At 39.6% G+C, this 72089-nt stretch overlaps 2 protein-coding genes across 35 annotated transcripts in view; both read right to left on the bottom strand.

The window, feature by feature from the left end:
- NRCAM (neuronal cell adhesion molecule) overlaps positions 1-7801 on the bottom strand; it is a 137676-nt gene extending 129875 nt beyond the window's left edge. For 30 of the 31 annotated variants that reach the window (XM_015854431.2, XM_015854438.2, XM_032443121.1 and 27 more), the window contains exon 1: positions 7695-7801. The gene's annotated coding sequence lies outside the window, so the exon portion shown is untranslated. Of the gene's footprint in view, positions 1-5293; positions 5454-7694 lie in introns of those variants that run through there. The other variant, XM_032443095.1, reaches the window with a different exon arrangement.
- Positions 7802-23801: 16000 nt separating this feature from the next.
- Positions 23802-56889, bottom strand: PNPLA8 (patatin like phospholipase domain containing 8). 4 transcript variants are annotated; one of them, XM_015854250.1, is made up of 10 exons: positions 56762-56889; positions 54520-55730; positions 53902-54051; positions 52538-52689; positions 51206-51300; positions 46235-46406; positions 43657-43714; positions 39964-40158; positions 26127-26322; positions 23802-24677 (listed from the first exon to the last, which is right to left on the bottom strand). In XM_015854250.1, the coding sequence occupies exons 2-10, from the start codon at positions 55636-55638 to the stop codon at positions 24403-24405; spliced, it is 2412 nt and encodes an 803-aa protein (XP_015709736.1). In that variant the 5' UTR covers positions 55639-55730; positions 56762-56889; the 3' UTR covers positions 23802-24402. The 4 variants fall into 4 exon arrangements, with proteins under 4 accessions (XP_015709736.1, XP_015709748.1, XP_015709728.1 ...); XM_015854262.2 differs by lacking the exon at positions 56762-56889 and adding an exon at positions 56316-56566; XM_015854242.2 differs by lacking the exon at positions 56762-56889 and adding an exon at positions 56405-56566.
- Positions 56890-72089: the final 15200 nt, after the last annotated feature.

Here is a 72089-nt window from a genome sequence, read left to right as displayed (position 1 = left end):
TCTTAAGATTTGCGTCTAAAGAATAACAAATTCTGTGAGTTTGAAACCACAGGATAAAGAATACTGTTGCTTTTCTTAAAAAGGCAGCCTAGATTTTAGAAGAAAGTAATTCTGAGAAAGGAGGCTATCACTGTAACTTGAGAAGGTACAAGACACAGTAAAGGCAAACGTGCTTTAATCAGGATCCTGCATTTGTAGCAGAAAAGCTATATAAAATGACCAAACATCATCTTTCACTACAAACTACAGTACTACAAAACTCCTGAAAAAGGCTACTTCCATTGAAGTACTTAACCTTAGGCCCATAATGTTAAATACTTTCCATGATACCCTAAGAAGCAAAATTATATGCTCTAAAGAACCTAAGTGTTATTAATAAAAAACAGTAGAAGAACATGCAAATGTTGGGGAATCTGCAATGACATGAAGACTGAATTAAGTTATTCTTTATCTGCAAGAGAAAAACTATTGAGCAAGGGGTATGCTTGCTACTGTCAAATGATGATGGACATGAAAATGCACTTTAATTGAAGTTATTGGGTTCAGTGATCCAGTGAATTGCTTTTCTGCGTTCCTTTGTATGAACGCACAGCCATTGACCAGTTATTAGCAGACATGTTTACTTTCATCTTATACTAACAGAACATAATAGTGTTTACATAATAGTTAGGACATTCTATGCACTTATAGTATTTTATCCATTCACTTTCTATTTCATTGTATTTTCATACACATAGACTATCTCCTTTCTAAGCATTTGTTTTGTGCTCCATAAACAATATGTCCGCCCTCTGCTGGTCAAGATCACCTTCACTGTTTCCCAGATTTTTCCCCCCCTATAAGTTACAAATGCATTTTATAGAATTGCCGCATGCAAGTGCTAACACTGTTAGCTTCCAGCCAACTTGAGCTTCTTGCTGGATATTTAAAGGAGGATGTGCACATAAGGTTTCAGATTTACACTACTACAGAAATTTCTATGATGTTGTCTATCATGCAAGATCAATACAGACAATAACATCCAATTGGCAAGGATAATTTATTGCTTTTTGCTCAGTTATTTACACTGCTCTTCTAGCAGATATGTTATTTCACATAACAGAAGAACAATCATTCATATTCCTTATTTTCATGGTATCATACAACCAGGAAGGAGTTAGAGAAAATTGTTTCCCAGCTCTAAACCTTCAGAGAAGCCGTAGGTGGTAATCCCTTTCCCTTGTTATTTGATGTTTTTAAAGGCATTAGCCACACAGACAATCTTCAAAATGATTCAAAACACATTTGGCATGTGAACACAAACCCCCGAAATTAGTTTCATTGGTTTTATTATGCACGTAACCAAAACCTACATAAGAGCAGAGAAAAGCATGTCAAACAAAGTACAACCAGTTTTGATAAGAAGAGGGAGTTTCTTCACAAACACAAAGACACCCTCGTAGCATTACTTGGGCTGGGTCATCATATGAATAGTAATTGTCTTCATCAGCCCTACAAACATAAACAAACCGATGCCCAGGCAAAAGTAACATGGCCTTTGTGCTAGAAAGAGATCGGATAACCACAAATTCTGTGTGACAGACCCAACCAAGGACAAATTTTTCCCTTCCACCTTCACTGCCAAGGTATTCCTTGCCTTTTGGAGTCTCTGAACTTTAGCGTAGATCAATCATAAATACTGTGATTAACAGAAGTAGGAATCAGAACCAGAAGGTGACAAGGCCCTGGTCCTCATGACTTACAGACTTGACCACAGCAACACTACAATGATTCCCACTGCACCCTCGAGAAAGCCACAAATCACTCAGAACATGACAACCCCAGTACTGTGCTGTACATTATGGTACAGGGAAATGAAAAAGGCTCACCATGCATAGAAAACACAGCTCTTCAGAACAGCTGGACCTGTAACACCAAGCTTACTGCTCCAAGACACAAGAAAAACAGTAGGCCTCTATTTCTACCATTTTCTTTCACTTGTTTTAAACTCACTCAAATCCTACAAAATTTGAAAGAAAGGAAAAGGAATGCAGTTGTCTTTTCTGAGCTTCAGTAAAAACAATATATATATAGTTTATATAAAAACTATATGTATACACACAGAGTCATAATAGATTAAAAAACAGTAAAATAGCTAGCACAGCCTATTACTATATCACCCAAGGCAAGAACCAGATTTTGACAGTATGTAACAATCACCAAGTTACCAATTCAGCTGTGCTAAGGAAGAAGAAAAAATACCTTTCAGTTTTCAATAAAGAAGCAAGAACACAATAGATTTAAACATCCTGTTGTATTTAGTTTGTCTACAGACCCCAACAACAGCCCCAACAACAGCCCAGGGAGTGGGCTGAGGGCAGGAACCTACAGTCTCCAGCTTATCCAAAGCAGCAACCTACCATCTAGACCTTGTTATCCCACCCAAAGAATAGCTCACAACACGTTTGTCTTGCTCATATTCCACAGAGATTTGAATAAGAAAGGCACTGGTTATGTCCTGTATTTTGATTAACCCAGAGATGTGAACAGTAGCAGGACAGGCAGCTCCACTTTTTATTCCCACTAGACGCAGCCTCTAAGAGTAGGGAAGAGGATTGCCTACCCTATAACTGAAGGTAACATGTAATGTGGGAGGCTACTGATAAAATGAAAGTGAACCATCTGGCATTTTAAAATACTCTTGAAAATTCCTTTTTATAAGTGCACAAGTTGTATGTATGTTCCCTGATTATTCTACCGTTGCCTTTCCTCAATGGCTTCCAGTGATATTTTCTTTCCCAAATCCCTCAGTTCTACCACTTCTTTCTGACGAAAAACTCTGTAACGCGTTTTGTTCTTTACCCTTTTACTTGAACAGTGGTCTTCCTTGTGGATTCTGTTCCTAATTCATCACTTCAATCAGACTCTCGGTTAGCATTTCAACCATTTCTATTACTTTGCCAATGCTACAGTACAACATTCAGCTGGAAGACTTCCCTGGGCCAGTGCCCATGCACAGGTCAGTTAAATCCATGGCATTGTTCTCCAGCTGCAGAAGTGTTCCCTAACCCCACTTCTTGCACAACAGTTGTTTTTTGCACTAATTGACCATGGACAGTGCCTTCACATACACATATACAGACCTCCACAGGTTTGTGACGCTCAAAAGGCAACTCCTCCACATAAGCTCTCAGACTCAAGTTGGACAAATGCAACACTGAACACTGATAAAAGGAAGGTGGAAGTGAAAGTTAAAGTTCAGAAAGACACGCACACAAAAAAATACCTGTATTAATGTATAAGCACTGCCAGGCCCAAATCTTGATAAGTCTGTAAGGGAACATGGTACGTTAACACTTTGGATAACTGATCAGTGAAGCTTTTTATTTAGTCAAAGACAGATCCCAAACTTCCTGGTTATGCAAAACTTTTGTTTTCCTCAAACAAGATGTTAAACAGTAACAATTACATGCTTCAAACCAGAGGAAATTAAAAGGTCACGTACACCTAATGCTGCAGACCGAGTATGAGAACACCTGCATTCCCACTAGACCTCATCCAAATTCAGCAGCCTTACACAAGGATTTACAGACACCACATCAGTGCTAATTTTGTCCGCTCTAATTGACCAACTAGACAGCCAGATCCTTTTTAATGTGTCTGTTTTTTAAAGTTATCACGTCCTTATAAGTTGAACTGGCCTTTTCTCCTCACTTGGCTATTTTTGTGCGTCTGAGATGCTCTGCATGAAATGCTGCTTTTTCTACAAAGTTTGGTGGCTTAAAGTAGAATGGGGGTACTGTGAGCTCATACAGAAACATTTTATAATTCAAGCTGATATGCTTCCATACTAAAAAGTTAACAAGGGGAAAGCTGTAATCACATTATGAATCGAGCCATTTCAAAACCAAAACAGTGTAGGGAAACAGTGCATTCATGAAGTGAATAGTAAGATACATTTATCCTCCTTCATACACCAAAACAAAACAAAACTGAAAGCCTCTTGTAACAGTTAATAGAAGATCCAGATGAACGTTTCTGTACTTATTCAACACTTAGGAGAAGGGAGAAGCTACAGTGCAATCCAGAGAGGTATTTGCAATGCAATTAGGCTAGACAAGCAAGCCTGAATGTGTGCCAGCTGCAGGGGCTTGCCCTTAACTCGCACAATCAAGTGTCTAGTGTTGCAAACTGTCTAGCATCACTATCTCCGGTATTAATCGTCTCATCAGATACGTACTTGTTTACTGAGAGTCTTAATCAGGGCTCGGGCGCACATCTAGCTGCACCTTGCAGCGTCAATATGACAGTCCGTCACCAGCTGTCAGTTACAGCTCCCACAGATAGAAAAACTCCAACTCAAACAAGCACGTTCGGCTCTCAAACTAAGCTATCGTTCACATTTCAATATGAGACTTGAATTCCTTTTCAGTGTTCTTCAACTCTGACCCAGCTCTACCCCCTTCTTCACTGAAAAGGGCAAAGACAACAGCCCAGCAAGTGGGACAGGCAAAACAGACCTCCTTTGTTCACTTTTTTCCTTCCAGTTTTCTATGGAGGTAAATAACTGAAAGCCCAGCCAGCCCTCAGTAGCTCCGAAGAAAGCAGTACAGCCAGCTTGCAACTATATTTTCCTGCTACACAAGCAACAGGGCAAAACTCAAGGCAAATCAGGCAAATCATGCTACGATTATTACTGACAATTAACTCTTTCCAAATTTTCTTAGTATTAAGAAACAAACAAACAAACCCCCATAATATTCATAAATGCATTAAATTACAGTACCTTTAATACTAAAGCTAACAGGCAATAAACACACTCATTAATTTAAAATGCAAATTATCACTGCAGATAAAGTATAACAGAATTTTTTGAATACTATCAGCCCACTCAGGAAGGCGAAATCAGACTCACTGCACATTGCCCAGCAGACAGCCTCCTACATTATTCCCTCAGCTTACATTACTGGGATGTACTGTCTCTGTACAGCTTCCCATTTTACAAACTCTTTTCATAAAGAATGACAAGATTAAACTGCACTACTTGGTTTTCACCGGGTATGTTCATTGCACTCTTCAGATATATCGGAAGGTAAATAATTAAAGCCCAAGATGATTTGGGACAACCAAATAAAACAAAAGAGAACAGCAGCTCCACAGCTGCAAACAGCAGATTTGGGTTTCAGGCTGACTGAGGAATCTAAGCTCTACCAATAAATCCCCAGTCCTTAATACACTCAGTACATTTTACATCCAGATACTACGGAGATGCACTACTTCACCATAGCAAAAAGAATGGGGAGATTTGCATTACCTTTTCCTGGCTTGAAATCAGAATCTTCAACCCAATAAGGACTGTCAGTTAGAGAGATGCCTCATTAATTCCAGGAACCTACAATTTGGTTATTAACGCTTCTGCCATTGCCCTTCTGAGTGCCAGAGAGAAAGACCAAAGCACAGGGCGCTATTAGGAGATATGACTAAGTACCACTGGATCTGTTATCTCATTTCATGCCTGACAATAAAGACCATTTAAGGAAGTCGGATTTCCATGCTAAAATCATTTCTCTGCAAACCAGCTCTGCAGGAAATGTGATAAACATTACCCTTTCTGCGAGAAGATAAGGAACAATAACTAAAGACCAGATTCTGGTGATCTCCCTCACCTTAAGCATGATTACTTTCAAGTATTTTTACTGTAACCAGTGAGACCAATTACAGAACAAAATACTAATGTGAGGATGATTAATTGTGGCTTTACTCTGAGTTATGAAGAGGGTTTTAGCCTCATCATTAGCACCAGCTGGTACACACAGCCACATCATCTGATGCTGACACACAGCTGTACAGCTTTCCTTTAGCTAAATCTCCTTTGCACAATCCAGAATACAAATTCATTCAGCGGATCCCGGGTTTTCTCACCACTAAGCCATTTCCTGTCAGGGTTTGGTTGGTTTGCTTTTAAATTCAGTATTCTCAAAACACACTTTGCCAACCCTATCGATACAGCCCAACAACTGTTTTTAAACACCCAAGAGAATATCAAAGTGTTTCTAAATTCAGATAAATAATTTCCACAGTCTTTGGTTCTTTAGCAACTCTGATCTCTTGCTTTGCAATTCATACTCAAAAGTAAGAACAAACATCAACTAAAGAAACCTACCACAGCCTGCTCTAGGGAACCTGCTTTAGCAGGGGGTTGGACTGGTTTTTCTCCTGAGGTCTCTTCCAACGCCTGTGAAATGCATGAAGTGTGTGCACACGCAAATTATCAGATTAGGCAAAAATCAGAATGTCAGCTTTCTGACTTGCGGGTGCTTCGGGGTATCACACTACGCTTTCTCTGACAGCTGATACCCTTTGCCAAAAGAACACCTGCAGATGCATCTCTTGGCATCTACGCCGCTTTCCAACTCAACATGAAGCCCAGATGCCTTCTGGTGTTGCACACTGACCTACCGCATGCACGGCCCCATACAATCACAATCCATAAGCTACCACGCTAAATAATGGAAGAAGCTGAAACAATTAACATTGCACCTGTTAGATTTGATAAAGTTCTTTTCATGTTTCACCCACCTTTTCTAAGCACACAACAGCACAGGAACACTGCTGGCAGTTGGCTTCTAGGCTCAGCAGAAGAGCCTAGAAGAGCCTTCCTTGTTTAAAGGAAGAACGAAGAAGAGGATATTTACAAACAGAAGACCAGGTCACGATCTGCACATTTCACCACAGAGCAGCACATCACATCCTCCATGATTTTATCACCCTACACAGCCAACTAAGGAACAACGCTGCTGTCACACTGCATTTGTCCGTGTGGAACAGCCCTATTGACTGGGCTGGAATACCGCGAGCTTAAATATTTAAACAGCTTGCCCTCATTAATCAGATAGCGCCTAAACCCCGACTCCAGAGACGGAGCGTAAACGCATTTCAGACTTCAGAACTAACAGCACCGTGCCGGAAAGTTGAGCAGAACGTTCACTTAATGATGACTTTAGAACCGAGGAGCAGGTGCATCGCTGCTCGCGCTCCCGTTGCCATTTTCGATGCCGGTTCGAGGACACCACACACCCCGACCCCCCTTGTGCTCTCCTCACCCCCCAACCCGACAGCAGCAGCGGGAGGCGGCGCAAAGAGCCGTGCGGGGGCGGCTCCGGCCGGGCAGCGCTGCGGGGCTCACCTGGGGCTGCCGCCGGCGGTTCAGCACAGACAGCTCCCGGCACAGACAGCTCCAGCTCCCGGCACAGGCAGCTCCAGCTCCCGGCACAGGCAGCTCCAGCTCCCGGCACAGGCAGCTCCAGCTCCCGGCACAGGCAGCTCCAGCTCCCGGCACAGACAGCTCCAGCTCCCGGCACAGGCAGCTCCCGGCCGCTGCCGAGCGCGAAATGGCGACCTCCGGGCACCCGGCAGGGGCCGCGCCGGGCGGAATCGCCGCCACACGCCGAGCCGAGCCGGTGTGGGCCGTGCCGCTCCACAGCCGCACAGCCGGGCCCACCGCGCCGCTCTTCGCCGGCAGCTGCCACCTCCGGCGCCCGCCCCCCGCACCTGCAGCCCGAGCTGCCTCCGCCTCCCCGTCAGGTGCTTCGAGCCCGGCACCTGCCGCCGGGTTCCGCACCGCGCCCGGAGGGCAGCTCCCGCTCAGCTCCCGCTCAGCTCCCGCTCAGCTCCCCGCCGCCGGGGCTGGGTGAGGGGGACGACGCGGTACTCACAGAAACTGCGGCCCCTCCACCCGACAGTCAGTCAGTCAGTCAATCGATGGAGACCCGCGGCCGCGCGCCTCCTCCTGCCGCACGCCCGGCAACCCAGCGAGAAGAGCGGCGGCGGGCGCGCTCCCGCGCCTATCACCTCCCCGCCGCCCCCGCCCGGCCCTACCGGGACGCGCGCTCCCGCGGGGGGAGGGAAGGAGCGCGCCTGCGCTAGAGCGCGCGGCGGGCGGAGGAGGGAGTGGGGACGGCGCGGAGCCGGGTCCCTCGCACCTGAGGCGGAGGGGCGGCCGCCTCCATCTTGGGCAGCGCCCCGCTCCTGTTTGTAGCGGGGAGAGCGGGCCGTCCTGGCTGCCGGCCCTCGGGAGGATCCCCGGAGTGGACCGGATCGATCTCCCCGGTGTCTGCGTGGGCGGCGGCCGCCCGCCCTGCTGTCCTCGTCCGGGCGGGGAACCCGGACCGCCGCGGGGCACCCCCCTCCCCGCCGTTTTAAATAGAGGCATTATTTTAGCCCGGCAGTGCCCCTCTAAATAGACGGGCTCAGCAAGTTCCCAAACGGGAGACAAGGGTATTATTTTACGCTCGAGAATAGTCCCATTGAGCTCGGCAGCGCTGCTCCCATGCGTGCGGTTAAACACGGGTGTTTGCAGGACCGCAGCCAGCAGCTCCCGCAGCCCCGGGTACGACGATACAGTAAACGAGGCCGGCTGGGGGAGGACGGAGGCCCGCATTGCTCCGTGGCTCTGCCGCACGGACAGGGCCAAGGCACGACCGCGTCCGGGCAGCGCTGAGCTCCCAGCGCACGGCTACGGGATGGTGGGCGCTGAGGAGCCGGTGCTGAGGGAGTGAATGTGGGTCAGAGCTGTTGGAGGAGAGTCTCAACTGAGGGTTGTTTACTGGGTCGTTGAGGTTGGAAAAGATCGCTAAGACCGTCTAGTCCAACCATCAACGCACCAGCACTGTGCCCACTAACCCTCAGTGCCACATCTCCACCTTTTGTTTCTCAACCTTTCAGTTTCAGGGACAGTGACTCCATCACCTCCCTTTATTCCAGTTTATTCCCTATATTCCAGCCTGATTCAGTACTTATTCACACAGACAGCTCTGTTGAAAGCACATCCCCGTCAATGCATCCCAGCATGCTCACAGTGCACACCTGCACTTCCCTTTCACATCCTGCAGCTCATTTAATAGCAGTCAGAAAGCATTATAATATCATTTTGAGGCTCCTATAGGCTATGCTCAATATTGCTCAAAATTAATCCAAGACTGTGTTTGACACATGATAAACACGATCATCTGCCACTGCTGAGGGTGCTATCAGCCATCTTAGGAACACCCTTTTGTGGACTGTGAGGTAGTAACTTTCATAGTGGTTAACTCTTCTTTATGTGTTTCAGGAAACAGCTCTCAAGGTGAACTCCACGGTGATAACTTAATAGAACAGAGCACAATGCCCAAGGTAAACAAAAAGCTCTCATCCCGCATCTCTGCAGAGAACCAATTATGACGCTGTCAAGTTAAATCTGAACAGCTGACCTACTGAAAAACAGCACTCCGGATGAATAACAGATGCTATAAATGATATAGCACATGCGTATAAATATCCAAGGGATAAATAATAAGTCAGACACTACTGCTTCAGACTCTGGAGATATGCAGGCTCCCATCAATCTGATGCGAGGGCATTATTGTTTGAGAGCTGAATATGTAAAGAAGATTAAAAGGATGTGAAGAAAATCCTTTTTATAAAGAGAGGGAAGTAAGTGCTTGAATTTACTCTGTAGCCCTGTATGTTCTTTATTTCCATTTGTTTGTATTTATTTTTAGCATAGAATTCCCTTTGCCGATTTATTTAATGCAGAAACACTGTGGCTTAAGTAAAAATCATGCAGTGAGTAAACAGAGAGCCTAAAACGTTGGGATATTGGCTAACTATGCTTCCAAGATGCTGTTTCATAGGGAGAATATGTAGCCAGTTCTGGCTTCAAGAAAACGTGGGCATAAAATGCTGAGAGAAGCGTGATTTCTCAGCTGTCTTTTTGCATCCTTGCCAGATTTCTGGAGAACACGGTGAGCCAAAGCTTCAGGAGGTGGAATGAGAAACTTAGCACACTTAAAAGGGAAAGACTTGAAAGTTTTTTCTTTGGTTTATTTTTAAGTGTAGAAATGGAGATTTGGTTCATATTTGGATGTTAGAAACCACATATGATGGATTTTGTAAACACAAATCAATTGGGCTATGGCAAACTCACTGCTGTGTGTTAGGCTGCAGAAACCAAATAAGTGAAGAGTTTTCAAGCGTTACATGAAGGGTGTGACAGACAGTTAGTACCTCAGTGTATGTTTAAGCTGAAATGTTGCAATTGCTATGGTTACATGATACCCCATAGAATTTAAATTCAATCTTTTATTATTAACAAGATAAACAAATGCATACATTCATCAGCATAAAGCATAACTTTCCAAATGGTGGCACACATATCATTATTATTATTTAGTGTTACATAAACAAATTTAGTATTTATGAAGCAGATAGCAGAGCTAGGAGCTAGTCCTGCTGGTGATGGTATCTACTGTGGAGCAGTGCCAACAACACTGGCAGTAGGATGGTGGCATCAAGCGAAAATAGATAGGTGAGTTTGGTGGTAGAAGCATGCGAGCAGAAGTTGTGTGGCTGAAGGACTGTTACGTTTTAGAGTAATTCACTGCTGCCTTGCATCATCTCTGGAATCATAATTCCATAATTACGGTGGGGTTTTTTTAGCATTTCTCGTCACTTTGCCTGTTGCAATTAGATCCATGAATGGGTGTTTCCAAAGTGTTTTAGTTTTCATGAATCATTAACAGCAACCTTAATTCATTTACTTTTCTGTCACCAACTTCCATATTTGAATAAAATCTGTTGAGTATTTAATAGTCTTTGTTTGGGGAAACAATGATCAGGTGCATCCTGTGAAGAGGAAAGGGACCTGAGGTGTTGGTCGATGCTTGGCTGAGCATGAGCCGACAGTGTGCCCAGGTGGCCAAGAAGGCCAATGGCATCCTGGTCTGTATAAGAAATAGTGTGGCTAGCAAGAGCAGAAAGGTAATCATCATCCCCCTGTACTCAGCTCTGGTGAAGCTGCATCTTGAGTATTGTGTTCAGTTTTGGGCTCCTCACTACAAGAAAGACATTGAGGCTCTGGAATGTGTCCAGAGGAGGGCAACAAAACTGGTGAGGGGTCTGGAGCACAAGTCTTATGAGGAGCAGCTCGGGGAGCTGGGATTGTTTAGCCTGGAGAAGAGAAGGCTCCAGGGAGACCTCATTGCACTGTACAACTTCCTGAAGGGAACTTGGGGAGGGCCTTGGCCTCTTCTCCCAAGCAACAAACAGAACCCGAGGAAATGGCCCCAAGTTGTACCAGAAGAGGTTTAGATTGGACATAAGAAGGAACTTTTTCTCTGAGAGAGTGGTCAGGAACTGGAATGGCTGCCAAGGGAGGTGGTGGAGTTGCTGTCCCTGTCAGTGTTCAAGGGGCGAAGGGTGGGGAGCTACGAGATATGGGTTGGGGGTTTTCTGTAGGTATGATAAAGGGAAGACGGTTGGACTAGGTGATCTTGTAGGTCCTTTCCGACCTTGTGATTCTATGATTCTACAATTCTATGATTCTAGATGCATGATACATCCAGTTAATGGATACACAAAATAGATACATGTGGTTGCAGTATTGTGACACAGGAAAAGCTATCCAAAACTTGTCTGTCATAGCTATCAGTAATTATCTGGGCATTTGCATACTGTTTTCAGGAAGAATTTACCAACTAAACATTCAGAAGTTTGATAGTCAAAGAGACTCACCTTAGCTGAAAAGAATTATTTAACATTTTGTTTGTAGACCAGAATTTTTTAAGAGGCATGGACAAACATTTTGGTTTGTTCATCTCACCTAAGTTTAGATGTCTACTATGTCAGTGTCTGCACCTGAGCTAGTCACTCCACTGAGTATAAAGGGAACCAGAAATAGACACTTCTAGCGTATGATTCATCTAACCTATTTTAGATGTCTACAGTAGGATGAGCTGAGTTGCATCCTAGAAATGCCTGTTTCTCTCCATTGACTGTAACAGGACCAGCGGGTGCCTTGCTCAGCTGCAAATGCCTGTATTTTAACACTCTGCTTTTACTCAGCTCAATATCACTTGTGATTTTTATGTGAGTTACGCCACTGTTTCACTTGATCTGGGGTTTTACAGTAGTGAGTGGAGTACAGTGTAGCAGAAAGTGTTTTACGCAAAGTAAACTGGTGAGAAATACCTCAAAGTCAGTATCAAAAGCTCCAGTGATAATGTCTAATATTAAAAGTTGCACTGCTTGGTATGCAATAACAAAAACAAAATGGGAGGTTTAGGTTAGATATTAGGAGGAAGTTTTTCACACAGAGGGTGGTGACTCACTGGAACAGGTTGCCCAAGGAGGTTGTGGATGCCCCATTCCTGGAGGCATTCAAGGCCAGGCTGGATGTGGCTCTGGGCAGCCTGGTCTGGCGGTTGGTGACCCTGCACATAGCAGGGGGTTTGAAACTGGATGATCATTGAGATTCTTTTCAACCCAGGCCATTCTGTGACTATGATTCTATGAAAATCAGCCTTCAAAGAGAACCATGCAAAGGATGTATTTCAATATAAAATATGTTGAGAACTAGGTCGGCAAGAGAATCATACAGAAATGCTGTCAAGAACTGAAAAATAATGCTCAATTTTAGGCCTCAGAACTATTTTCTCAAAGGGCAATTCATGACTAAGCATTGAACATGTTGTACTGCCGTCACAGGGCTCAAACTTCCTTCAGGACTTAGATGGTTGAATATAAGGAGTGGGTCCTGTTCTTCAAGGAGCTACAAGTGCCATCACCTGCCCTGTCTTCTATTGACTTGGTCGGGAGAATGTAAAGGAATGAAGCAGAATGAATCTTTATGAATTTTAATTTCTCAGGGCAGAAACCTTAGAACAGCATCTGGGAGAATCTGAGGATGAGGTGGTTTCAGTCCACTCTACTGGTGCTCTTCCACCTTGTATAGGCTAGTCAAATCCTGAGAGAAAGTAAGCTTACGGCATATAAAATACATCTCACAAAAACACACAGAAACTCTGTAATTATATATTTGCCTATTTATGAAGAAATGGGTTTTAACCGTATACCTACACCAAATACTTCATGGCATTTTTCTCCCTTTGCCTCCTTTCTGCCCAGCAGCTTGATAATTTGACTAATGATCAGAGCATTCTCTCCTGTGTACTCCATGCAATGTGAAATGTCTTTGGAAGGAGAGATGACAGCAGTCTTTTCATTTGGAATACTTGGCTTTTTTAGCTGCTGGGTAGGAAAGGCTGAAAAGAAGGTGTTTAAAATATTTCTCAAACACTCTGGACAATTGTGATTACAGCAAGACGTTACCATCCTGGTTCTGTGTGAATACTAGTCAATCAGATTGAAGTGCTCTAAAAATGCTTCAGAGAACAATTTTGAGAGGTAGAAGAGGGAGATGAACTTTTTAAACACACAAAGATGCCAAAGTATACAGAGAATGGTACTTTTGGCCATTCTCAGAAGGTGATCTCAAGGGTCATAAAAGATCTTTGTAACTTTTCAGGAACTTGAGAGATAAAGGATTAAGTGAAATAAATATTTAATGCGATCTGTAGCATACTATGGAAACTACAGTCATTTTTGACAGCTGTATTCAACACGATGAAATGACTCAAGCTGATGGGAATTGGGTATTGATTTCATGAGGACCTGTGTTTTTTCTGGCATATAAACAAAGGAAGGAAGTCCTTCACACAACAGACTGAACTTTCTGCAGATAGCAAACATGGTTTGCATACATGATTTGTGTTCCTATTTTTCCATTTAAAAGGATTGGCCGAGTCCTTAAAAATCTCTTAGTAGCCAAATTCGTGGTTCACAATTCTTGAAACACCGCTTCCACAGAGATCAAAAGTCTGCAGACACCAGACATCTTCTTCCAAGGGACTTCTAATGTGCTGAATGCTAAGTGGGTCCATGTTGAAAATTAGGAGGTTGAGGTTAAGCCCAACCTTATGATTTAACCTGTCCCGTCTTTTTGCTAAATGTCTGACAAGTTAAGGGAGACTTCCACTATAGAAATCACCCAGGAATCGTTCCAAGATTCTGGAAAATGTCTAAAAACAATTTAGAGCTATTGCTATTATTGCTCTAATGGACTCTTAATTCCAATCCACCAAATGTTCACGCGCTTTCCTGTGAATATGTACAATGTACAAAAGCACCCTTAATGATAAACAGACACATACACAAACTTTACAGATGACAATGAGAAAGAGTAAAGTTGTTGAAAGAGTAATATTTGCTTCCTTTCCTGACACGTGAATATGAATTTTGATCACGTGCAGGCTTGGAATGAAGGAAGGTTTTGCCTGAGTGACTGGAAAGAAAAAGACAGAAAGTTTGCTATAGAATTACATCAGTTAAGGCTTTTTGAAGTTATTCTTTAGTCTTGAACTAGTAAAAAGCCCACCCGGCTTTTCTAGTCTGCTTGCTTGAGAGACACCTTGTTCTCTAAGTCTTTTGGATCTTCTGAGGATGAGATTGCTTTTAAATTGTAAACACACTGTTGCCCTAAAGGCTCATGCTTGGATTCCTTGAAGCTTTGAAAGTGAGAAATTCTCTGGATAAATTTGCTGGCTCTACTAAACTCCCAGAGGAGAGACATCAATGATTTGCTGTTCATGGTCCTTATAGCTTTCTGAAAACAGATGCCAGTGAACAATCAGCATTGTTTCTGAATAACCAAACATATTTGTAAGACTCTCTTACATTGGTCATCGTATCAGGATAACTTTATTTTGAAAGGCCCAGAAAACTACAATTACTTTGTGTGAAATGTTTCTCACTTTATGTTTGTGTTTGTTAGTCCATAATACTAGGAAAGAAAGAAAAAATCTGACCCTGAAAATGTCAGGAAGAACATCTGGGATAGGAGGAAAAGCAACAGCCTGTCACCTCGGTAATAATCTAGGCTGTAATTCTCAGCTTTAACTGGGAATAAAGTTAGTTAATAATCCAAAGGCTTTGTCATAGTCCCAGCACCAAATAGTGTTTGTAAGACGCAGCGATCACTGGAATTGCAAATCATGAGCTCTTTGGAGAGCATAGAGTCATAGAACCATAGAATGGCCTGGGTTGAAAAGGACTGTAATGATCATCCAGAGAGGAGCTGATTTCTTGGAATGTTCCAGTGCAGATTTCTAGCATGGACTTCTAGGTATGAGTTGGGAATTTAGAAGAGTTCAAGAAATCCATCTCAGACAAATAAGATACTTCAAGGTACTCAGAAAGAAACATACTCCATTCTTTTCCAGGAAGATCGTGTCATTTTCTTTTCACAAACTGGAGGAACGTGGCACAATTTATGAGAACTGTCTTCTCTGTCTCTTTATTTACGCTTTACTAGAAGAGCAAGTGTCATATACAGCAATTATTGTTAAGTTTGGGTGTCTCCCGGCTGTGTGGTGCATCTCACTAAAAGAAATGAAAGAATTTATCTCCTTCCCAAATTTAAAGGACAGCCATTCACCTCCTGCTGGCTGTGATGCCAACTGCTCCAGGAGTATACTTTTATACACTATAGGAGTTCCCCAGAACACCTTGAAAACATGCCAAACTTATTAATATAATTAGTTGCTAAATGCTTTTAAATCACATGGTTGAAGTGACAGAGCACAAACTGTGCAATATTTGGTTTATTAGCCAAAGTTTTTCTTGTTTGACACCAACTCCCTAATACCAGCCGGATTTTTTACTCCCTTAATAATAAAGGCATAGTGGAAGCAAGCCTAAAAAAGTAAAGGATGCACTTTTATTTCTCCTTGGTGCTGTAAACCCCACCTGCTGGCAAGTGATATGGCGCAGGCTTTCACTGGTCTGGCAGAGGCAGCTCTGACACCCAGAACTGGAGGTGGGTCAGCCAGCTTTAGGACAGGCAAAGGAAACCTCTGGATCCATGGGACTGACTCCTTGACTTCTTAATCAAACAAAGTGCCATAAATGGAGCCAGAAGAATGACTGTACTCCTCATACGAAATTTTAATTGTATGGAGTTCATAGTGTTTTTTCTGTATATGTGCACACAGCTGTTCAGTGTTTCCACTGCAGTGGATGAAATAAACAGATTTTAGTTTCCTCACATGCTTTGATATGTTAAGTAACAATTTTATGTAGCACTTCAAGAATAATTTCCATGCCTGATATACAAATATCTGCAATCAATACACAAGTTGTGGTTCACTGTTTCAGTGCATGCTTTCAAGGCAAATAGATTCTTCTGTCATCTCAAATTCTCTCCAAAAACATACTATGTCTATTATACGTGACATTAAGCTTCACAGTTTTTTTTTCCTAATTTTCCCTTATTTTCCAAAGTTCAATCCAATCCAAACACCAAGCCCATCCCTTGGCACTATCAATGATCTTCTCTTGTTTTAGCAGCGTAATGGCAATTTTCTCACTTCTGTTGTTCTGAGAAACTTCTGAGCTCAGCTCAAAGTTTTAGCAATGCTGTATCAGTGACATTTTTGAGCAGGAGATATGAGGCGAATGCTTTTTGCTTTTGTTGTTGCTGTAACACTTTTATCGTGTTTTGTTCTGTGGCACAAAGTCAAGAAGGAACACAAGGAGAGCTATCTTAGGAAAGTACGCTTCTGTCTGGAAAGAAATGGAGAAATAGATGAGCACAAGGGAAAAGGAAAATGGAAGATCTGGAGGCAATACCCATTGGAACCTGTGCAGAAATGCTATTCTAAGTTATGCCCCTAGGGAAGTAAACCTACGCCTCAATTCACAATAAATGTTCCGGATCTTCAATAAGGCAAGATGACTTTTATCGTGACGTCATGTTTTAGCAATGATAGAGATATATACATAGAGATTAGATGCCCAGATCTGACATGCGTACCTGAATAAAATCCCAAAGATGTCAGATACTCACAGGGGACCTGTGATCTGATGCTGTGACCTTCACAATATGTGACTGCAGACAATGGGGTAACACTAATGCATTGACTGGCAGGTATTTCAAGCCAGATGAAGGCTGTGGTGTTCTATCTCTAAAATGCTACTTGAGCATATCTGCATCAGATTACAAAGCAAACAGTATTCAGTTAATTTCTAATCTGATGTTTAGTGCTCCGGAGGAAAGATTTATGATATGCAATATGTTTGGTTTTACAAATACAGTCTGACAGGGTGACTTACCTCCCAAAGAAAGTCTTTATTTTCTTTGTTTGTAGGTGACTGGGAAGAAAAGCTGTCCAGGAACTGTCATGATATAGAAAGTACATGCTTCTGAGCTGTTCTTTTTTTTCAGAAAGCTCTAAGTCTCCTAATTAGAAGTTCTGTTTGTTGCTACATCTGAGCTCTGAGCCTGCTCTGCAGTTTTATATTCCTTCACTGCAAAGCGGAGCACAAATCATCTTCCCTTAGCATACCCCTGGCAGCACCTAAAAGGAGCCAAGCGTATGTCTAGAGAATGCTTGGGGGTTCTGGAGAGTGACCCTGCTGACGTTCTGGGACTGTGTTCCTCAAGGCACAGGACTTTTATGCTCCTATTTCGGGACCAGTTTGGGACTCGTGATGTTTTTCCACCTCCATGAGGAGAGTGTCCTCTCATGCAAAAGAGAACTTGACCATGATTGGAATAGCAGCCCACCTATCCCCATGCCATCCTGCGAAGGCAACGATAAGTCCTACAAGGGACTTTCAGGGTTAGCAGAGCAGCACCCATGTGTCTCCCTTTTTTGTGTTTGCTCAGGAAACAGTCTCCTCTCCTTAGTACATGTGGAAACCTGCTTTAACCCAGCCCAGTCCCTCAGCCCAACGCTGAATCCAGCTTGGGAGTTTTCCTGTCTTGCTGTAGAGCAAATTTGTCTGTAAGAGAGGGTGGGGATGGGAGTCTTCTGCTCTTGAGACGCCCATTACATGAACAGCTCTATCTGTCAGCTGGCCATCTGATGCAAGAGGTGAGCGTTCATCAGGAGGGCACCTGCTAGAATAAGGTTACCAGAACAAGGTATGGGCCGTCAGCTGGAGGTTCATTTGTTCTGTGGTCTCAGCACTTCTGAAGTGTTTTTGCAATGGAGAACTCACCGTGAGGATGTTCTGCAGAGATGCTCAGTACCTCCAATATTTCCCTTTGTCTTTAGTGCTTGGCAGTCTAAGCTTCATTGGAAATCAGAGGTTTCAGAGTAGTTTGTGATGAGAAACTGTCCTTTCTGGTACTTTTACTGGCTGCAGGCTATTGTGACCATGGGGTATTTTGACTATGGGGCATTGTTTTGTGAGGTCTAGATGCACAAGCTGCTTCGTTCTAAGCCGCTATTATGAGTGAGGAAAACAGAGGCACTGTATTGTAATGTGGATTGTAATGAATACACTGGATTGTAATGAACTCTGTCTTCTTCCTTATTATCTCCAGGAGGAAAGAGATCTTTTTCTGTACAGCATCACTGACTACTAATATGAAGTACACTCCAATGTCAAGGAAGAGAGTGGGTGCTGAATAACCGACTGCTGTCTGAGTATGGAGTGACTACATGAAGCAGTGCTGCTTTCTGGGTCTACCACTCACACCAGTTGCTGACAAAAGACAGTAGCAGCCCCTCTGTTTTAATCCAGCATGCTGGGTATTTACACTTCTGGAAACTCTTCTGTTTTTTAATAACATTTGTTTGAAGTTGAATTGTGATGAGGCTGCCGCATTGGTTTGAAAAGAGCTGACATTTACCTGAGGAGCTGCAGCAAACTGAGTACTGCATAATAGATGAGGAAGAGCTTTCCTCAGACAGGCTGAAGTATACAGGCCAGATATAAAGTGCATTAGAACAGCAGCACACTGGAAACATTTCATCTTGCTTTTTGTCTTATTCTAACATACATGTATAGATATCTATGTGTGTGTGTGTGTGTGTGTACATATGTGCCCACACAATAAACAGCTGTTCACACTATGTTTTTCCTGCTAATCTCATCTAAGCTTTCCTTGCTGATCTGTAGCTCTTCCCAAGGATTTGTGACATATCTAGTGCAAATTCATGATAACTCAGTTGAAGGAAGTGTTATTTATTGTCTTTCTTGCTGTATTTATAACCAGATCTTTTCAAAGCTTTGTTCTCTTTGTTTGGTGAGGGCTTTAACACACAAGAAATGAAGCAGCCAGAATGGACACAGTGCCCAAGCTGTGAAGCTGTGACATTTTATATCTTCACAAACTTTGCAAAGCAGTCCTTTAAGGTCAGGTTTAGTTGTGCCCATGGTTTCATTCTGTGACTTTACATTTAAGCAGTACATGTTATGTTTGCCTTTCCTTATAGGGATACAGCAGTACTCAGTACCTGGCTTTTCAGCTCTCTGCATTTCTGGTGTGACAGTCTGACAAGAAAGCAGTAAATTAAATGAAATCATAAAGGAACAGCAAAATTGCATTACTACTAGAGATTAAACATGCATTTCTAGTACTGGATTGCTTCAGTACTTGTTTCATTTTTATACCGTTGTGTTGAAAATCACTAATGATATCTCACATGCGATGCCTGACAACTTTATTAAATAACATTATAGAACTGTCTTCATAACAACCAGGCAAGGCAGAGAAATTGAATAGTACCAGGAGATACCCAACTGCAGGCATGGTAATGAGGAGGCCAAGTCATGAAAAAGAGCAGCAGTGGGACAACAGCCCCCTGAGATTACACTACAAGGATGTGGCCACTGGTGGGATTGGGGTAAGGAATGATCCTGCTTATCCTGCTTCTGCAGCACTTGAGGAGGAGGAACTTGGCATGCTTCTTTTCCTTTGTATATGGATGGAAAGCTGGACGTGAGTCAGCAATGTGCCCTCACAGCCCAGAAAGCCAACTGTATCCTGGGCTGCATTGAAAGAAACATGGCCAGCAGGGCAAGGGATATGATCCTACTCATCTGCTCTGCACTGGTGAAGCCTCACCTGGAGTACTGTGTCCCCATGTGGAGTCCTCAGTACAGGGGAGATATGGACATGTGGGAGCACATCCAGAGAAGGGCCACAAAAATGATCCAAGGGATAGAACACCACTCCTAGGAGTACAGACTGAGAGAGCTGGGGCTGTTCAGCCTGGAGAAGTGAAGGCTGTGAGGTAACCTGCTAGCAGCCTCTGAAAAGGGGGAGATACAGGAAGGAAGGGGACAGACTCTTCATCGGGGTCTGTTACGACAGGAAAAGGGGAGGTGGTTTCAAGCTTAAAGAAGGGTGATTTAAGTTGTATATAAGGAAAAATTATTATATAGTGAGGGTGGTAAGGCAGTGGAACAGGTTGCCCAGTGATGTGGCTGATGTCCCATCACTGGAGATTTTCAAGGCAAGGCTGGATCAGGCCCTGGGCAACCTGATCTACCTTAAGTGTCCCTGTTGAGTGCAGGGAAGTTGGACTAGATGGCCTTCAGAGGTCCTTGTAACTCTAAGGACTCTATGATTCTATGGCTGTAGTGTAAAACAACTGCTGGAAGGCACTAAAGGAAGCGCTGATGTCTCCCATCATCTTTATTGCCATCATCCTTTAAGCGTATCTATAGGATCCAGAGGATGGGTGCTCAATGGAACCAAAGGATGGTGATTCCTTCTTTCTTCTGAAGATTACAGAACAGCTGTACAGAATACCTTTCCCTCTCACGCATGTGTTCATAAACCTGTTGTATATAAGGGGGTTAATAAGGTGCTAATAAGGGGCCCACATGTCTGTTGCATATTAAGGGTTAATGAGCTCTTACTGCACAGGTTAGCAAGATTCTCCTGGCCTTGAAGCCTGCAGCCCTTATAGTGTCACACTGTAGAAACCTATTCAGGAATTGTTTTAAAACTTACAGGAAGAGAGTTTCTTTCTCCCTGTTAACTCTCTGCATAGCTCTGCTGTATTTTGTAACATTGCTGCTTTGGATTTTGGAACCTTTTCATTTTCTGCCTGTTTCATATTGGTCAGTTTAAATGCCCTTGGTTTTATGGAAGTGTTGCCCCTTATTTTATTACCTTTTCCTCCTTGAAGGAACAAAGCATGTACCCTCCTTCCAGACCTTGTTTTCTAAGCTGGAATGTGAACCAAACCATGTTCTCTTAACATTCCCCTTGGCAGCCCTTCTTTGCATCTGTTTTAGTCTGAATGTCACTAACAGCAGCGTCCCAGCTGTAATTACATTCAACTCTTGATGCCTGTGCCCTCTGCAAAGAATCGGTATTTTCATATTAGTACTGAATTGCCACTGCCAGGAAATATCCTAAAATCAATGCCTTACATTACATCATGTAAAAGTTTGATTTTCTTTCCTATGGTAATGAATCATCTTTCAACTACTATCTCCTGCTGCAAAGGCAATTAGAAACTAAGACACGTCCAAGGGGCATTTTCTCTTTCTGACATTGCATTAAGAGACATTATGTTACATCTTCACCCTTTCATTTTGTTGTCTAGACTCCTTCTTCCTGCTCCTCACAATCAGACCAAAAGTACTATGTCAATTTTACAAAGGTTTGGCATTATCACATTCTAAACTAAAGCATGAACCTGCTCATTTTCAGTATGCAAGCTTGGCATATTCAAATGTTATCAGACATCTGGGCAGAAGAATTCTGTTTTCTTCTCTCACACCAAGTAACCTGGAACAGTTATCCAGTTTATTCTTGCGGTTTAATTTCCAAAATTCACACTGATATCTCCTATTCCGCTTTTATTCCTATTCCTATCTGTCAGTCCATGGCGTCCCCTGAGGTGCACTGATACATGCACCTGGTTTTGGAGCTGTGAATTTGCTGACTTGGTTTCTGTTAGTTAACTGGATAAATGCACATCATTCCTCAGGGTACTCCTTCATAGCAGGATTCCTTTAACTCGATTTTCTGCATTACAGTAATCTTCCTTCTTCTGTTGATCTTACACCAGTGTTCTTCAAAGGCACTGCTTTCTTTCTAACCTATTTCCTCCTTAGATTCATGATGCACTGAATTCTCCTTGTTTACCGTATCGAGGACCCTTCCTGGATTCACCTGGTTGTCACATTCTTCATTCCATCCACGTGCTTAGTTAAAATATGCTGGTATATGATCCATGTCTAGACCATCTGCTGCCTACCAATTAGCCCCTTTAATTTTAAATTCCTTCTCCATATGTAGCCAGTTCTGATTCCTCTACAGCTTTCCCTATTCCATTTTCTTCTGTTAGAATATCAGTTGGGATTCCACATCTAAAGCCTCAATAAACTTCCTGTAAATAGTTGTATTCTGTGATGTAGGAACAGGATAAGTGGGAATCCTTGAAAACTGCTCATATCTGTAAGTAACTAAAAACTAATTACAGCCAGAGCGATACATCTCTCATGGCTGCGTGTTTTAAAATGGTTTAGAAGGGAGCGCAAACTCCTAATTAGCGCCTGATAGACAGTGCAGCACTGCCATGCCGAGGATCAAAGATTGTAGTTTGAAAGGATTCAATACACACATCCTGTGAGTCTATACACAAAGTGGCCTAAAACAGTCTGAATTAATTACTCCGTAGCTCAACTCTATTATTTTATGTGTACTTAAAAAAGAAAGGAAGAAAGAAAGGAAACCTAAGCAAATATAGTTACATCAAGAACAAACGGAGGAACAGGAACAGTAGCTTCCAAGTGTAATCACACAAGAAATCTTTCACGGAACACTTCTAACATGCAGGCAAGGCTGATGCCTTCGCAAATACATTCTAATTTCTGAAATATGGGATCTCAGAAGTCAGACAAACTGCTCTCATCAGCCTAGAACGTTTAATGCATTCTTATGAAAGGCTTAAAGGCCAAGGTTCTACATAAAATCTTAGCACTGCAGAAAGCAGAAAAGACATCCCACCTGCGAAGTGATTTCACACCAATGGAGTCGATCAGCTCTTGCACTTACCCAAGTGTCCAACACCAGTGGCGCACAGGTTTCATTCTTGTAAAAAATAAACTGAGATTTCTTTCTCTCAGTTTCTCCTTTTCCCTCCCTTGCATGCTGAATAGTAAAGGCTTCTTTAATCCTTGTGCACCTCGAATTTATTTGCATGGGGAAGAGTTAAATAAGAAACTGAAGGCTTCAGCTTGCTGTGTGCTAATGGCACCTATCAGCTTCACTGACCAAACAAGTCCAAGAAGTGAGGGAACACCAGAAAACAGTGGGTATTTGAGTAGAGAAAAAAAAAAAACCAAAAAAAAAAACCACTCAGGTAGAACCTTTTTCTCATATTGAAAAATAGAAACCAGCCCAAATCAAATATTTTCCCCCACAGTCACAAAATGCAGCGCGGCAGCTCCTGAGGATCAACATCGTCCTCATCCACATCCTCTTCTGAAAAGTAACCTACTGATATTTGACTGGAGAAGACAAGAGCAGAAGGTGACTGTCAAGGTAAGTGATATATTTAGAACATGCAGTGGCACTCTATAACCCCTGAAAGGCAAATGGACAAACGCTGCTTTTTGGTAAAATTGGACGGGTTACACAGTAAGCAGTTCCATGCAGCAGTCTACTAAGGTGCAAAAAGTCACCCAGAGAAACGTGCTTGACTTGTATTGAAGCCCAACACGAGACAGCAGCTAAGTCACATTTCATTAGTGTTTCTAATAGTGCTGCTGAAAATGTTTCACTTATGTACAGTATTGGCATCGCTTACCACAACCCCTTGCATAACATAAGCAAGAGGTTGCAATGGAATGAGTAGTAAGATCATAGTAAAGCTGTGAAGAAAACCTCACAACTCTAACATGATTTCACGAGAGTGCACGAATGAAAGCTGAAAGATAAAAGGCAATGCATAATTATTATTTCAGGTACCAACTGCTACATTTTTCTTGACGGTGGAGGTTTGGCATCAAAAACTGAAGCTTCTATAATAAGCTTCTCACTTGCATAACTAGTGAACTGTTTTTAAGCTTTATTTCCTTTACCTTCTGATGAGAACAGCAGCTCAAATGTAGTTGGAAGGCTTGGGATTATTTCCAAAGAACGAACAAACCAAAGAACGAAGTCAGTAAAAAAAAACAACAAAGGCAGTAAGTCCTAAGAATATTGGTTAATCTTCATAATTTAATATGCCATTTATAGTCATCCAAACATCTCACCGAACAGTTATGTACAAAAACCACTGGAAAGAAGAAGAATTTAAATGTTATCTTTCAAATGTAAAAGTGCAATTAACACAGGCAAAGGGTTTGTTTTTGTTTTTGGCTTCACTTCTATTAAACTCAGTGGCTACGTAAGAGCCTAACAAGTACGTTGCCTACCCTAAAGTGAATGAGGATTTTATTTTTCATTAATTGGTTCATTTGCAATGAGCCTGGCGGCTGACAAGAGTCTCACTCCAGCCATAAATATGGTACACACACTGAAAAATGCACTGTTCTCATAATTTTCAGTTTTACCAACTTCAACAAATTGAATAAGAACAACAGTAAGATCCCTAAAGTTCAGAAAATAATTAACAACATAAAACTTGATATCAAGGAAGTGGGCACAAAACAGCCATCCTGCATCGCACCAGAGTTCTACAGACAGCTTCCAAAGATGTTGCTCACCCACAATGAACACCGTTCCTCTACAGCACTGAATGAGTTTTCTGAAATAAGGTTCACATTTACAGACTTCCATGCATTACAGATTCACAATTTGGAAAGAAAAGGAAAACCTTCATACATATCAGCCTTTAATTTTATCCAATCGTGAAATTTCTGTAAAGTTGATTTTTCTTCTGTTAATATTTTTGCTGCTTTTCTCAGTTTTTCTTCATTTCGTTCCAAATAGCGAATCCCATCTGTCTGCAGCTGGCTGAGCTTCTCCTTCCGACTTTCGTCCAGAGCAATGTCTTCATTCATCAGAGGGTTAAATCTGAAATAAGTGTCTGGTGGTAACAGTGCATCCAGCATGGTGTGAACTTCTGCATTGAAAACAAATGCAGGAAAACGTTACATTTACACGAGAGACAAATAGCCCTACAGTCTGAACAGGTGCTCTGGACACAGAAAGTGTAAATATGTGCTGCTTTGCTAAGTACATTTTTTTTCCACTATTGTCTTACACGAATTAATGAAACTATTTTGCAAACAACCCCACAGCCCTATTTCTGCTGAAAACCTTCAACTTTTATTCTAAGGCAACTGCACTCATGATAATCAAGGAGACTTTGTGAAATATCCAGATACACATATGTTCATTCCTTGATGAAAAAGAAGACATTCTGAACAGCAGTAATGTGACTTACTTATCCCCACTCAGGATCCTCATGATTTGTTACACTCAATATTAACGGGAGAAGATTATGAAACAGAGAGCTATATATTCAACTCTAATCTCAAAGTCTGCAGTAAAAGAAATAGGTAGCTTTGAAGCTTTCTTTAAACTGCAACTATTAAATATGAATACACATTTTGGTTTTGGAATTTTCATTTAATTTAAAATGTTTGCATTCTGAAAGTTAAGCAGTACATAAATAAACTGGCTATGTAATAGATGTATTTGTCCCTCTCTTTGCTTCCTCTTTTCTTCTTCCACAACTTCATTTCTCCCTCCTTTAAGATCCCCCTATCTCCTTTAAACTTCCATTTCCGTGACTACTTCCAGCTTTCACTCTCTTACTTCCTTCTGTGCATTCTAACACTCTCCCTCTCAATATCAATATCCCTTTGTACAAATCCTGATGGATTACTAATGGAATTCTCATTTTTCAGGTACCTGCAGTATACCCATGTCATCAGCCACCTACTAACAGCTGAGACCTCATAAGCTAAAAGAGCTCAGCAATGGCACAATGATGATGATGCAGACTCATGGAGATAACACTGAGAAATGCACTGGTATTACCATCTCCAGAAAATCTGTAATACTAGTATTAAAACACTAGCTATATGTAACGAGTTCAGAAGATATATGCTTTAAATGCATGCTTTCTTGCTATAATTCAAATTGCAGAATCATATAATTGTTCGAGTTGGAAGAGACCCTTAAGGGTCATTTAGTCCAACCCCCCTGCAATGAACAGGGAGATCAGCTAGATCAGGTTGTTCAGAGTCCAGTCCAGCCTGACCTCGAATGTCCCCCCAAGGACAGTGCATTCACCACCTCTCTGGACAATCTGTTCCAAACACTTGCTGGGTGAAAACAGCTTTCTGAAAGCAAAAACTCTCCTTTAGTCTGCATTCGATTTTGACATATAGTCAAACAAACACAGTTCTTGCTACACATTATAAGACCTAGGCAGAAGTTTCAGTGGGTTAGACAGAGAAAAAAGGAAAAACAAAATGTTGCAAATTGCTCTCTGAATTGAAATTATAAGAATCATCAAAAAGCTGAAAAGAGCCAGAGAGCAAAGACAAATTAAGACACTAACCTTCTGTGTCAGTCGCACTGCTGATAACATTTGTGAGTTTGGCTTTCAAACTGGTGTATGTGACATTCGTCTTCCCTGCATTTTCGTACCGGCCAGTACCCAGCGATACCAGGCACTGCAGTGGAACATCTGGCCAAAGACACTTGCACTCATGAACTGCCAGTGCAGAAGGGTTATTTAGAAGCAAGCCTCCATCCTGTAAATTAAAAATAAATATAAGGGTTAATACTATATATGATGTAAACAAAACAAATTTGCAATTACAAACTGAACGGGTATAGCATTTTTATATTAAAATATCTCAATAAAACAGGCGATAATTTCCATCTCTTCTGCAAGCATTCTGATTGGGCTTTGCAGCAGCTGCATAGCTAAGCTTCCTGGGCTTATGGACACTGTCAGATCACCTCTTGAATCTCTGGTCAGTTCTGCTGGTGTGAGTGCTTAGTTTAGATTAGGAAGGACATTTTGAGATCACGTAGTCCAAACCCCCTCCTTGCAGAGGATCAGCTGGAGCGTGCTGCCAAGGGCGATAACCAGTTGGATTCTGAGTATCTCAACACACGGAGGCTCCAAAACCTTTCTGGGCAATCTCTCTCAGTGCTTGACCACCCTCATAATAATCTTCAGTTCAGGTGGAATTTAATGTGTTTTAATTTGTGTTATTACCCCTCGTCTTTTCTAAGGATATTCCCTCTTCTACATTCTCTCCAAACCTTTATTTCACGTTGGTAAGATACCCCTCCCCCATGAGTCTTCTCTTCTCTAGGCTGAACAGACCCCACTCTGTTTCCCCTCATATGAGATGCTCCAATCCCTTCACCATCTTTGTGACCCTGCACTGAACTTGCTCACTTAACTGGTATATCTCTGCTACTTTAGTAAGTACTTCTGTCTTCTAGGCTTCTAAGACAGCCAGAAGAGCATACTAAAGGATACTTGTGGAGTGCAAGAAGTAGAATGTATGAACGTAAGTGAGACCTTTTGTTTTCAAGATTTCTGTAGTTAAGAACAGTAATTAATCATAGCAAAGGCCAAGAATTTTACAGCCATTCAAAAAACCATATAAAATATAGTCGAAATAGTATATGGCTGAGTATTTGCATAAGCAAAAAGCAAAGGCTCTGTGAACTACCTAAATCCTGTACCTGTCAATCCCATTACAAGAATAACAAAGAAACCACTGACATTGATACAGAGCTTAGAATGAAAAACATTACGGAATTGATGCACACTGTACAGAAACTGTTATTAACTACAGCTGTGCTAGAAAAGTAGAAACAGGATTGCTGAGATAGAGTTGGGTTTTTTTGTTTATCAAGCTTCTATTTCAACCTACAAAAAGATCTTTGAACTGCTTCTGGACTACTGTCTACTTTGCTCAAAACACTGCTAAAATGAATAGTCTTTTCAGTGCCTATTATCCTTGCTTACGGATAAATTTAATTCTACATAGAAAACAAAATACAAGGATGTCTTTGTCCTTGATTTAATTCCCCATGAATCTTAATCGGAAATCTTAATACTTATCTTTATGGTACTTACTTATTTCTTTATAACCTAGATTAAAAAATGCTTACCAAATAATTTCCACTGATCTTGCCAATATACTTTAATCAAGCATGATTTTTTTCCACCATGGGAAAGCTTAGTGTTATCAAAATACAGGGCGTAGTTAATAACAGAATACCACTGTATCTTTAATCAAACTGACAGAAAAAAACACCAAGGAAAGATAACACAAAATCATAGAATCCTTAGAGTTGGGAGGGACCTTTAAAGGCCATCTAGTCCTACTGCCCTCCAGTGAACAAGGTGTTTCAAATCAGCTTACTCTGACAAAGACGTTCATCTTATTGCTATTCTGCTTTCAGAGATCAACTACTGAATCAGTAAATAACATTCTTAATTCAACTGGACATTAGAAGACTCAGCGAAGGATGTATTGCAATAATTTAAATAATGCAGCTCCAGAAGCATTAGAACACATTAAGTCAAAGAATGAAACTGTCACATTCTAAATATTGCACATTAGTTTCAATGATCTCACTGTAAATTTTCTATATAAGTTTTAAGAACTGTTAAAAAAGTAAAAATCCAGTTCTAAGACCAGAAATTATCAGAGATTGACTTCCCTGATTCCAAATAATTGCCTTCTTGCTCTGTCTTCATAAAATTGCACAAGAAGTTCTTCCTGAGACATACAGGTCTGCTCCCTCGTAACACCTCATATTTTATGAGAGCTGCTCTGAAAGCAGTGCCTCCTACTTTATTATGCTGGTCCATAATGCCAGAGGCAGATGTTGGTGGTGCAGCAGTAGAGGTTGAACCTTCCCACCAATATCCTATTCCATGTTGTTGCTGTGTGACAGATGGCAGCAGAGGGGCAGTCTGACAGAATGGGGTCTGACAGTGAAGTGCAGATAAAGCAAAGGTGCGTCAATGAATTCCTACATGTAGAAAAAATTGCATTCATTGATGGAGAACAAACAGTGGATGGGAACACAGCGAGGCAGTGTGTGATACATTCCAACAGTGAAGGCAGTAACAATGGGGCATCTTCCCCTGTGCAGGTTTATTACAAGCATGGCACACAGGCTTTTGTTCATTGGTGGCAAAAATGCACAGCTAATGATGGTGACTGTGTTGAAAAAGCACTGTGTAGCTGAGAATTTGTTCTATCAAATAGTGCTATTGTGCTCTTAGTATCTGCTGAAGCTTCCATGGAAATAAACAGGAGGTATTACTTTTGGAGCAACCTATGTATAATTGAAGAGCATAGATTTAACGGACTAACACTGGATAGCACAATTTTACTCTCTTAATGCCTATGTACAAAAACAAATAATATAAATTAAACAGCTTCTTTATGCCATGTATAGCATCACAAGAATCTTGTTGATATAAAGTGATGGTTTTAATTACAATACGAGCTTCAGAAGCCTGACCCCAAACCTTTTAAGTTCCTAGTAGAACGTGTTGCCCTTCTATCTATATTGCTATGGTATAGCACTGTTTGTGAGAGATACAACAGAGAGAGACAATATGAATAGTACATTAGATATACCACTATGTTATCAACATACATTTGCATGAATGAATACTAATAGCATACTGGGCTAAGAGCATAACAACCAGTAAGTTAAGTGAAGTGATAATTCCCTTTAACTCAATACTCATGAGGTCACACTAGGAATGCTGTGTCCAGTTTTGGACACTCAGTTACAAGACACTGAAGAAATGGGACGTGGACAGTAAAGAACCACTAAGCTGGTTTGGGGACTAAAGAACACGACATAAAAGATGATGCACAGAATTGGATTTATTTAGCCTGATAAAAGAGTAAGTCAAAGAGGAGTCAAATCACAACCTTCTGTCTAAGGGAGGGGGGAAAATATCTAGATAGACTCTTTAAAAAAGCACAGAACAAAGCGCAGACAAAGAAAGCTGTAGAATCTCTGTTCTTGGATATTTCCAAAATCCAGCTTGGCGAGGCCCTGGGAATGTGACCCAACTTTGAAGTTTACTCTGCTTTGAACAGGAGACTGGACTAGACAACCTCCCGAGGCCTCATTCTCTTTCATTTTCCTAACGTTCTACTCTTTAAAGAAACAGCGTATGAATCGTTGTAGGTACGTGTTATTTTAGCTGTAAAACAAACTTTTAAAAGCCTTTCTTACAAAATACAGAACTACTCCAGTACAGTCTGGAGTCTTAAAAAAAATAAAAGCCAATGTGCATTTTTCACACACAGCACATACCTTAGAAATGAGCTGAAGGGCTGACTTACAGCAACTCTTTAAATGACAAAATTGCTGATTAACATCCATAAAAATATGCAATTGTCTGACTATGTGCCAGGCAACCAGCCAGAGCAGACCAGTGACTCATTTGCTTTGTTCTCCTGTTCTTAGATTGTCCTTGACTACATTTAACCACCTCCTCTCATTCAGTTGGTTCGCAATACAACTGCAAACTTCTTCACTTCCCAAGCATACAAAGTTACCTCTTCCTGTGCTGCTACAGTCAGTGCACTGTCAAATCTTATGCGCTCCTTCAACCTCTGAACTTTGCAAAATCTCACTTAAATCACCTTAATTTGCAGACAGTACAGTGAGCACAGAGTGTACAGATTTTTCTATAACTTGTCAATGCAAGCACAACCACACTTTTAGGGCCCAGCGTTAGTTAGCTATGCTAGAGCTGTAGTTAATATTTCCCTCAAGTATTTTGACAGTTACAAAGCAGAGAAGGCTTCCCTTGTGGTTTGACTACCACATTGATTTATTTAAAGCAGGATAAGTGCACTTTTTGTAGGCATAACGCTCCATTGAAATCTCTTTGGTGAAGATTCCTTGCTCATGCAGTTCTAGGCATTAAGGTACGCATGCTTCAGTATTGTCAAATGTTCCTCATTTACTTCATAATCCAAATGAAAATACAGAGAACTCAAATAAAAGAAGTGCTCCAGACCACTCAGCAGCCTGGAAGTACAGAACCTTATGAAAATTCTTGTCTCATGTACACAGCTATGGTGAACATGTATAAAAATCACATCTTAGCCATTCAAACCAGTATTTTATAAACAGTTCTTAAAATGAAGATGTTAAACAAAAAAAACAAAACAAAACAAAAAAAAAAAAAACAAGCAGCCTAAATCACAGTTTATTTTGGACAGCTTGTTGTTTTTAAATGAAGTTCAGAAGACACTGTTTACCCATAAAATCTCATTCCATTTCCTAATGTTGTCAATCTCAAGTTGTGCCTTCTAATGGCTGCATGTAACATCCCAAGTTTCACTTATGTGATGTTAAGCTTTGTGAAGAAAATAATCTAGCACTGTGCGAAGGATATAACTTAAGAAAGCCAAGTCTGACATTTGGAAGCTGAGTTGGCAGGCTCCATAGTAACCACTTCACCTCACTGCCTATGCTGACATGCTTTGCATTTTAGCTCACTTCTACAGACTTGCTCTGTTGTTTACTTTCATTGTAAATATGGAAGGCCTGGAAAAGAACTAGTACAAAGCTATCACAGGCTGAGACAAGACAGGCTAAGATTCTGAAGAGACTCTGAAGAGTATTTTTCAAATTTGGTGCTTAAAATCAACATAAAAATAATTAACAGATGCAGATTAAGAATAAGATTTACTGTTTCAAATGAGCACTTGGAGACTCTCCGCACAATGGTAAGAGATCAGTGCTCTGAAAATTCAAACACTTACTCCAAAAACATTTAGCCTCATCTCCTTCAATAAAAAGTAAGCTTTGCCAAATCATTCTGCAAAATCAGCTCAGTACGTTCATATGAGCAGCAGGGAGTGCTCCCAGTGTAGAAGACAGAAGTGAGAATACAAATGCATTCCTCCTGTACACCAAGCTTCAAGAATGTGATTCTGAATGAAATTCGGATGCTCTTTTAATATTCCCCAAATGTGTTCTGCTCATTGTTTTATAATGGCTATCTTTTTTTTGACACTAGAAAAACAAACACTGGAGCTATGACAAACAACTGCTCCAGTTTAGAGCAGAAAACTGATGCCATTTGAATGGGCAAACAGAAAAACTCTTTAGAAAGTGCTTGTGAAGAAAATATAATTCGATGCTTATGTATCTGCATTATTAAATGGCATTGATATAAATATTTCCATTATTTTTAGTAAAGATTAGATTAGTAAAAAACTAGGAACATCTTAAAAGCTAAATTGGTACTTTTACTACATCAGCTAAAAAACACCCCATATTAAGATCAAATTATTGCATACCTCTTATATTTTATGTAAAGACTGAAAGCTAAGTTTAGTTTTCAGTATAACTGTCCTCCCATGAACTACTTATTTCTGTAAAAAAATTAGTGATGCCACACTACACTGCTTATATACATACAAATCTCATGCTAAATGCTTCCGAGAGCTACCAATTGCTATTACTAAATATTTAATAACATATTTCACATTATTTTCCTCTATATTAGCCACGTTTGCTCTTGACGTATCTTTAGAATGAATGGTTGGCAGAGGTACAGTGCTAGGTGATTACCTTAAATTATTAACTCATCCCAGCAGGTCATTAATTCACAGAAAACAACCAGCTGCTCTGAAGACATTACTGAATTAATTTTTATGTCAGACACAGAAAATGTACTTACACTGTATTGGTGAAGATTTGCTAGAAAGAATTATTGGGCAATGAAATGTACGGTGGGATATTCCATTAAAAGCATAAGCTGTGTACTACATTTAATTACATTAATTAAACAATGAATGACAGAATTTAAAACATGGAACCCCAACAACAAGCAAGAAGGGATCATAGTGTGCAGTGTAGATTAAAAAAAAGCTGGGTTTTAGTTAAATCCACACTGGCCCCAAACACACATCCCAACTTCTGTTCTCCCTGGTGTGTTTGTAAAGCACAGGCAGAAATAAAGAGGAGTTTCACCTTTGATACTGTGAAGTCAAATGAAATTAGTCCATTCATTTACTTTAACAAAACTATGCCAACTATTTTTATTATTTACTAGTTTCATTCTTTGTGATGCAGATGTTATATTTTATTACATTGAAACTGAACAAAACAGGTTCATAAGTACAGAATTTGACTGTAACATGGACAAAATTTAAGAGAAAGTGAGTTAATCAGTGGAAGTAATTGACATGGAGGAGTCAGCATTTTGATATCAACAACCTAGTATTTGTATTTCCAATTATGAGGAGAGGAGGGTGTAAATACCAGTAAAATAAGAGTTAATTAAACTAGAAAACAGTCATAAACACAATAAACAAAATCCGAAATCTCCTGGCCATCAAAAGATTAAATATCCTTCTCAAAATAACCTTCCGAAAGGGTAACAGCAGCAAAGACAGATTTACATGTTTATGAACTACAGTCTATAATGTAGCTGGCAACAATAAGAGGACTGGATTTGACCCAAGGGAAACTGTTTTGATCTGTGCTCTCCTGGGTTTTTTCCCCCCTAAGGAAATGCCAGCTGAAATAATTCTCAAAAATTAGACAAAAATAGAAAATATGATGTAAAATATAAGAAGAATACACTGCTAAAGACATAATTGAACACATACTCCGTAGAAGAAGAACTGCAACATGAAGAATCAAAGAGATCTCCAGCCTGCTTGGGATTTGCAAAATTAGCTCTATAGATTAATCCATGCACTAAAAGAGATGCTCAGCACAGGAAACAGGGCTTAGGCATTGTACCCTGTTCAACTATCATGAACGTGCTTGGTAGTAACCAATCAACTTCATGCACATTTTCTATGCACGGTGGAAAGTATCACTGCTGTGGTACTAAGACCTGCACCCATGACAAACAGGGCAGTTTCCTAAGCTGAACTACAATGCAAAAGGGAAATCAGAATTGATGGTATACGACAAAGCACAAAGTGATTACTCACAACATGCATCAGGCCGCCATATCTCATACACAATGTAACTGTATCGATACCAACAGCACTCTCTTAGGCTTTCCTCCACAATGACTATCCCAAGGCTATTTCATAAGGAAATACAGTCCCTTCCAAGTCGCTATTGGACAGATGTACAGCCTAAAATAAAAATTACAGGCATAACTGACAGAAAATAGTCCCTTGTGATCTCCTCAGAAACTACAGCCAGTGATGTCAGCACTTGACAGTAGCAGCCTATACTGACTGAACACACTACTGCACGGCCTCAGCTCTTAGTTTATTTTTATTGTACCAGTCTCCTCTGATTTTATAAGATTTAGTTATAGCAAATATTAGCTGGTAAATGGTGTTAATAAGGATGCACGGAGTGTGAAAGTTTAAAAAAAAATAGCGTGACCTAATACAGCTCCTATGGGAGTGACTTTGTTATTTCCTCCTTTTTCACAAAAGCACACAACTATTACATTTACAGTAACAAAGTATCACTCTGAATCATGGTAGATTCACATTCATAATACTTCCAAATTAAATGCCTAAACAAAACACACCCTTTATTTCCTTTCACGAAAGAAATCTTCCAAAACCAAGTCATTTAGTCAGTCTCTGCTGGGAAGCCTATAAGCAGCCTGCTCTGCACAGTAACACTGCTGCAGTAAACAGCATGAAGGCTGGTAAACTGCCCTTTGGTCATTCACCCTATGAGCTGCTAACCAAATCCATAGAATCCACAGGAGAAAACGAACTCCATATATCCACATAGTGAACAAAATGTGTATGGCAACAAGTAAAGAAACAAAGAAATATTTGTTTCTGTCATTGTGAGAACAAGATACACCTATTAAAGCACAGTCTGTATAAGCTCTGGTACATGCTGATCACCGTGGCATATCCTAAGAATGAAAAGAACTCCAATGTGACCTATATTCTATGTCTTCTTAGAGCCTGGGAAGTACCCTTGAATCTAATTTTAAAAGCTACCGTGTAAAACCAATTAGGGTAGGATCTATTAAGCGAATCACTTTTGAAGGCCTCTCTCATAACAAGCTACAAACATGAAATGGCGCTTGCAAATTTACCACCAACTAAAAGCACAGAAGTCTGAAGAATATGAAGAAAACACTTCCACCCCCCCCCCCCTTCACTGAGGTGAAGCTTGAAATTTTAGTTACATATTATATTACTATATATTTATTTATTTCTAGATCACATTCTCACCATATGCATTTTTCTCCTGGGTTATTAAAGCTCAACTAACAGATTAGCTGCCGTTTTCTTAAATACTTCAGCATTTGATCTTGCTCAAAGGTGGTCTGGAAAATACCATTATTTAAACACTGCTGTAAGTCAACACTGGTGTTTTATTACATGAATTGCATCAAAGCAGTGAAATCATGGGAACATACTGTAAGAAAGCGTTGTGTTAAACAGAGGATATTTTATTTTAAGCAAAATATATGGCTTTGATAAATTACTTCCCATTCTCCCCATGCCCTAATTAATCCTGTGGTACAAGTTTAGTTTTTACCGTAAAATCAAGTGAGTGAAGTGTGCATAATGATTGTTAAATCCCAAATTGCTCTATTAATTAATTGGCAATTTGCTCAGCATACTGCACCGTCTACTGAAGTGACACTGTTGAACAGCTAAAAAGGAAATGCTTTTTACACTGCAGAAGAAAAGAGCAATGTAAAAAATAAAAACAAAATAAAAAAAGACACCCCTCTGTGGGAAGAAGTGGGAAAAAAAGAAAAGCACTGGCTGGAGAGAGATTAAGACACTCAGTGCTTCTTAAATAGATTTTAGTATCAAAAAGCTGATACGTGGCAATACAGCTTGTACACTGTGACATCAGGACTCCGTCTCTCTCGACTCGCAGGGTTCCTGGAGAAGCATGTTACAGGGATTAAATCCCTTTGAATGCTAATGTCTTCCTCTTTTGAACCACAAAGAGTATTAATCCTCCTCCCCTCATCTACCAACAGCTGCGCTGTTTTTCCTTCTTGACAGGGTGGAACAAGATAGCATGGCACCATTGACCTGAATGTAAATATTGCTATTTGGTTTTTTAACTGCTTATTTTTTTTAATGGAAATTGAATACATCTGGCATCAAGTTATCAACTGCACAAATAAAAACAAAGCATTCAAGCACCAGGAAATATCTTTTAGCAGTTATATCAGAGGAGTTATAGAAATAATTAACTTATTAATAAATTAACACACTACAATCCTCTCAAACATTTACAGAGGCTAATACAGGAAGTGAGACTGGAATTCCCAGAGAAAGGGTGCAAGTGTGTGCACACAAATACACATACATGTATAAATATATACGTATGGATGGAAATGTGAGTGTTAAAGTGGACAAACACAGTTAGCTCAAGCATGACTGCAGCATATACAGCCAGTATTATACATAAAATCTTTAAGAATTAATATCTTCCTCACACATAGCACTCATCCAACATCAATTTTAACAAAGACCAGACGAAATGAAAAGCGAATATGCAGACTGACTATAAAAAAAATCCACTGTGCTTCCACTGTAAAAGCATTTCCACAAATTTAAAGTCAAACCAAATGACAGAGTGCCTTTCATTCAGTTTTCAACCTACAGTTGAGTGATAAGCCAATACAAAGCCTGGTATCTATGTAATATCCTTTAGAGTCCCTAACAATGAAGGTGATCTCATTTTATTTACCATTCTGAGTTTTTCAAGGCTTTTTACAAATATTTTCACATTTTTTTCTCTATTTTTTTAATCATGTAGAAATACGAGCAGTGCAGAAGTAAATTATATAGAAGTTAAACTAGAAAAGATTATGTTGATAAATTAATACAAGTTTCCAATCCATTAAAAAAAAAAAATCAGAGAAAACCATCGTATTTCCCACATTGTAGGACAGTATCAAAGCTTTGAGCACACAGTGAATGCATACTATATGATGAATTAAAAAATAAAATCATGGTACTGCTGCCTAACCATTATGTTCTTCATTTGTTTCTGTAGTTCAAAAGCAGTCCAGTCTGTTAGTGTGTGAGATTAAAGTGATAAACAGAAGAGTTTTCCCATACAAACTATGATAGCACCATATAAGATTCATCATGTTAACTTCCCAGCCAGCTGTAGTGAACTTCTACAATAATGATGCTTGACAAAATTTCCTAATACTCACAAGAGCTATATTAACCTATTCAAAAAAAAAAAATCCTAAAGCTGAAATATTAGTAACAAATCCATTTTAACCAGAAATATTACTGAATTTCATATTCCATTTAGAAATATTTACGTATACGTATTGTTTTCAATCTTGGATACTTACTACAAATAAATCCCCTTGGTCACCTTACGTTTTTCACTAAGGTACCATTCCATTCAAAACATGCATATAAGTTTGACGAAGACAAGGAGGTTCTTCCCTCAGGATCAAAACAAATTAGTTCAAGGTAGCTCAAATGTGCACTGATGGAAATTAAATCTGATTCTCAAATCCACATGCAAAAAGTTATGAAGCATTTGCCATATAGAACCTTGTTAGCCTGCTGTCTATTAAAAAAAAACCAAGCACATCCCATGTGCTAAAAAATAATAAATGTAATCTAGGAAAGAAAATCAGAAAGGTTTGAAAGACAAAAGACAACAACCTAAAAGAAATTTAAAGAGTTCAAGACTATTAACATATCATGCTTGGAAAGAATATAGATTTTTAAATGATATGGAAGAATAACTAGAAAATCTAGTATCTAGTTCTACTACAATGAACTGTTTTAATACTGAAAATATATTTAATTCCCCATGGTTTACCATGATGAACTCCTTGCAAAGTGAATACAAAATCTACAGCCTTAGGAATTTTGTAGAACTAAGCAAGCGACATCCTAATCTCTTGCTCTTTAGTAATCCAAATACACCAAAGAGAGTGCTTTAAGAAAAGAACTGTGAGCTTGTGAGGCAACGCTGGTCTGATCACATGGAAGGGCTTTGTCCAAAGAACTCCAAGTATGGAAAATGAACTAGATGTCATTTAAATATCTGAGAATATTGGACCTGGTCTCTAATAATATTAACCATAATTTTTTAATGTGTTCTGGTCTGGTAAATAGGACTTAAAGTGAGTATAGGTTGTTTGACAATCCACTTTAATACATTTCACTGAAGTCTGGCAATTAAGTATTTTGTAGAAGTTTAAAATCATTCCATACAGCTATTCTTCATTTGGAAACAGAGACAGGCTTTGATGTGCTCTCAACTCAAGGAAAGAGGGGGTAGGATGGTGAGAAGAGAAAGAAAAGTGCCTCGCATAGCTTAATCCTGACCAACTAAGTAGTTAAGGAGCAGCTTGGAGCAGCTCCAAAGACTAAAGTAGTCCTCTTTCCAGTTCTACTTGGACAGGTGGAAGACGACCGTGTTTCAAGATTTCAAAAAAAGAATCTGATGTGCCACTCCCCTTTTAGCTTTCCCCAAAAAATAAAACAGCCTATTTGCTTATTTCAGGTGGCATCTGATTATATGCTTTGGGGATAACCAGATGTAGCATACTAAAGGAAACAAAATGAAAAACAAAAAGGCCCTAAGCAGAGAGGAAAAACAGAACATGAAGAAAATAAAAGCACCCTCAATCTGGTTGATGCAATAAGGCTATCCTGCCCTTCATGAGAACATTAACCCCTAACTTATGTAATTTTTATATATCTGAATGTAAATATGCCAGCTCTTTATAAATGTTACTTCAAGATACAGCTTACCTTTTGAAATCACTATTTTCAGTCATCGCATTTAATGATTATTTGATATTTTTGCAATACACAGACAAAATTGCCAATAACAAGTCTCCATTAATTAACGTTTAAAATTAGATAAATTCATCCAATAGAAGTGAGTTAATTACATTACACATTGAAGAGTGATCTTACACTAAAAGAAACAGATAAGGTCTACGATAAACTTTCTTATTAAGCTTTCCAGAAACCTCAGCAACTGCAACTGTGTGCATTACAGAAAGAGAAACTGAGCACTGGAAAAATAAATCTATATGAAATGTTAGATACCCTTAAATCCTAGTATGTTGCATACATACTGCTTTATGAATCTACAAGCCGTGGCCTACAGTTTCATTAAGTATTTTTACCCTCTCCTAATATCACTAGTAAAGCAGGAGATCAGTCTAGGCAGAAAATGTGCACAGACTTGCTTTCAGTTTCTTCACAGGATTATTATAGACAAATTTCTGCACTTTCCTCCTATGCTAATTTCTCAATTAAATTCTACCGGTTTTGCCTTTCTATCAGTGCTTCCATTTACTGACTCTTAGTGTATTATTTGTTAGTCTTTAAAATTCAGTAGTACTTATGCATATGACAATACTAATGAGATTCTACAGTACTTTAATAAATACCAGAAGAAATTCTGGATGTGGTCTGGGTGTATTTATGCTTGATTATGGTACACATCACACAAATATGCCATCATTGCTTTCCATGAGTTAAGATTAATGCCAACATGTGAACTAATATGATGGAAATATAATAGATGCTTTCTTTAGAAAGACTGCAATCCTATACTGTCTCTGCTTGAAGGCCTTGGATTCAGTCATCCTTCACAGCCTTTTTTGCAAGAGGTTATAATATATCTTTTCCAAAATAAGCACTACTACTTTTAATTAAATACTATAAGAAGGATTCTCTCAAACTCATAGTTACAGAACAAACAATCAACAGGTACTGGAGGACAATAACGAAGGTCAGAAGAAAAATGTACTACATAAAGTTAATTTCCTTTCCTCTTTACCACTCATGGTCACCAAAAAGAGCTATAATTCGATAAAACAGCATTCACTGTTAGTAGGATATATCACTTCACACTCAAGTGAATTTCTTTTGAAGCTGTCTTCTGAATTTAATCTTACTGCCATAGCCGTTTTTATTCTTTCTGCTTTTAAACTCAGCTTCTTAAGTTCTACACTGATTCCATCAGTAAAAGGAAGTAAAAGCAGACCCATAAACAAAAATTATTCAGTAATAAAAAGGGGCACAGAAACATACAACTTGAAATTTTCACACTTTGCAGTACTGTTAGATGGAAAGCCGTATCATCCACCTAGTGAAATAATGCTCAATGAAATACCAGATGCAAGCAGGAAGTCAAAGGCCATTTACAACTCATATAAAGTTCCCTCCCAGGCAGAGAAGAAAGGAACAGTAGAAGAACTTAAGGTCATATTTTAGGAAGCCTACATTTTTTAAGCCAGTGCCAATCTCTGGTTCTGTAAAGTCTATATACACAAAATAAGTTTTCTTCCTTGCTCCTACCTACCCTAGACTTTCTTTCTGCTATAAAATTATTTGATTAATTCTGATTTTCCAGCATTCTACCTGGAAAAATATTTACTCAAGGCTAAGACTTCAGCTTACCTGGTGAAGATCATCGCCCAAAACATATTCCTGGAAGTACCCTGGTGCAGCCGATGATGCTCTAATGGCCTGCCACAGTTTATACTGACAGCCTCCAATATAATGAGACTTCACCCCAGGGAAGTGGTTGTAGTTTCTAAAAACAAAAGCTTTCAGTGGTGTTCCTCTGTTTACAATGGTGCTTACTGCAGCTACCTGGTGAATTCAAAGGAATAAAATCAAGTTATAACAGATAAGGACAAATTCTCAAACTTAAGAAAACAAACTAAAATCAATTTATACATTAAATGCTTCACAGAAGCTCTGCTCAGTGCATGTTCACTAACTTTTACAATAATACCTATGTAAATGTTAAAAGAAAGAAAAAACCAACAACCTCCCTAAGGAGAATGCTTTTTTAAACCTCTCATTGTTTCTATTTTGTTGCTACCAATATCTGCTCACCAATATTTTAACAGAAAGCTATGCAACTAAAGAAGTTTCACCCTTATGAACAGAATTAATATTAGAGCTACAGAAAATATTCCATCTCAATACTCTTCATGTTTGCTAAATATATAAATGTAGACAGTATTTCAAATTCCAACGTCTTCAATGCACTTCAAGAGAACAATCTTAATAAATGTAATAAGTGCACGAAAACTACTAAAAATTCTCACAAGATAGTTTCCAACAATGTAACAGTGGCATGAAATACATGTATTTGACACATCAAACAATTTCTCCTGGAAAAAAATTACTTAATGCTGCATCTTCAACTAAAGGACCACAGAAAGGATCTCATTCAAAAAGAAAATCTTTGAAAGATTTTATTTCAAGGGTTTTGGTTTTTTTTGTAAGGACACAAACATCTTTAAGTCAGACAAATTTATGTGAAAAGTCAAAGCTGCATTTCCATTAAAAAATATACAATTGCAAAATTCAGCATATTTTCCAGATATAATCACATGAGGTGGGTGTACCTATAATTATGGATAAGCTTTAGAATATGCAAGACCTTTTAGCAATGACGCAGCCAGTCTGCCTGACACCATTCAGAACAATACAGCAGACAAGTGGGTGTTCAATTCTATTTTGTGTACTGTTCATTACAGAGTAGGGTTTTTTTCTGTGAAACATTACTCAGCACCAGCCTTACTAGCAGCTGACACTGGGATATCACTGTATTCATTTCCACTCTTCAGCTAAAACAGTCATTTAATTTACAGTAAGCTTACCTTTGGAAAGGAAACCAAGATAAGCATTACTTCTGTACAGAAAACAAAAACCAAACACACACAGAAGGAAAATGCAGGAATGATCGTACTCTATCATTTTCCGCACGAATGTGCAGAAGAACTTCTTTACAGTGAGGGTGACGGAGCACTGGAACAGGCTGCCCAGGGAGGTGGTGGAGTCTCCTTCTTTGGAGATATTCAAGACCCACCTGGAGGCCTACCTGTGTGACATGGTGTAGGGAACCTGCTTTGGCAGAGGGGGGTTGGACACGATCTCTAGAGGTCACTTCCAACCTTTACAAGTCTCTGATTCTGTGATTTGTTGGAGAAAAAAAACTCCTGTTTTGTCCAAAAAAAGGCCTGATTCTAAGCACTGCTAGATGCATTAAGGAAAAAAAAATACTTCAGAAATTTTAATAAATAAACCTATTAAATCAATACTTGAGTTTTTTCCTTTTTTTTTTTTTTTTCTTTTTACTACTCATATTTAACTTCTTGAAGCAAGTGCAACTGGTAAAATACTGAGCACATTTTGGAATAATCCATCTCTTCAGGAATTTTACAGCAGCACAGTTTATGCAACTATGTATTTTTTATTTTGATTTTACTGGCTTCGCAAAGAGCGCAACCACTACACTGACTGCTATCAACAACTAGTTTCAATTCTATTTATATTCGCATTTTATTACTGAAGAACATGGAATGAAGCCAAATATCCCAGTTCAAAGATAACTTTCAAGTCAGTGTAGTCTAGCTTCTCTCTCAGAAAGTAACATACCACTGTGTCCTTTTCATGTCCTTGTTTTAGACATGGGCTAGGAACGCAGTCAGTCAAGCACATGTTTCTATGTTTAGAAAAATGTGAATGTCCTCCATTTAACAGTAAAGCATTGAATACAGTACTGTGGCACCAAAACACCTGTTAATTACAGATTGTTCTGAAATATATGCTATTATATTTCTCTTCTTTCTTCACACCCTATCCTTCACCAAAAATAAAATACCCATGCTTTCTCATCTTTCATGCTGTTTCTGTATATAACATCCCTCCAATTAATTGGTGCCCTTCAGATACAGGAAGAATAGAGATCTTAAGGCCAACAGACAAGACTGACGAAAACTTAGTGATCCAGGTAACACAGAGAGAGGCTCCTTCTCTTACATCATGGTAAGATGTATCACATTTAATATGTGGGATCTCCAGACACTGCAATCTTCTATTGAAAGTTACCTCTACAAAACTTAAGGAAGTTGACATAAGCATTTCATAGAATGGCTTGGATTGGAAGGGACTGCAAAGATCATCTGGTTCCAACCCCCAAGCCACAGGCAGGGTTGCTGACCACTAGATTAAGCACTAAATTGAGTTGTTCAGTGCACCCACCCAGTCTGGCCTAGAACACCCTCAGGGACAGGGCATCCACATCTTTGGGCAACATGCCCCAGCACCTCAACAGCCCCAAAGACTTCCCCTGACATCTAATCTAAATCTCTCCTCCGTTAGTTTGAAACCATTCCCATTTGCCCCATCACTATGTACCGTGTAAAAAGTCAATTGTCCTCATGTTTAAAGTCTCCCTTTAAATACTGGGAGACCATAACAAGGTTTCCTCAAAGCCTTCTCTTTTCCAAACTGAACAACAGCCCTCTAATCATCCTCATGGCCATCCTCTGAACCCTCTCCAAAAGCCCTGCATCTTTCTTTGCTCCAGACTTGGACACAATACTTAAAATGAGGCCTCACAAAGGCACAGTAGAGAGAGACAATCACCTCCCTCACGCTGCTGACCACCCCTTTTTTGATGCAGCCCAGGATATCGCTGACCTTCCAGGCTACAAGTGTACAATGCTGGTTCATGCTGTTTTTCATTCTCCAGGACCCCCAGGTCCTTCTGTGTAGGGCTACTCTTAAGGAGTCCTTCTCCCTGTCTGCACTCATATCTGAGACTGCACTGACCCACGTGCAGCACTCTGCACTTAACTTTGCTAAACCTCATAATTTTTACATGGGCCCACCTTTCAAGTTTGTCAAGGTCCCTTTGGGTAGCATTCCTTCCTTTTATCTTATCAACTGCAGTACTCAACTTGGCATCTTCTCCAAACTTGCAGAGGCTGCACTCAACCTCATCATCTAGGTCACTGATAAAGATGTTAAAAGAGTACTGATCCCAAGATGGGCCAGACCACTCCTTACATGCCTCCATCTGGACATAGAGCCATTTACCAATTTTCTGCTTACAAACCTAAAACATCTTCCAACCTACATTATTAACTAAAAACATGAAAAAAAAAAAGCAACAAAAATCTAAGCTTCTAAAGGATTTTTATTCTTTAGAAGCATAGGTTACCTTGCACAGATCTTGCAGAACTTATCAGTCCTTATGTTTTTCTTACATTCTTCCCCGATAATACTTAAACTCTTAACAGGTACTCAAAGAGCATATGATTAGCATTCACATTAGAACACTGTACTTACCTTTGGACATTTGGAATTCCGTGCAGTTTCTATCATTAGATTTGATCCCATTTTTTCTCTACAAATAAATGTGGAAAAATGAAAACGCTCCGTGAGTTTTATCATGAACAAAAGATACGTGAAACAACTCCTTACAAAAATTTTTCATTTAGAAGAAACAATCATTGAATTTCACTTTAATAATCAGGTTACTGCAGTTAATTTATATGGACAAAATGAACGGAAGTTTCTAGGCCATTGGGAATGAGCTTGAAGAGTGACTGAGTTCCTGATTCAGTTACTCAGTTCATCACATAACCAAAATTCATCAGGATTACTGAACTACTTTACAAGAGAAAAACAAAGTACTTTGCTACATTTAAGAATATATATATATAAAAGCAATATCATGAAGAAGCTCTATAGGAACAAAAGTAAATGTTTTCCATTATGAGATCAAATGCTAAGAACATAAATGCACCATCCTGCATGATTGAGAAGAATATCTTCCATAACAGTAATTTAGCATGCATTTAGTATTCATTTTTTATGTGAAAATTTCTCCATATCTTGTATTCTAATCACTAATGTAGTTGATTATTTTCAGCAAGATTAATTCCTGGAAATAATTCCATTAAATGCTAAAGTTAAGTGCACCCTCAGTAAATTTGTTCACGACACTGAACTGAGCAGTGTGGTTGATACAGCAGTAGGAAGGGATGCCATCCAGAGGGACCTTAATAAACTCAAAAGGTGGGTACTTCTAAACCTAATGAGGTTCAATAACACATAGTACAAGGTTTTGCACATGGGTCAAGGTAATCCCAGGTATGCATATGAGCTGGGACAAGAACTCCTTGAGAGTAGCTCTATTGAGAAAGATTAAGTTCTTCATCAACCAAAACCCCTAACATGAGGTAGCAGTATGTACTAGCAACATGGAAGACCAACTGTATCTTGTGTTCCATGAGAAATGGGGTGGACAGCAGGGGCAGGGAGGTGACTGTCCCTTTCTATTCTGCTCTCACAGAGCCCCACCTGGAGTAATATGTTAAAGTCTGGGGCCCTTAACACAAAGATGTGGAGTTTTCAGACAGGGTCCAGAGGAGCGCCAAAACGATGATTCTCTCTTATGAAGACAGGCTAAAGGAACTGGACTTGTTCAAGCCGAGAAAAGAAAAGGCTGCAGGGAGACTTCACTGTGCCCTTTCAATACTCAAAAGAATTTTATAAATGAGATGGAAATCAACATTTTTCACAAGAAAACAAAGATAGAGAGAGGGGGAATGGTTTTAAACTAGTCTAAGTCTCCCTTATTTTAGATGTCAAGGGGAAGTTTTTAACTGAGAGACTGGTTAGGTGCTGGAACAGGTTGCAGATGTCCTGTCCCTCAAGGCATTTAAAGCCAGGCTGTATAGGCCCCAGAGAATCTGATTTAGTACTTGATCTAGCTGCTAAGCAAGCCTGTCTGTGGCAGGGGGACTGGAACTTGATGAACCTCGAGGTCCCTTCCAACCCAAGCGATTCTTCAATTCTACAATACGATTTTATGATCAGTACATTTAATTTTAAAATCTGATTTATGAATAATATAAATGCCTTGCTTTTATGTACTATACATGAGTAGAGTGTTTTACTTCCCTTGTGTTATATGTAGGTGCAAAGGATTTTTATTTTAATTAAAAGCATACAAAATACTGTCACGAGCTAACTTTTGTAATTTTATAATTTTCTGGGCAGAAAAACAACTCCAATTTTCTTAGAAGAAAAATACTGATTTCATCAACAAAATTTATTCCTAAAAATATGCAAAAGCACAAAGAAATATTTGGAGGCTTCACTTCAGTAAAGCAGTGAGATGTTTACAACTTGAGAAGCACGGGCCAACGTAAGAAACTTGCTACTTATCCAAATAAGCTTTTCACCATTTTACATCTGCTCTCATATTAAGTCATTTCTGTTCTCTTTGTAGCAATGCGAGCTTACACTATACATTTTCAAGAACTGAACTATCGATATGAATACAGATGAATGAAAAATAACAGAACACATAATACACAATTATTTCTTCCAGTGATTTTTTCCCTAATAGCTGTTAATGCATTTATATACCTTTACATTGCTAACTTCAACATAGTGAATATTTTTTCCATTGCAATTTTGACAGACTTCATATTTTATAGGAATGGGAAATGGTTATAACCCCTCAGTAGAGCAGCTAACATCTAATATCCCTATTACAACTTATTTCAGTTCTTACTATATCTGCTTACAAAAAAGAAAAAAAAGCACAGCAGGTGGCTAGTAAAATTTGATGCAGATCTGAAATGAGTCAGATCAAGTATTTGGCAAACATTCAAAAGTATAAGCAGAAATCAGCACACTAAAAGCTTACTCTGCTCCCAAAAAACAGTACACTAAGGGATTTCAATGTTCTGCTAAATATTAAAACAACTATTTCAAAAGAATGAGACTACATACTAATCATTTTTCTTTAACAGTTCACTTACTAAAGAGACGCTAACACAAATGAAGGCCATCAAAACATGTAACAGTGAATTATATTTTACTTTTTTCTTAAAATAAAAAACCAACTTACTTGAGCATTTTTTCCCAGATATCACTGTCATAAAAGGCGTGGCTCCAGCCCATCTTCACTGTTCCAACAATAACATTCTGCTTAAAAACATCTGATCCCAACTTGTGATATAGTTCTTCGCAGTCATCCAGAGGGATATGGAATAACCCCAGCATAAAAGCTAATATAGCTCCTGAAAAGAAATATTTTGTAATGTTAAGAATAGCACGTAATAAGATTATAATGATGGATTACTAACTATCATAACATTTATAGGTTAAGAAAAAGTCTGTTTTGAAAAGGGTGATCAACTGACATTACTAACACCAAATTCCTTTTCAAAAATAATAAATAACGTTTTTAAAGGACAACTAGAAGATAGGAAGAGTCTATTTTCAAAGACAATTTTATACACTGACAAATGCTATTCTTTTGTTCTACAAACCTTATCCCTGCCAGAATATATTTGGTAGAAAGCAGGTTAAACCCACTGCTTTATTTGGAAAGAGAAATGTGTAGGAATAGTCTGTGCTGTAGTATTTAAGAATATTTGGAACATTACTTGCTATCTTACAAACTCCTCAACTCTTCGAAGAAAATTTCTAGCAAATTCTATAACAGGGGAGCTCTGACTGTTTTGAAATCTATTTGGTTGCAATCATTTATAATTAATCACTGATGGATGCCTTGCAGAAGGATCTAGATAGAACAGAGTACTGGGTGATCATCAACAGTATCAAGTTCAATAAAGTAAAATGGCCATTGCTGTGCTTGGAATGGAATAACACCAGACTCAGCCTGTGAGACCAGTGACTTGAGAGCAGCTCAGCAGAAAGGGACCTTGGTGGCGGTGACAGCAGGCTCAACATGAGCAACCAGTGCACCCTGGTAGCCAAGAGGGCAAACTGCTTTTTGGGGGTGCATTAAATACTGCAGAGCCAGCCAGCTGAGAATTCTCCCACTACATTTAGCAGTGATACAGCTTCACTAAAGCGTGTGCAGTTCTGCACTTCACAGTATAAAAAAAAAAATAAAATAAAAAATTAAGGTCCTCAAAAGCTTGCAGAGTAGGGTAATAGAACAGGTAAAAGCATGGCAAGGCATATCCTGTGAGGAGAGGCAGAGAACACCTGGTATATCTAGCCTGGAGAAGAAGAGGCCGATAGGTGACCTCATTTCTCCCTGCAGCACCCTGAGGAAGGGAGATGCAGAGGAAGATGTCAGTTTCTTCTCCTGGGAACCATCAACAGCACATAGAGGAATGACATAAAGCTGTGCAAGAGGAGGTTCAGACTGGATGTTAGGAAAAACGTATTTACTGTGCAAGTGGTCTAACGCTGGAACAGCTTCCTAGAGAGGCAACAATGCCCTAAGCTTGCCTGCGTAGAGGAGGCATCTGTGTTACACTGTTATGCTCTAACATTTGGTTAACCCTGTAGTGGTCAGACAGTTATACTTGATAACCTTCTAAGGTCTCCTCCAACTGAACAATTCTATTCATAAACACTGCCATCTAGTGTGTGCCTAAAAAAAAAGAATGACCCTTTTAAGAAAAAACAGCTTCCAAACAGCACAGTTGCAGAATACCAAGTGCAAAAAACATTTTCTCCATTACCACCTGAGAAACAGCTTAAAAAAACCCCATGGTCTGTTAGCACACAAATGGCAATAGATATTATCAGTTGAGTTACCCATTAAAGGGCTTTACTGAAATCTGTTGGGTGGTAACAAGACACTCCCAGGAGAGTAAAGTGAAAAAAATCACAGGTATAGTCTAGGCTCTACCTGATGACCCAGAGAAAACACGTCTAAAGCTTCTGCCACATTCTGGCCTATTACGACAGGCTTCTACATTCCAGCTACCATCTCAGCCTTGGCTGCCAACATCTCAGAGAACAAAAAAAAGCCCAGTTAAATAAAACTTGAGAGGCTAAGGAGCGTAACTTGAAGAACATGGGTACACAGCAGGCTAATAAGACATAAGATAAGCAAGAATGCAAGCTGATGGATGAACGTATTCCTTCCTTACTTGGCACCAACAAACGCCAGCTGTAGCTCTATATCTGGTCCTAACAGTAAAAAATAAAAAATAAAATTAAAAATATATATATGCATATATACACATATATATTTCCACCAAAAAAAAACAAACAAAAACCAAGCCACCATGTGTCAAGGTAATAAATCTCCAAGGAAAGACCAAATAAACAGTGGAAGCCTTTAAATGCACAGCTGACTGCTTCAAAGAGAAAGGAAACAATGTCATCCATGTCCCTGGGGAGTCAGGACATGGGGAAATGCATTTGAACTGCAAAAGGATGATTGACATCACCTTTTGGAAATGTTGTTGTCTAATGACAACAGAACGCCAGAACAAGGTTTCTAAAGACATCTGTTATGATACAAAATCTGACAATTGTCAGCAGTGAAACAGACATAGCTTATTCATCTCTTGGGAAATGAGATAGGCTTCTAAGGTCAATTCCAACTCCGTAATATCACAACTTGACGTATTTACAAGTTGTCCTGAAAATGTATTTCTTCCATCAGGAAGAGGTTCAAAAAGCATTTCAAAACTGGAAAGAAAACACGGGGGAGAAAAACCACACCCAGACCATTACTAGAAATACCAACTTAAGTTTCAGGAGGCTCCTAACCTACAAATCCATGAAGGGTGGGAGAATGCACAGGAGAATAAACCCTGTATTGTTCTCAACTTGGAGGATTTTTGGAGAAGATCCTTATGAAGATTTCATATACACACAGAATCACTAATCAAAGAGATCACTAAAGTTCAGATGATTCTTTAGTTAAATGAGTGGGAGAGTATAAACAGGATGGGGAAAGACTGCTTACAAGGGTGGATTGTGATAGGACAAGGGGGAGTGGTTTTAAACTAGGATGGGAAATTCAGGTTAGATATTAGGAGGAAGTTTTTCCACACAGAGGGTGGTGACGCACTGGAACAAGTTGCCCAAGGAGGTTGTGGTTGCCCCATCGCTGGGGGCATTCAAGGCCAGGCTGGATGTGACTCTAGGCCACCGGGTCCAGTAGTTGGCAATCTTGCACACAGCAGAGGGCTTAAAACTAGATTATCTTTGAGATCCTTTTCAACCCAGGCCATTCTATGATTCTATGAGTGGTTCTCCAATCATACTGTTTTCCAGTGCATCGGAGCATGTCAGTGATCCAATCCACCACACAATACTTCAAAATGGCACTAATTATTACAAAGATTACTAATTATACAAAGATTTAGGAAGAAGTCCTATTAGCATTCTTGGAGGAGATCCACACGTGGAAAACACACATATATGCAGTTGGCCTGATCACATATTCTTGATGTTACAAACTGCTCCCTGTGACTGAACTGTAAGCGCACCGCTATTGAAAAGCATCTCTGACTGATGTATCTGGGGACTCCACAAGAAGTGAAAACTCAAGCAAACATGCAGGTAAGAAGTCCTCAAAAGGTTAAGTGTTGTGTACGCTTATGAAAGCATACCACACTCCAGAGCTCTGTGATAAACAGATGGAATTCCCACTAGCTCAGTTCATGGAAAAATGGTACTACTTGCTTTCATCTTTGGACTTTTGTACAGCATAAACTCAGTATACATTAACTCTGTTCTCCAATTTAAAAAAAAAACAACAAAACACATAACATTCAGCGCCCATCCTTGCACTTCATGGGCTTGAAGATTTTCTGGTACTTCCAGACCCAGATATTATGTCTCAGCAATGGGCAAGTGAGTTAAATTTACAGGGCTCATTACAGCATCATTATACAGATTTGCCTGTGTGGCTTCCACATTTACACCCCATGATCACTACAGAGAAGTACAAGTTGCTATCTACAAAGACTATGATATTAAATTTACAGCAAAGCCTAATCCTCAAGGCCACACAGCTAAAGGATAATAAGAGAGATGAATTGTGCAGCAGAAGAGAAGATCCGTAACATAAGGGGCATCCCTCTCATGTTTTAATACATCACTTCTGCAAATCACAGTTCAACCAGCTGCAAGCATCTGCAAATCCTATTGGTATAAATACAAAGTACCATCAACGCAAATCACAATGGTCAAGTACACAACTAGCACATGCTGACAAACATTCACAGTCTCTCCCAGCCAACACTGTCACGTGTTGCACTTGGGACTTAGCACAGACAAAAACTTGCTAATTGAAGTAAAGCTTAAAAGAACACGTTAAGCATTTATTAGCAGTTACAGAGTAGTGGGATTGAAGCAAGTAAGAATACTAGGCCTATCTGCTAGAGATAAAACTGTTGGACTGATGATAACAGAAACTGAACTATTGAATACATCTCTCATGTTAGAAAACAGAAATGCACTGTAATTAGTTTACCATAACATCCTGAAGCAATGATAGTCTTTCTAAAAGATGCTTACCTTTACAGTTTCTTGCCTCCTAGGGAGAGGCAACTTACTGAGTCACAGGGTAATGACTGAGGACAGGAGGAAACTCTAGAGGTCATTTAGTCCAACCTCCTGGTGAAACTGATTCAACTAGAACATACTGTTCAGGATTTGTTCATCTGACTTTTGAGCATCTCCAAGGATGGATATTTCAGTCTTACCAGGCTACTCTTCCTACTGTCAAATCATCTTCGTAAGAATAAAGGTGATTTCTTATCCTAATCATACATTCCCATATTCTAGTTTTTCTGTTAACTTTTTTCCTATCACTGTGTACCTTCATGAAGCATCTCGCTTTGTTTTCTCTCTATTTTCTTATTAGATAAGAGCAATAAGGCCTACCTCTTACCCTACTCTTAAGGCTGAATTAAGTAGTATATCATAAATGACCCAAAGTTTTTTATGTAGAAGAACTAAAGAAGTTAAATGTGTACTTTCCCCAGCTTATACCCTAAATCATGAATGTGGCAAATTTTGCCAAGTCTACATCTAACTTCAGACATTCTTACTATATGCATAACAAAATTCCAACTTGTGGAGTAACAATTACCTGTGCTTACACCACAAATGTAGTCAAAAAGATGATGAACTGGCTTTCCAGTAAGTTCTTCTAGTTTCCGTAGTGTCTGAAGTGCAACTAAACCCCTGAAATACACAAAAAACCCAGCACATTCATACACAGTGGTAGTTTTATCTTATGCAAATTTAATTAAGCCTACCTCTGCTTAATTATAACCGGTATCTACAATATTAAGAACATTTCAGGGAATTAAAACAAGGTATCAATCCTTTCCAGTCCAGTGATAAAGAACTGCATAAGGCAAGAGAAGCACTGAAGCAAACACTATCTTGGCAACACATTCTGCTGAGAACAGCCCCTAATGCATACTACTTCTAACCCTATCCTGGCTTGAGTTGAAGAGTGCTATTCAGCCCTGTAAAAACATCAGCTGAACACTACCAATTAATCCACATGACAGACAGCAGTCAGTGATCAGGCTTACTCTCTAGACTTGTTTCATTTTCATGCTATAGCTACAGATTCTGATTTCTAAAAATAAGGTGCTTCAACAGAAACATTAGGAAAGTCCAAATCAGTAGCAAGTTCTTGAAAGTCTTACCCTGTAAAACATGCAATACATAAAAAGAAACCTCCTCAATTCACAAGGGGACACATATAAAACTCTTTTCTTCCTATTCATTTTATTAATAAATTTATATTAATTTCACAGTAATGTGTGCATGAATATATTACATTACTGTTTTATATGAACAAAACAATACCTTTACAATACAATACCTACAGAGTATTTCCCAGTAAATAATTTTAAACTTATAAGTACTTAAGAAAAAAAAGACAATTTAGATATATTGATAATAATTATATGTTATACTAACACAATACCCTGTATTTTTAAAATACTACTATCTAGTGCAAACATCAGGTTTGCACCACATTCTTACTCCTTACCACATAAATATGAGGAAACAAAGTTAGTGTAACTATTTTTGCTGTGGACTTTATACTCCACTCTCTAACAATAAAGATTAATCAATCAGCAAATATTTGCTAAAAATAGTTCTTCAAATATGCCTCAAAACATAGTTTTCAGTAAACAAGATTTTAAACTTAACGTACATGGTTTTGATGCTCCCTACAAATTCAGGTAGGTGCACTAATTAACACAGAACTAGAGCACAAGCAATTAAGGACTTGTGGTATATATATTAATGGAAGTTTAAGCACAAACACATGCAAAAGTAAGTACCTATCACTTGAACAGTCAAATGCAATAGAATTGGTTTAGGCACAAAAATATTAAAGAGAAACTGCAATTCAATTTCCAGATACACTATGAGAAAATAAAATAAAAAGTTTCACCTTGTTCCTCCTCCATCAATAGCAAGGACTCGAACTCCCCAGCCTTTCACTGGATCTGTATATCCGATTATTGCCAAAGTCTCTCTAACAGCAGCCTGGAGACTTTCATCATTTGCTTGTCTCAATCGCAATAGGCATGGGATTATCTTTTCCTGCAGTCAGAAGGAAATAACTTTACATTCCTCAACATGCTTACACAGAAAGAATTCACACTCAAATTTACTAGTTTTGCATTTTAGAGTAATAGCCGTTTATTAGTTGAAGGGAAATTTCTTTAAACCCATCTCTATATCTAACATAAGGAAGAAATGTCTCCAATATTATGTTGTATTATTATTGTTGCTAAAATTATGGTTAAAATAGCCGGCTATCAAAATTCCACAAGCAAGCTGAAATTTAAATCCTTCTAATATATTTACTGGTATTTTAGTTGTTGCTGCATTTTACCTATTTAATTTTATTGACATTGTTACATTTGCCAAATAGAAATTTAAGTCCTAAGCGTATTAAAGTATAGGTAAAAGCACAGATTTTGCTGGATAAATATCACTCTGTTGCAAAGTAGGAATTGCATTTGAAATAGTACAATAATATCAAACAAAAGTTAGAATTCTTCCTCCTACTGACTAATCTTTACATTTGGAATTATTACTACAAAGATGCATAAGATTATATTCACTGAGGAAGTAGCAAGCATACTCTCTCATAATAAAATAATTCATAACTATTCATGTGTGTGCTTGACCTGTGCTCAGCTACAGGGTAATTCATTTGGCTGGAACTTCACTGCACCAGTTTTACAGCTCATGTCAGCCACTTGTCACGTCTGCTGGGAAAAGACATGGGACTGAAGCACTGTGATTTGGTTAGTAGTGCTGGAATAGTCTACCACCTACCTCCTGTCCTCTCACTGCAGGCAGGAAAGAAAACAAGCAGAACTAGATGACATAAACTTATTATTTGATGGCTATGCTCCAGTCCTGTCCTCTGTCTTAGCAGGGAACACAAAGAAGCATCACAACTATTGTACACACAAAGATCAACTGTACCGTACATTCCTTTCTGGCCCATTGCAAAACAGAACACAGTGTACAACCACCACTTACCACTAGAGTAAGCTATATTATCTATCCACGTGACAATGCTGTATGCTTCTAAATTAAACATAACAATCCTACGAGTCTAAAGTTAAAATACTGATAGCTGTCAGATCTGCTTGAACCAGCTAAACAAATAGCTATAAAAAACTATATTCTTCACAAATTAAAAATATGCCTAGCCCATAAAAACACTGAAGAAAATGTTACTTTATAAAACTTTCTCTGAGAGATATTTATTGCTTGTTTAAGCATAACTTTTTGCACCTTAATTGCAACTCCTCTGCTCTCTGGAAATTCCAGAAGGTGGTAAGTCAGTTCTTCGACCCTGCTGATACAGACTCTTTGATTTGAGGATCTTCGTAGGGCTTGAACTAAAGCTCGAGTCCTGTTATCGATACTCACTCTTGCTATGATCTAAAACAGAAAAAGTTACACATAAAACACAGGGCTACACTAAGACACACGTGCAAATTGTCAAGCCTAACTGCAAGCAAAAGGTTATTTTAAGATTTCACAGAAGTCCTGGACAGCACTTGCTGTACTAAAGGTCTGCTACAGAACACAAACAAGGTTTTCTTAGACATAAACAGACTTGGCCTACTAGAAAATAAGTAAAGAATGCTCACAGTAACAACGCACCAAAGCAAACCGGTATCAGTATTTCTTATGTGGTGCTTTTTCAGGACAACCCCAGAATTACAGCAGGTAGATCATGAAAAAGCATAATACTACTGTAAATACAACAAGAATAAATATCTACATCTACCCATAATGTATATAGATATGACCTACATACACACTATACGCACACATGAATATATACACAGCTATAAAATACACATAGAAACAACAGGTCTGTAAAAATAACACTGAAAGACTTACTTTTTCTCTCTGAATGGACAGATGTTTTTCCTTCTCTTCCACAATCTTATTCTCTTTGTCTTCATCCTCCTCATCCTTCTCAGACCCTTCTTGCTCGGGCTGTTTACTCTTTACCTCTGCAGTAACTTTTGTATCCGATCTTAACTTGGGAACGAACCCACCAATGTAATTGTCTACAAAAGCCTGTACACTGTTACTGGGATATGAAAAAAAGTCTGCAATACTTTTTTTAGTGGCAACAGGAAGAGTAGCATTTGACTTCTCAGCACCTTGAGTCTCTGTTTCAGGAGCTGAAGTAGCTGCTGAATTCACTGTCTTTTCTTTACTAATTACAGTATTCTCCGATGAATCAAGCTTTGCTTCACTTTTAGAGCTCTGTAACAAAGCATCCCTCTTCTTCTCTGGATCCATAACAGAACTATTACTGAAATACCAGTTGATATGATCAGCAACAAAGTTATAAGTCTCGCCAAAACTTGTGGAAAGGTAACTTATATGAAAAAGGTGGTTTTTAGCAGACGGTGAATCTTCTGGAATATCTTGCTTAGTGTCACTTGTACTATTTAACACACACTCCCAGTTTTCATTTGTGTTACTGAATTTCTTGGCAGCGAGGCCTCTGCCGCAATCCTCCTGAGTTCTGGCATCAGAGACTTGTTTACAACTTTCCAGATTCACATTGAGGTTATTTTCATCTGCATTACTTTTAGTATCCTTTCCTAGAGTACCTGAATGTGACTTCAAACGAGCTATTCGTGAAACCAGTTCGCTGTGAGTGCCAGACACTGCCTTTGAAACGGATTCTATAGTATTCTTAATTCGTGACATGCGACTGTTCACTTTTGTAAGTCCCTTGGAAGACGAAGTTAAAAGTTTCGAAACTCTGTAGTACAAAAAGTCACGACTGAAGATGTGTCTGCTATACCACAACGTTCTGCTTCTGGCCAGTTTATACTGAGGCTCACCGGTATGAAATACTCTAAGGTGAATGGCATGACTTAACCTCCAGCAGACTTTAGGTCGATACAAACACAAGTACTTGTTTCTTTGCTTCCACCAAAGACTTTTGGGGTTAATGACAAAGAACAAATACGCATCTAGAGACAAATGAACTGTCATTACTTATAAATTACACCTTTCCTATGTTGTTGTTTGTCTACTTCATCCTGGAAAATAGATCTCAATAAACAAGCCTCAAATTGTGCTGTTACCTGGAAAATAAACAAAATAACAGAAACATGAAATCAATAACAAGTTACACTAAAAGCTCTGCGTTGTTTAAAGCTGATGCAGCTTATTTACAGCTCCAGTAAAGGCAGATAAACAACCTTACAGTGGTGATACCTTCTGCTCAGGGCACTTGGTAGTAAAGTCCCAACAAGTAAAAGACTTAACTTTCATTAAAAGTTAATGTTCACCTTAAGCAACATATAACCCTTATCGAAACCAGTTAGTGACACACAGAAAAGTGCCTGCTAGTTCTTCCCATAGACAGAAATCTACACATTTTTTTGCAAGTTGTTTTGTACAATGAGACAAATTTCCAAATGAAAATGATACAGTACAGTTGCCTCTTGGAGGAATTCCTCTCAGGGCAGAAAGAGCTCACCAATGCTTTGCTCAAATCTGTGTAATTCCGAACTAAGTTCAATAACTAAATTCAATGAAGCGATCCCATCCTAAAGCCAGTACACCACGTAATTCTTAATCCACAAGCAAACCACGAACATTCCCAGGGCGGCTCATAGCTCTACACAGGATTCACGTAGACACACGGGCCCAAATCCATCGTTTACCTCCACGGTAAACGCCAACCTCCGGCCCAACTGCTGCCAAGCGCCGAGGCCAAAGCAGGCCCAGCTGCATGCAAAGGGCTGCTACTTACTGATTCCTCATACCGTGCCCACTCCAACTCGTCCAGCGCTACCACAGCCACCGGCCCGGGGCTGATATAGGCGGGCAGACGTTGGGGGAAGGGGCAGAGGGCGTGCTTTGTTTGGACCTTCACTTCAAGGAAACGATTTCGCGAGCGCCGCGTCAGAGGGCGGACAGGCCAGGCCCGCCTCAACCCACGCCCACCCCCGCGTGCCCGACACGCGCTGCCGCCCCCTCCTCCTCCTCGTCCCGGGGGCGGTGTGTACCCGTCAGCCGGTGGGTACCCGTCAGACAGCGGCTCCCACCGTCCCCCGCTCCCCAGGCCGCCGCCCTCTCTTACAAGGCGGCCGCGGAGGCCGCGACTCACCGGGCACCCCCAGGCCGAGCGGGGCGGCAGTGACAACAACAGCCCATAACGGGGAGCTCACACAGTGCGCATGCGCCGCTCCCAGCGCGCCGGAAACAGCTGAGACTGACATCCCCAAAGCGAGGGGGGAGGGGGTGAGCCTGGGCGGCGTGACGTCATCATCGTGAGGTGTCCGGGGCGGGTGGTGTGATGGGTGCGCATGCGCGCGAGCTGCGCTTGGAGGGCGACGTGCGCTATGACACGACTAGGGAGGTACAGCAAGGAACAGCTGAGCCTGCCCACAGGGATAAAGCGGTCCAGCTGGTTCCTCGCCCTTTCCTCAGGCGGCTTGTGGGGGTGTTAGGAGTGAGGAGCCGTGAGGGGCAGGGGGCAGGGGGCAGGGGCAGAGTCCAGCCTTCCCACCTGCCTTAAGTGTAATTCTCTTAAGTATCATCATAGTCACAGTATCACAGTCTTGTGCGGGTTGGAAGGGACCTTAGAGATCATCGAGTCCAACCCCCCGGGATTCGAGCCTCTGTGTAGCAGAGCGGCACTTCTACCACTTGCACCACAGGGGGATTCGAACCCACGGCCTCCGGTGTTGCAGCGCGGCATTCCTACCACTGCGTCACCGGTGTTGGAGGCGCGACAGGTGAAGTCACCGTGGGGTGAGGAGCTCCTCACCCTATCCCGAAAGAGAGGCAGTGTTTGGTTTGTGGGTGGGGTTCCACCACTTACTAATGATCTCTCTCACTAATCAAAAAGCAAAATTAATTTCCTTACCTGATGTTTTCTTTGCCCTGGGAATATTTAAGTCTGTTGCATGTTGTAATTAGTATCAGAATCAAACAGATTCAGCTATCTACAGGACATCTCCCAACTCTTGAATATTTGATGAGTCACAGAATATCCCAAGTTGGAAGGGACCCACAAGGACCACTGAGCTCCACACAGGACCACCCAGCATTCAAACCTGAGAGCACTGTCTGAACACTCCTTGAACTCATGCAGTTTGGTGCCATGACCGCTGCCCTGGGCAGCCTGTTCCATGCCCACCGCCCTGTGGTGAAGAGCCTTAGTTCCTAACACCCTACTTGGCCCTCTCCACTTACCTTGGCAGCCTTTTCCAATGCTTGGCCAACCTCTAACTTCTTCTTCCTAATGTCCAGTCTAAGCCTCATCTGGTGCAATTTGAGACCATTACCTCATGTTCTGTCACTTATTATCTTATAAATGAAACAAACAACCTCTTTGCTGCAACCTCATTTCAGATAGTTGTAAGGGAGCTATAAGGACTCCCTTCAGCCTCCTCATCTACAGACTAAACTACACCACTTCCATCAGTCACTCAATTTTCGAGTCCCTTTTCCAACTTCATAGCTTTCTTCTGCACATGCTATTTCTGATGCAGATGACACAGTCATGGCCTCTGCCCTAAGTACCAGACATATCTATGCAGGTAGTCCATTATTTTATGAGTTTCTAACTCATAACTTAATGTTATGTTATAAAAGAATCACAGTTCTGATAGATTTTAGGTTATGATACAGGAGTAAGTTCACTGCTAGCAGTGTAAGCCAAAGCAGCCTCTCCAGTTGTGTCTGCCCTGGTGCACACCCTAGAACTCCTTGTTTGTTTGCCTGGTGGTGGATGGAGGTGGATCTCCTAAGAACCAGCTGCCCATCTGAAGCAACAGTCTGAGCTGGCTTTAAGTAGGATAAATTGCATTCTTATAGCAACAGAGGATTAGGCAAAAGACCAACAACTTTAGTAAGAAAAAGGTCCAGCTCCTTTAAGCCTTATACTGCTCGTGCACATCCTGATTTTCTTTGCCAAATAATAACATGAAAGATACTACAGATCCCTTTTATCTGTAAATAGCTCTTTCCTGATCAATCACACATTCTCCCATGAGCCCTTCTGTGCCAGCTAAGGCATTCATTTTACCACTGAGGTGTGTATATTCCACCTCTTCTACACAAAAAGTTCTTCTAAGGGATTTCATGTTTCAGGTCTGATTGCAAACAAAAACATTCTTGCACGCAGGTCTCCCTGAGCATGTCCAAACCTGTTGATCTAAGCATGTTCAGGGACCTATGATTCATCAGCTTTTCAGAACAACCACACAACTCAGCAAAAAAAGCCTAAAAAATGCTGAACAAGAAGGGATACATTCATATATTCCCAGGCGCAAACTGTGCATCCACGTCTCAAATGTTTCACTAGTTTAGCATTGTCTTCCGTAGAATCATAGAATGAAAGAATGATTAAGGTTGAAAAAGATGACTAAAATCATCTAATCCTGCCATCAAGCCATCACCACCATGTCCACTAAAACATATCACTCACCACCACAGCTATCCTTTTTTTTTTGTGCACCTCCAAGAATGGTGACTCCACCACTTCCCTAAGCAGCCTGTACCAATGCCTTAACACTGTTTCTGGATAGAAATTTTTCATACTGTACAACCTGAACCTACCCCAGTGCAACTTAAAGCTATTTATTCCCTCTAGTCCAATTGCTGTTACCTGGGAGAAGATTCTAACCCCCACTTTGCTACATTAAAAATCCGTGTTGCTGTGAGTGACCACTCAATAGTAGTTTCCCACCAATCATGCTTTCCATTTTTTCACACTCTTTCCAAACATGGTGCATCTCCACTGCATCATGATAAATGGTGCTTAGGCTTTTAGTCCATTGTTTCAGTAGCTGACACAGAGCATTTCTTTGCAGCAGTCTCTTTACCAGTATGACTCATTCCAGTAGAAGCAGGCAACAAATCCAGACTCAGTATGTAATCAGATTGTAATAACTGATAAAACATTACAGTAGTTGAATAATTAAGGTTGCACGCCATAGTTTCAGTAAAGCTAAAAGCACAAATATTTATAAAATCACAAAGGGTTCTTGTACAAGCACATAAATTTCAAAAATATACATTTTCAGGGTGTTCATTGGGAAATAACATTCTACTCGATGTCAAGACAAAAGTCTCAGGCTTTTATGTTATGATTCATACCTCACCCTTCTCATGCAATGCACACTTTAACGTCACAAGTTTGCCATTTGTTTCTGACTCTTCTGGCCCACACTTTTGTGTTCTAATGAATATAGTTTAGTCTCACTGTGACTTAATCCTAGTGCAATGGCTGGATATATGATATATACCAAAATAACCACATTGTTAAGACAAAACTGGTGGCTTCATTGTTGATGGGATCATTAGTAAAATTAAGTAAATACCACCAGGACTGGAATTCCTTTGCAAATATAGTTGCATTCTTCCAAACCATCTTTAAAATTCCAGTGGATAAAGTGTCTTCTTTGCATTCTTTTATAATTGGTACTACCACAGATTGCATTCACAGTTGAATATGGTCATAATTGGGAGTTAATGTTTCTCTATCAAGTAAATCTACAGTAAGTTGGTGGTTCTCCCCACTGATTTTTGTACACAGAAATCTGACATGTCTTTTCGTGGGTAGACTTACTGATTATCCACCATCCTATTTTAATTTCTTGGACTGTTACTCCTTGGAACTGATGGAGTTAGTTAATAATAACTCTATTCATTTTCTAAGTATATTTTTGTTCCATGCCTGACCATGATGTACACATTTAAATCTCCCTTACTAAAGTGCATTCCCATTCTCTTAATAGAGACATTAATGAGAAATGTTACCCATTTATCTAAGAGATAGGCACCTCCACTAAACTAATTTTCTGGATTCTCTTCATATTCAAAGGAGAGCTGATTCACCCCATCTGACTAAGCGCCTGATTTTTAGATTAGGGAGATAAATCTGCTCAAGACATTCAGAGGGTGACAAACTCCAATTAAAGTACTTCTCATACAGTATGAAAATGATCCTTTTTTCTTTTTTTTCCCCCTCTTTCACATCTTGAGATATATTTTAATTTTAATTGAATGTACATTTTAAAATTTCATTTGTTTCAATACTTTCTTTGTAAAGCTTCAACCAAGATTTTTTTCTGTGATTATCAATGTTTTGTCTGATGATGTCTGTTAGACTGGATGCCTAGCAACGCAATTTCTGTCAGGCTGGTCCCTTGAAAAGTGGCAGTTTCCAGTTTCAGATAATACTGAATGTAGTTTCATTTTTATGGTTATTATCCCTCTAACAATTTAAAAAATCAAAGACTTTTTATTCTCCCTCTGCCTCTCTCTATGCCTCTATTCATGGCTCACTTCTCTCTTTTATTTTAAATAGATCGAAACTTCACTGGAGTCAAGTTGACTCCTGACTCTTGAACTGACTCCTAAACTCCATGATAGTCCACACTCTGTGATGTGGACCAGCTTTGAAGCGAGACTGTTCATCACTTTTGTCTCCTTTCTGTGACTGCTTCCTAGAGTAATCTGTCTCTTCTGCGATCAGTTTTCTTAATTAGAACCTTTGAGGTTGGTAAGACAAGGACACCTTTTCTTGGACTGGTTTGATCATTTGGAACTGGTGATTCTATGCATATATATATATACGTTCATAGGTCACTCAAGTAATGCCTCCTTTTAATTTCCATGAAACTTACAATGGATACAAAAAGCACAATGACTCTGTTTAATACAGCAAATTCTCAGTTAAAAACCACTATTTTTCATCATAGTCATCACCATTCATTCTGCATTTTCGCCAGCAATGAACAAAAGCCCATATGCTGCACTCATAAAGATCTGTAACAGAGGAGTTGACCCAATGATTCCCAGCTCCTATGGCAGCCATCGTTGTTAGGAAAGTCTTGCCCATGCAGTCCACCTGTCACTGGCCCAAATGGATGGAAGTCAAGAGGCGCTAAATTCAGACTCTATGGTAGATGCGGTAGGACAGTCCAGCCAACATGGGCAAAGTGCTCCATGGTCTTCAAATTGGTGTGGGTTCTGGTGTTATTATGTTGCAAGAGAAAGGCTGTCTTCTTCTCTGGCCTGACTCGGCAAATTTAAATCTTCAGCTTAGTCAGCACTGTGATGTAGCGGTCAGAGCTGCTGATTTGTCCAGGTTCCAGAAAATCCAGAAGGATCACTCCCTTCCTATTGCAAAAGACTTCATATCACTTTGCCAGCTGATGACTCTGTCTTGAAGTTTTTCTTTGATGGGGAATTCACACATTGCCACTATGATACTAGGTCATAGTGGTGGCACCATGTCTTGTCGTGAGTAATAGAGCCATCCAGGAAACTGCCACCTTCCACCTTGTACTGAGTATCCAGAAGGTCATGAAAAACTTGCATATGGCATTCTTTCTGTTCCTGTGTAAGCACTTGTAAGACCTACTTACTCCAAACTTTGTGATATTCCAGCATTGCCACTGCTGTTTCTGAGTGCTGAAAGAGCACTACTTTCAGAGCAGCCTTCCTATGAAATTGGTCATAAATATAGTCTTGCTAAGTACAACCTGCCATATTTGCTGTTACAGCTTTGTGAAGTTAATCCTATGGAAGTATATTCACTTCCATAATACTACTGATAAGTTTTTTGAACCTATAATGCTAATCTCTATTTGCTGATACATTGGTGATTTTTTTACATCTAATTGCCTTTCTACTGTCCTTAATTGTTGCTACTGTTCAGTTTTTAGTGTCGTACTCTTATTTTCTACTGCGTATATGTTTGCTTCCTTAAATATCTATAATAGCTTGTTTTTTATTGGTAGATAATCACCTTACTAATCATAGTATACTTGCTAGTGGTGATTTGTTGTGATCTGTGATAAACAGAAATTTTTAGAAGATAAAGCTTTTGTGTCTTTTTGTATTATGGAATCCCACAAAGCCATACTTGCAATCTCTATACATCTGCAGTCTCAGTAACCCTTTAGATAGTGAAACTATTTCAGTTGCAGAGTCCACTGAGTTCAACTTAGATTAATGAAATCTAATCAACTTCCAGGGGTGAGCTGTTATGCCTGAAAAGATATATTTTCATATACTTTCACTGTACACATAATATGAAGATATTATACGTATGTATATCTTTCGAGCATTTGTAGACATGTGGTTTTGTTTTTATAACTCCCATTTGATTATGGATAGTGTCCTGGAAACACATAGTAATCAAGACACGCAAACTTGGGAGCAAACATAAGTTTGTTCAAATCTCTAGGGCAAATTAACATGAACTGATAGACCAGCATTCTGCTAATAATGGTATCTGGGGTAATTGCTTTAATATAGCATCTTCCGTTAAGTCCTAGGGAAAATGCTGTTTTCCATTTTCATCAATGTAGTGCAATGGACAGAAGCTGCATGGTGTACCCAAGGTTTTTAAGCTGTCTAAATGCAAAACACAGGTATTCTGCCTTTTAACACTAGATGGCAGACATAAATGGGAAAATATTTCCTAGTTCTTGGAGTTACGGTATTGAGAAATTAATGTGCAACTTGAATAAGCACACACTGTTCAAACTAATAAGAATGAAGACTATTGGTCACATACTTCTGACAGCTTGGATACCTCCTTCAGCCTCTCATTTGGATGTGTGCTTTTTGGGCACAAATACTGCAAATAATCAAATGAAATTTTTTGACATTTATTCCTGATTGCTTTGTTTATCTCGGTTACTTCCCTTCTATATTTTTCTCTTGTCAAAGAATGGCTGAAATTCTTCAAGCCCTAAAAAGGGCTCAAACAAATCAAACTGAAGAAAATAATTCAGAGATAGCCATCCTTGCCCAGCAGTCTCATGGTTGTGCAGTTCAGTAAATTACAAAGACAGGCAATATAAAACTTATTTTGCAACTGCTTAGCATCTTTATTTTACATCATTAATTAGGCAACTTTGCTCCTTGTTGTAACTGAACTTCGTAATAGAGAGTAATAGAGAATTAACATTTGTTAAGGAGGCAGTTCAATTTCATAGAACTCGTAGTACTAAGCATGAAATATATGATCATCTATCAGCCAGTAATATTTTGGACTATTACACTGTTCCTATCCCAGTTGCATGTTCCAAAATAAGTGTTTGACACTTCATTTATCATGAGGGTCAGAGTCCCTGAGGGTACATCTGCTCTGAATCATCCATCCAAATGTGAATCCATCGACCTGCAGTGCTAGCGTGCCTGTTGCAGGCTCTGGGATACTGTCTGCACCATGGATGCAACATTTACTCTCTGTGCATGCATGAGTTTCTGTTAGCAAACAAAACAGATTTGAATTGCTGTGCTTTGCATTGCTTATTATGCATAGATGTGTGGTGCATTTATAGAACTGGTAGCCAGCACATAATTGGTTGCTATTAAATGTTGATGTGCATGTACAACACTAGAACTGTAACAGGTCAAACACAATCAAACCTGGTGTTTCCCTCGTTGTGCTGCTACCACAGCTATACAGATTCTGTGATACATTGTGCAGTGCTGGCAACCTCATTAACTATAACCAGAAAATACATAAACTGTTCTTGTTAAATCTTTCCTAATGAGGTTTTTCAAACTGCAGAAGTAAAAGTGCTAATACAGAAGGTAAGTTTGAAATTACATACGACTTTTCGATCTCATGGTTAGAAAGTCACAAAGATGACCGCAGCTTCTGATCTTATTTCTTCAGATTCTTAGTTTGCAGTAGTGTTTGATATAAAAAGTACATACAGGACCAAACACCAGAGTGTGGCCTGCCCTTCTTTCCATGGGAAGGCTTTAGCCACAAGGATGTAGAGCTATGTCCCTTTTTCAGACAATCATGGAACATTTTGAGTTGCAAGGGAACTTTAAAAAACCACCTATGGTTTCCATGGTTTTTCTTGGTTCTATGAATCTTCTTTCCTGCATAGTCACCAAGTTTCAACAACAGAAGAAGAAAGCATTTTGTGCTTTGCATTGCAAATACATCAAGGAGCAATAAGTTTTCTCATGGGATCAGAAATATGTATTTAAACTTCCTGAGGCTGAAAACTGCACTAAACTATTTTCTTACATCACCCGTTCAAATTTTCTATTCAAGATAGTTTTACACTACATATCATCAATGACCTTATTCCTTTTCCTCTTTCCTCCTTTTCCTGCTGTTTCTCCTCTCCCTACTCATGAACTTCCATTTTCTCACCCCATTTAAAAGAACTGGGTGAGTCCCAGCGTGTTCCCTGAAGGAATGATTCTATGATACCTATAGAATTACAGGCTCTGCATTTTCAGTGGATGAGGATACCAGGCCTTACCTGGGAGTTAAGACTCAATTAGAATCGGGATCTGAAATTTCCACTATGTTCCTTTCTATTCATTTATGTGCTTCACTACTTCCAAGCAGTTTCCTGCTTCCCATAAAGGAACCTGTATCCCTAAATCAGGGGTTTGGATTCTATATTCTATTATTCTACTTAATATTCCTTACAGTCAGCCTTGACTTCCTGCTTCTCCACAGCCCATAGTCAGTGGTTTCTGCCTTGATCAGGGCCTTTGTGCATTCTATAAACCTGGCTGCTAAAAATAAGAATGTATTAATCAAATAATTACATAGTAATTATGAATAATGCAGTAGATTACTTAGAGTTTGTAATTCAGACTCGTGCTAGAGGTCATATTACAATTCTTTTTCAGCCCTCTGTGATTACTATAATAGTTTCTGTGTTATCTTTCAGCATGCAAAAACTGGTAGATGTGAATGTCATTATTGCAGCATCTGGCTGAGGGTGTAATTGCGTACGTGTCAGACCAAATTCTTGGCAAGAATGGAAGAAGTCAAAACACACAGTTCTTTTAGGTACTCTGGAATTAATTCCCTGTCCTTCTTGTTTGCTATTACTTACTCAGTGTTGTATGAAGAACTGACTCATCACTGTTTACTTTGTCTTTATTTTAAGCATTGAGGTAAGTCTGACTCTTCCACCAGTTCTGAAGTATTATGCCAGGTTCCCGTTTTTTGAGCATTTGTACCCATGCTCAAAAACTCTGTTTATAGCTTCTCATCTGTTGAAGGGGTATTTTGTCATTATTCTTCAAAGCCATTCAATTTCTAAGCCAGAACTCCTTCTCCTAAGTTACACTTCTGTTAGTTCTGCCCAGAGCCTCACTGAGGCTCCTGTGGGTATCCTTCTCTATCAGCCATACTCCACTGCACTAGAGGCAGATGAACTGGCATGCCATTCAGTACCTTAATGGACTATCTAGACTGCCTGAAATGCTGCAAATTAAAAAGACAAGTTTTGGAAGAAGCTTACATACCTAGATTATAAAGATTTATGTCTCAATATAAAGTAGCCTGATAAGCAAAAAGCAAAAGCTCAGTATTGTGCAGTTAAGCACGGTTTATTAAAGTTGCGCAATTTTTTACTGTGGCAATGGGAATAAGGTATTATTTAGAGAATGATCTATAGTCTGTGGAAAATAATTCTACCACCATAATTCAAGTATGAGAATCTAGCAAACTTAGTCCTCAGGCCAAGTGGGACTCTCACTCCCTGCTGTCAGTAACAGCTCTGAAATCAGAAACATGCACAAAGAATGAGATCAGAGCTGGTGAATAATAAAGTTTAAAGTTTACTGGAAAAGGTTAAAAAGTGATTCTCTTGGACATAACATCCTTAGGGATTAAAAAGAGTCACGTACTAATTTACGTAGATGGTTTTACTGTTCTGTGATGAGTACCTGTAATAATCTAGTTACGAGCCAGAGGGGGCCAATACCTATTGTTTTTCTCCAGCTTTAATGCCTGGGGCTAATTCCTGCTGTTCTTAGTTTATGGGAGTCTTGGTCCAAAAATATTGCCTAAGAGTAATTATAGTAATTTGATATGTTGCAGTCCAACATTTTGAGTATATAAAGCTGGATTTGTTATGTAGCTATTAATCTTACTGAAGTAACTCCCCCTTCCTTCAAATACACAGTTGGCATACTACTCAGAACATAATTCCACAGAAGGTGAAAAGCATCTGAGCTGTGTTTAGGGAGAGCAGCTTTTGAACACACATATGTCTGCACAGGTATGCACACAGGTGTACATACAAAACATAGGTATGTGTACAACTAAGAGCCTGATCTACTTTGAAGGATTTGATTTCCAGTTTCCATTTATATACGTGTTTATCAGGACAGAAATTTATCCCATGTTTATGATAAAGTTAAAATTTAAGGTAGTTTAAAGTAGGTCTGGATTAAATACTGATGAGAATTTGAATTGTCCAGACTTACTTTGTAATAGTCTTTTGTGTTTCCCAAGAGTTCTGCTTCTCACTTAAAAGTTCTCTTCCTTCTGAAGAATGGAGTTATTGACACCATTCATCATATTGGCTCTTGTGTTGTGACAACAGCATTAGTATCTGTCTTTATTGGATGACTGTACATGTGCTGCCTGCAATATTATTTCCAATATGCTTTTTCTGTGTCTTTTATTGGCACTTTGGGTTTAATTGTTGCATTTGATGCAGCTTTATTTCCAGAGATCCAAAATTATATAGTTTTGGGGCAAATCTTTATACCTTGTCCAAAAAACCAACCAAACAAACAAACACATGTACATTAATATAAATAAAGAATTAGTACGGGGATATTTTTTTTATTTTTTTTTTTTTAAAGACCAGAACTGTAGAAATTCGTACCAATGCAGCAGTAAAATGATGGTCATAATTTTAGTCCGGTAAAAATGGCTTTCAACAAAGTTGTTTATATGCTGAATCTGGAAATAAGCTGTATTTTAATACTGAAAAATATTAAACTACCTTACTGCAAATTCATCCGTATGACAGCCTAAATCCTGACAGAGCACTCGTGTAACTTTCACTAAGTGAAATAATGCATCTGCTGACAATTATACTATGCCAAAAATGAGTTACATTTTTGCTATCACTATGTATTTGTTACTTAATGTATCTGATAGAATGCATTCTCTACCATGACAATAATTTCAATACAGTATGTTTGTTTTTTGTCTCCTCTAGAACATGTTACTAGCAAAATGCTTTACAAATAAACATTTCAAGTAAGAAGTCAGTGTTTATACCATGTTCTTGATAATTCAATCTTCACACTTCTTTTTTTTGTCCTACAGATTAAGATTTTAAAAGAAATAGGATGACATCACCACTAAGGAAATAATTTTATATTTCTTCAAAATATACTAGGAATGTAGCCAACTATGCAAAAATTTGCTTTTCTTAATTAATTGGTTTTCGTGACGTGATGAATTCAGTAATAATTAACTACTAGCTCTTCAGATCAACAGAGTCTCACAGGTAAAGTGACAGACTGAGGTTTCTTAAGTCAAAAGCAGATAGTAGTGTTTTCCACTTGATCTTTTCTTAAATAGTAAGGTTTTAGAATTTATTTATGCATTCCGAAATAAAAGAATGGAAATGTTTTGTCTTCATGAGTTATATTTAATAAAAAGTCCTATCTCGTGCCTATCATGAGATGAAACAACTGATCATTTTTTGAAGGTTTTTCTTTGTTATTGTCAGTGGCTGGATAGACATCAGTGATGGATGGTGTCTGTCAGAGATCTCTGCTGGGACTGATGTTCTTTAATATCTTCATCAATGACATCAACAGGGAGATCAAGTGCACTCTCAGTAAGTTTGTGGATGACACCAAACTGTGAGGTGCAGTCAGTATGCTCACAAGACGAGATGCCATCCAGAGAGACCCAGACAGGTTCAAGCAGTGAGCCCAGGAAAACCTGATAAGGTTCAATAAATTCAAGTGCAAGACTCAGTCCTGCACCTGGGTCATAAGGGTAGTGAGGTGATGGATGTCCCATCTCTAGAGACATTCAAGGTAAGGTTGGACAGGTGTCTGAACAACCTGATCTAGTTGTACACGCCTCTATTTATTGCAGAAGAGTAGGACTAGATGACCTTTAATGGTCCCTTCCAACTCAAATGATTCTATGATTCCAAATAAATTTTGAGCAGTATCACTACAACAACTAATACAGGACTCAGTACCTGTGTTTAAGCACTGAAGTGAAGGCTTGATCTCTCTTTATTTATTTATTTATTTTGCATGTTATGAGAATTGAGATACAAAACTCACGTGTAATCCATAGGTCAGGAGACATAGTTATTCCCCTTTACTCAGCACTTTTTATGCTGTGTCTGGAGTTCTGTCACCAGTTTTGGAGTCCCCATTCAGGAATATATTGATGAGCTTAAGGGAGCTTGGCATAGGACCATGGAGGTGTTCTGAGGGCTAGAGGGTAAAAAAAATATTTAAACAGTAAGCATGTCAGGTCTAATCAGGAGCTGGGAACACTGCTTTTGTGCAGCACTGGAGAGATCTTCCCCTAGCATGCTCCATGCATCCTGTCTATTAAGAGGTTCCTCCTTCCTTCCACCTCATGGTGCCTCTTTTGTGTAGCAATCATATATCTTCTCACAGACTAGAATGACATCTGCATAATAACATTTACCAGCAGAAAGCACAGGATTTAAGTGGAAGGCCCAGCAGAGCAGAGATGGCCTAGTCAAGATCCCTAGCTCCTTGAATATAATGTCTTCTGCAGGGCTCCTGGTGCAAATGTGTTCAGCCTGGAGGAGGGAAGGCTTTCAGAAGGCCTAGTAGAGTCCTTCCAGTACCCAAAGGGAGGCTCAGGGTGAAGCTGGAGCCAGCTTCTTCACTGGGATGGTGGAAGAAACATGAGAGACACGGGTCAGAAGCAGGGGAGGTTCTGGTGGCACAGAAGGAAAGCTTTTCTACTATGACAATTATTAAGTATTTGGAACAAATTACCCAAGAGTGCTGTGGAATCTGTTTTTGGAGGTTTTCAAGGAGGTGTGACCGGACAGCTGCTAAGTAAACTGGTCTAAATCCAGTGTTGACCCTGCTTTTAACAGGAGGTTGGAAAAGAGGCCCTCCAGGCTGGATGACTATGTCATTATGAAATTCTAAACAGACACCTAAATTTGTCTTAGTTTGTGAGCTGAATCCCTCCCTACCAGCTACCTCACAAGCATTAGATGAAGGCCCACACTGAGAAATTCAGCAGTTATTAATTACAATGTACCTTCCCACTCTACTGAAAGTAAATAATTTAGGGAAAGAATTTAACTTGGACAGATAGGATTTGGAATGATACAAAGCTCGGCAAGGGGTGAAAGAAATAACAGAGTAAAAGAACAGCTAAGACGGCTTAAACATTTTCATCTGTGATTCTGTTTTTCTTTTCACAGACAGTTATATTCCCAGAGTGGAATCAATTTCAGTATAACATTATCCTAAATGTCAGCTAGCGTGGATGAATAGAATGGAAAGAGCGCGATTATAAAGTTGTGAAACTATTAACATATATTGAACTAATTATAGGCAAGATGGAGTGGTGTCTTACATCACTAGGACAATTTGTACAAGAAGGGCCCCTCCTTTTTTATAAACATGACAAAGGTTATGTGTTGCAGTGTGCTTGCCCTTCCGCCCATGTCCGCATGCTGGGGCTGATACCTATTACAGCATTTGTGCTGCCCAGGCTCTGGGTGCTGAGGCCACACATAAACCTCCAAAGATCAGTGTGTCTCCAGGGTTCTTGCTGACCTAGGTGTAGGTGAAAAAGCATGTTTTCTCAAAATATGTCTACTCATACATGATGCACTGTGAAAGTTGTACAGATATGATTATGGTACTATATTCTTGTTAGTCTTCCAGTACTATCCCAGAAATGACTTGTGTTTCATATTTAGTATTTTTTGACATAATTCTTTGATTGTCTTTCAAATCATGAAGTGTACATTTATCTTTACCTACCCCTAGGCTTTGCTTTCTATTCAGCATGTTCATGTTTCAATCCACTTAGTTCTAACCACTGCATAAACTTAGGTGTTATCTCAGCCTCCTAGAGTAACAAAGAACATGCCTGTTTTTTTGTTAACTCGTACAGTAAGGTTTTCAGGGTAAATGATTTTGGAGCACACACCTGAAATTTTGTCTTCACCTGAAGATAGAGTTGAAGATCAGCCAGGCTGCTCTGCAGCAGAGTGTTTGCAACCAGAAGAATTGCCTGATATTCTCAGGCTGTGGTCAGCTCAGTTATTCTCCTGAAAGTTACTAAGCAAAGGGTGAAGGCAAAATCATTTGTTCCCTTATAGTCATGTTGTGCTGCATCCCACTGCTTGGGATGTAATGCAGTCTGGGTGGAAAATAAAAAGAAGCAACCTTTGGAATCTGTGTTTGTTACAGACAGCCTTCCAGTTAGGAAAAAATTATCAGGTATATTAGATTAAGTGGTTATGATTCATAGGCTTTGCAGCGTGATTATAGAAAGAAGCTGTTAGAGACTCAGGCAGCTGCAGTAGTGTTCAGACAAATCTGGACTAAGGATACTAATAGCTGCTGTCAGTGGCAAAATTTACTGAGATTGTTGTGCTTGTCTTTTGTCTGCTTTCATAAGGTTAGTCTTGCTTGAGGTATTAATGTCAGTCCCATGGTGGGATGGAAGGGGAAAAAAAATGGAGAGAAAAGAAATATCACTGTGTCTACAAACCTTTGGAGTCTCTCAGCATCCTGTTTATGCATTTTGCCCTACCCCTGTATGCTGATGAAAACATTCAGTGCCAAGGAGGTGTAAATCTGTTCACATGACTACACAGCTGCTTTTTCAACATAATCTTGACCATGATGCTAAACCAGTATAGAGGTACTATAGTGCATATGTATAATATGCTATTCATGTAGCACGGACAGAATTATAACCTAATCAGTTACCTCTTCAGAAGAACTTAAAATTACCACTCTTCTGACCTTATCCAAAAGGATATGAGTGCTCTATCTTCAGACAAGTTTGCATAGAAATATGTGTTATCTTTCATGTTAAATTCTTTTTATTAAATCCATCTTTTTGTGATTGAGAGAACAGACTGAGGGAGAACAAATGGAATTAAATCAATATTGTTATTCTTATCTGCCACTACCAATATGCAAAAGTTACACTGAAAGAACAACGACACTCTTATGGTTGTGATGCAATTCACTGCACAAAAATAAAAAGGATTAGGCAGTGAAAAATGACCTTTCAGCCTTTGTCACTGTCGTTGAATAGACACCCTACAAAAGTATATTATTGTGAAGACCTTTTACTCACTTGAATTTTCACTTCTTTTCCTGTTAAATTCTCAGTAGGCTCATGATCCCACTAAAATAATTTATTTTACATGTGTTATTTTTTATTTTACTAAGGAAATAAACCATCCAAAGCTTGAGTTCTTCTTGAAATAAAAGCATTATTTTTAGGGCAGTCAAAACTATTTTTCCCCTTTCAGAATCAGGTGACTCAAAAAACAAAACAAAACAAAACAAAACAAAACAAACCACTTTGGAAAAATGTATTTATTTGTCTCCGCTGCATTTAGGATGTGATCTTGCCCCAGGAACCCAGGGGACTGCAGTTACGATGCATCTGAGCTCAGGGGCCT

The sequence above is a fragment of the Coturnix japonica genome, chromosome 1 (genome assembly GCF_001577835.2).
Source record: "Coturnix japonica isolate 7356 chromosome 1, Coturnix japonica 2.1, whole genome shotgun sequence".
Classification (NCBI taxonomy): Eukaryota; Metazoa; Chordata; class Aves; order Galliformes; family Phasianidae; genus Coturnix; species Coturnix japonica.
The sequence above is the reverse complement of the archived record's forward strand: the minus strand, read 5'-3'. Positions and strand labels throughout refer to the sequence as shown.

What these genes read in the sequence shown, in the direction of transcription:
- PNPLA8 (XM_015854250.1), bottom strand. Translation starts at nt 55,638, where the DNA reads ATGACAGTTCATTTGTCTCTAGATGCGTATTTGTTCTTTGTCATTAAC. An exon ending in TGTCCATTCAGAGAGAAAAA is followed by an intron (nt 54,052 to 54,519) that starts GTAAGTCTTTCA and finishes TTTCTGTTTTAG; the next exon opens with ATCATAGCAAGAGTGAGTAT. An exon ending in ATCTGGGAAAAAATGCTCAA is followed by an intron (nt 43,715 to 46,234) that starts GTAAGTTGGTTT and finishes ATTTATTTGTAG; the next exon opens with AGAAAAAATGGGATCAAATC.